General features: G+C 37.5%; 1 protein-coding gene across 2 annotated transcripts; it reads left to right on the top strand.

Moving 5' to 3' along the window:
* Nucleotides 1–30,209: 30,209 nt before the first annotated feature.
* On the top strand, nt 30,210–41,915 carry LOC141637322 (uncharacterized). 2 transcript variants are annotated; one of them, XM_074446879.1, is made up of 4 exons: nt 30,238–31,099; nt 32,116–32,307; nt 40,781–40,873; nt 41,018–41,915. In XM_074446879.1, the coding sequence occupies exons 1-4, from the start codon at nt 30,473–30,475 to the stop codon at nt 41,756–41,758; spliced, it is 1,653 nt and encodes a 550-aa protein (XP_074302980.1). In that variant the 5' UTR covers nt 30,238–30,472; the 3' UTR covers nt 41,759–41,915. The 2 variants fall into 2 exon arrangements, with proteins under 2 accessions (XP_074302981.1, XP_074302980.1); XM_074446880.1 differs by lacking the exon at nt 40,781–40,873 and having other exon boundaries at nt 30,210–31,099.
* The last annotated feature ends 30,174 nt before the right edge of the window (nt 41,916–72,089 follow it).

Raw genomic sequence — 72,089 nt, 5'->3', positions numbered from 1 at the left:
TTGAATCAATAAAATAAATCCAATGTCTGAAAACTACAAGATCGTAACTAAGACTCGAAACTGTGATGCTATGACTGGTGATGACAACTCCCCCATGACTGCCCAAGCTCACCAATAGCAATACCTGTCAAGCCTGCTCACCATCCTCGAATGGATCACAGCAGATTCCACAAACAAAAATGGGGTCAATACTACTCAATCAATATAAGACAACAAACAATACAACCAGCTGATCATCCTCCATCCCCGGTCTCCCGATCTCACACAGTAACCGACTACACACCAAAGTGTGTAGCCCTGCCAGATTACCCATCACAACAGGTAATCCTCGCCGCCAGTGGGTGACCGCAGCCCATCCCCACCTAGTTCAGCTCATTAATGAGCGACTAACAATCCTTGTCCCTTAATGTGCATATCCCCTCCCGTTACGGGTTCCACGGAGGGCGAACTAGGGTGTGAAGCCACTCCCGCAAGTGACTCCACTATAATCACACACACAACATCACAGTTGTCACAACACCACAACCGTCACAACACAACCACACCAACACCGTCACCACCACACCCAACCTCCGATGATCAGCAGATAACAACAATTATAAAACATATGCAATCTCAATCAATTAACAGTACTGAGTAGGAGAAACCCTACCTTAGCATTAAGAGCAATACGGAAACCGAACAATCAGAAAGGCTCCTCTACGAAGTCTTCTCCTATACAATAACCACATAGCACAATTACACAATGCACAATCCCCCTTTTCCCCAATTTCATATATATACAGTAAACCCTAAAAGAACATAAATGACATGGAGAACAAGGACTTACCAACAGTAGAATGAAGGATTGAATGCAAGAACTACGACGATTGCACACACACAATGGAGGATTAGGGAATGATTAGGGAGTGATTAGAGAGTAATTAGAGTAATCGTAAAATGATTAGGGTTGGAATGACGTTTAGAAACTGATTCTTAATATTAAATAACCCTAAACACTCCCGCATCAAACTGCTGAAATATTACTCGCCAGACCGGATACTCGGTCGAGTAAAGAGTATACTCGGCCGAGTATCCTCTACTCGGTCGAGTATTCATCATAGTCGGCCGAGTATTCCTCGCAGAACCAAAACAGAATACACAATTAGCACTACTCGGCCGAGTAGGCTCTACTCGGTCGAGTACTTAGCTTATAAAAATCCGTAGTATTACACTTCTGATCTAGGATTGAACTTAACCAAATTAACGGGTTTAGAAGCATGCATTCAACTAAACGATTATAATAAAAATTTTAATGAAGCAATTCTCGCATTAATTCTCCTAAACCAACTATCGCATCATTGTTATACTACCATGACTACCCTAATCCTAGCATAAAGAGATTAGCTATGCATAATAGTAATTAAAACCATAGAGAGAGATAAAGAAATGGTAAACATAATATAAAGATTAAAGGAAGAGAAATAATACTGAGAATAAACGGGAAGAGAGATTACAAGAGTTCAAATCTGGAAGAAAGAGCAAAATAACATTCAACAGTATCCGGTTGCAAAAAGGGAGAAAAAAGAGAGAAAAGAAAGATGTTTAGACCTAATGACGACTCCCTTATATAGGGAAGTGAAAATTAACAAAACTAAACCTATCACGGGATAAAAATCCCGAGTATAATGGCTAAATACTCGATCGAGGACTTTTATATCACTCAATCGAGCAAAACCAAGCTAAAACCAATCGATCGAGTACTTTAGGTACTCGATCGAACACTTATCAAAAAGGCCCTGATGAGTGCTCTTTACATACGATATTTCTCTTCATTTAGCACGCATTTTCATGGTTTATTACGACCATACACTATTATTTCCTCCCATTTCTCGCTACTGGGTGAGTTGTGTGATTTGTGCAGGTTTTAGGTCCGAATGTGCGACTGTGAGCCAAAACCCATTAATTAAGGAAGGAGATGAGTCCGTGTTCGACCTTGTGTTGGAAGCTGTAGACGGACGATCGGTGAAGAGTTGTTGTGTTGATCGATAGGACAGGTGTGTCGATCGACAGGACAGGTGTGTCGATCGACAGGACAAGTGTGTCGACCGACAGGGGTTGAGTGTCGATCGACAGAGGAAGATGGTCCATCGACATTCATGCCATCGTCACAGAAAGATTTATTTTTGGAGCTATTTATGGCTGTCGATCGACTTAGTGTTTGTGTCGATCGACAGGGTCCAAGTGTGTCAATCGACAGGGACTTAGTGTCGATCGGCAGATGCTTTGTTGGCCGAGATTTAGGTCGTATTTGGGCTTTAGTTACCAATTTGTTTTATCTCTTTGGACTTACTATAAAAACACTAGAAAAACAATTTATTAGGTTATATTTTATTTCTACCTTTGGCTGCTAGAAACATTACTACGTAATAATTCTCTACAACTTTTTAGATCTATAATTTCTTCCTTTTCCTCTATTGGTTATACTCGGATTCATATTGGTAATTTTAATTCCTCTTTCCCTTTGTTCTTCTTTATTAATTATTTCTACTTTTCTTACTAGTCTTTTTAGTTTAATTTATGCTTATTAGTCTTTCAATTAATTTCATCATGAATTCTTCCCTTTTATCGTCTTATTCAATTGTTATTGCAAATTCCATTATGAGTAGCTAAATTCCTTTTTCTAGGATTTAGGGGAGCCATGGATTGAGACGGTATTAATTAGGTAATTAGATTAGTGGATATAATTGGTCTATGTTGTTAATTGTGACATTTAATTGTGATTAATTGGTTAAGTCGACGTAATTGATTAATTAAGTTGGTAAACCCCAACCTAAGATCGAAAGCCTGATAAGGGTTAGACATGTCACATACATTAGAGTGCCCTAGTAAGTTGCGAGAGCCCGCTAGAAGCATTCTAGGGCGAATAGCGGACCGGGAGGACCTTTTCACTGCCCTATGGACCGGTAATTGAGACTGATCTTCGACCCTACCTATGACCCGTAATAATCCATGGTGAACCGATGTCCTAGCTCCTTTCTCTTATATTTTTCTCGACTTAATTTCTCTCTTTAAACCCTTTTATTTTATTGCTTTAGTTTAGAACACAAATCAAACAAACCCCTTTTGGTTACTTAGACAGACTTAATTTGACAAGTAGAACGCTAAAGGCCTCCCTGTGGATATGATCCCGACTTCCCTAGCTATATTAGTTAGAGACCAGTTGGTTTATTTTTGATAGGTTGCGATAGCCTCATCAGGCCCCATTCGATCGAGTAGAAAAAGGAGTCGATCGAACACAATTGTACTCGATCGAGTACTTTCCAGCGCACCATTCCGGCATCGCGCACTGAGCTTCAAACGGCTGCCATTTCTTCGTTACTTAGGAAAAGAGGGCGTTTCCAGTGGCGTTGGAAATATAAGAGGACAAGCTTTCATCTCCAATTGAAATCCCCTGAAAATAAGTTGTAGAACTCGAGATATGGCTCTTCAAAGTAGACACTAGTAATTTGAAGTTCTTCCTTTGCTCGCCTAGCTATCTTACTCCTTTGCGCATCTCAAAATAGTAGTTTGCAAGCTCCGACTCAACTCATTTCCTAAATGCATGCATAGGGACATGTTTTAGGCTTGATTATGCTCATTTCCGGTTCATACCTGTGTGGACAAGGCCCTCGGGAACTGCGTCCGCGGGATCCACACTAGGCATAATCGACTCGAGGTTCTTTCGAATCGAATTAAGACATATTAGAGTCGCCACCAAGTTTTTTGGGAACTTGGAACCGTTCAAGTCAACTTTACACCTTTCATCGAAAAGCATAAAGCCCATCGACTACGAGTGATTAAAGATAAAGACTTGTACCCTATATCACTCGATTTGAATGACTCTCGTAATCCAATGGTATTTAGACGGATCCACAAACCATAGATCTTGAGTAAGGGGTGAGGGTACGTGTTGGGAAGCCCATAAGGACACCCAACCCCGCCCGTCGATAACGGCCTCTACTAAGTCAAGTGTCGGAGTTCAAACAAGGTCATAGCTACTACAATGAATGATATGCAAACGTTGTTTTAACCCTATCATGTGACAACAATTTCTATGTCGTTTTAGATGCAACTAAACTAACTTTGTCAAAGTTGTAATTTAGCATGTGGGTTGATTGATCTAACAACATGTAAAGCAAACAAACAAGGCTTAGGGGGAATGGGGGAGCCGTTGGGATCTACCTATTACAAACCAGGCATTTCATGCCGACACAACAACAAATTAAAGATACAACTCGATCTAAATACAAATGCTACATACGACGCAATACATGACAACACACACGGCCGTTTGGCCTATAAAACCGTGCACATGAGGGGTGGCCCACGGCTCACATGACCCACGGCCTTGGGTCACTCCTCGTAATACGTGCTCGCGCTTAATCTCATCGAATTAGACATAGGGCTACGCACCAAAGCATGCATTAGCATAAACCGGGCCATGTTGCTTTAGACAACATGCGGTTTACTACGCTCCTACAAGCATTGGGGAACAACCGTCTAGCCAAACAAGATCAAGGTTTTTGAAGAGGTTTTGACTCAAAAGAAGTAAAACAAACTCGAAAATTACAACTCGATAAACCAACGATAAATTACAAACAATGAAACAACGAGAAGACAAACGGTATAAAACAAAACGAGAAAAGTAAAGAAAACGGCCACCTCACGGCCTAAAGCCACGGCCCAAACCAACGGCCAAGACCAGGTCAACCTAGTTCCTAAGTTAGGTTCATCGGTTAGATCGAATGATTGCGAAAAGGGATAGGAAACAAGTTAGAAAACGAGTAAAAAAACGATGTTGATTGATTGTCGCACGAGGGTGCATTCTACACGGCCTAAAGGGTCTAATTAGGTCAAATTCGCTAATTAATTTAACTCATCGAGTGTCAATAAGAAGGTGCTAATCACGCACTCTTATACTAGCGAGAAATTAGGTGAAAGAGAGGGATGCATTCAATTGTTTACAGAATCGTCGATTGATTTTATAACTTACGTCGAAGCCACCTATCGTGTCTAATTAGGTTATTAAATTAAATTAATGTTATCTAAATAAGTCATAGGTTAACAATCAGAGGTTAAACTAACATACAACGGGTCCTAGGGTATGTCGAATTGGCCGAAACAACAAGGGGGTCAAAAGCGAAGAACGAAATTAGACAATTGTTTTATTTATGCCCTACCTTGAACACGAGGATATGTAAATGAGACGGGGGTGTACGACCGACTGATGTAGCGGTTTCTTTTCCCATCTCAAGTCAACGCGGGTGTTCATGGTGGTACTTTAACTCATACTCGGACTAACTAGTTTCATAGTTAATTTAAAACAATCGATAAACAGAACGAAAACAAACAAAAAACAAACTATAAAAAAAACATAAGAAAACGAAATAAAAAAGAGGAAAGAGAAGGGGATTTGATGCACCCTCAACCTACATGTATCGTTGACACCGTCTTGGGTCGTAATCGATGGTAGATTTTATCTCGAGAGGCCGTCGTCGACGAAGAATAAAGCAAACACGCGTTTTGGAAACTTTCTGGACAGCGATTTTAAAACAGTGATATCTCCCTCGTTTCACGACGAAAATTCGATTTAAAAGATTTTTTGGAAACTAGAAAGAGAGTAGAACAAGGATCTTAAAGCAACCCCTGCTCGTTTTGGGTTATTGGGCACGAAAAACGAGCACAAACAGAACTGGACAGACAAGAAGAAACCGCAAAAAGCAGTGTTATTTCACTCTGTTTTTCGAGGATTTCGTGTACTCTCAAGGGCAATTTGGCTCGTAAATCTTTGTCTAATGTGTAGATGGATGTTATATGGTTAATTAGGAACAAGAAACTCGAATTTTTATGAAGGTTTGATGGAGGAACGAAAGGGTTTTCGAAGGAGACACACAAACAGTTCAGTTTGTGTGTCGGTTTTGTTTAGGTTTTTTGAAGGATGTTTAGGGTTTGTTTCTGAGGTTTAAAGCTTGTGGGTGATGGTAGGATGTATGTAGAACTTAGAGGAATGAATGTATGGTGAAGGGTGGGTATTTATAAGGAGTTAAAGTAGGTTAAAAGAGAGGGAGAGGCAATCGGGCTTGCTGAACATAGCTGCTGTCCAGCAGCTTTTGGGGGGGTTTCTAGGGTTCGTTTTGGGGGTTTTCTTGGTGATTAAGCTAGGATAATATGGGTAGGATACTAGGGTATAGGTTAGAGTTAATGGGTACGGGTCTTGGTAGTGTTTGGAGCGGGTTTTGGGCTCGAGATTGAGCTGCCAAAACAGGGGGGCTGCTCGTTTGTTGCGGGCTGTTTGGGGAGGTGTTTGGGATGGAATTTTGGGCCATGGATAGGGGGTTCGAACAAGGGTGGATGGGTAGAGGCTTAGGTTGGTTAATGTACTCGAGATTCGTGCCAATTCGTAAAGGAAACGGGCTCAAAAACCGAGCTAAAATCGAGCTCAAAAACATGTGTTCAAAACGAGTTCTTTTCAATTTTCAAATCGATTTTTCAAATCAATTAACACATTAAAATAAATGATTTTTCAAACCAAATATACTCACAAAATGATTTTTCAAATCAAATATTTATTTTATTTTCAATAAAATAAACTTGGGAAAATAAATTCAAAATAAAATAAAATAAATTGAATTTACCTTAAAAAAGCCTTAATTTAAATATCATTTAAATTAGTAAAATGAACTCACTTAAAAAAACATTAATTTAAATATCATTTAAATTAAGAAAATACTTCATCGACGACGCCCATTCTACATCGTAAAACGAGCTCCAAATAATGACAATGACAACTAAAGAATACATGTGTCCTATCATCATCGGGTGTTTGTCGGGTTCTCTATAAATTCCAATATCGACGGATACGGGTATCTACAGAGCCCCCACTTTGACTGAGGCTTGGACAAGGCAAAAGTCAAAGTATACCCCAGGTCCCTTTCGACCTGAGGATTCTTCGGGTCGTTTATAGTCCAATAGACTTGCGTATATAAGCTCGCCAGCCATAAGAAGAGATCATACCTGAAACTTCGTTGGGGATTGACTCTTGCTTCTGTTGTGTCAAATTATCGTCATTGGTCGTCGACCCATAAATTGCATATATGATGGATTGAGCCTTATCCTTAGGCGCCTACCTATCCGTTTATGACGGAATCAAACCCGCGTCGTAGTTCGGCCACTGCTGACACATGCCCAAAGTTTATCATCTGCTGGCATTTGTCCAAAATTCATCATCTGTTGACATTTGCCCAAAACTTATCATCTGCTGGCGCTTGTCCGAATGGGACGGGACTTTCCGAGGAGGTTGCCGCCGCTTTCATCATTTGCTTTTAGCTACGGCATTCTTCCATTTCATACTCTTGTATTGAATTGAATTCTTGGTGGATGTCATCCTTTTCATCTTGATAATGGTCTCTGAAGCCAACGGCTTCAGAGCCCCCAGTTTGCAATGGCTCTAAAGTCGAAGACTTTAGAGCCCCCAGTTGAAGCATATCCTGCTATATTTGAAACACAAAAACGTACTAGCAATAATCATCACATAAGTACATTTGGATCATCGATCTTAAAATTGGATCATTTGAAATACTGGGTCATCGACCCGAAAATTGAATTTGAAAATTTTGAATAATTGGGTCATCGACCCGAATTTTGAATTTGACATCACTTGGAATTTGGGCCATCGACCCGAGGTTTGAAGCTGAAGTATTGGAATGTTGGGTCGTCGACCTAAAATTAAATTTGAATGACTGGGTCATCGACCCGAAATTTGAACAAGTTGAAAATTTTGAATAATTGGGCCATCGACCCAAATTTTGAATTTGACATCACTTTGATATTGGGCCATCGACCCGAAATTTGAATTTGAAACGAATCATTTGGATGTTGGGTCGTCGACCCAAAATTTGATTTTGAACTCTGAGGTTTGAACCTTGACTTGGATCATCTATCCATAATGCGCAAAAAGTTTTTGAAATTTTGAAATATTTGGCATTTTGAAGTCGAACCTTGATGGGTGAGCATGAAATACGACTCAGACACTCTGTATGACCCGTAAACAACGTGGGCGTAGCCCGCTACCGTAAAACAAAAAAGGAAAATAAAACCCTAAGTGTGCACGGGTTTTAATTCAATTATGGACTTGTTGGGGGTAGAAATGTAAATAGGCCATTCCGGCGCCAAAAGATGGCAAATGGGAATCACAAGGTCGTCGAACTTGGGACGAAGATTTCGTATGGCATGGGCGTGCTCCCGAGGGCACATGGGAATCAAGATCACTTGGCATTGACAAGGTGGATTAAACTCACAGAGCAACAACGTTGGCTTCGCCCGACACTAAACACAGACTGATTTTATGAGAACAGTTGGACATCACACATCACTCTTGTTGGGAACATTCTGCCACTCTTCTCCTCGCCTCATTTCTTTTCAGCGAGTATTCATCATTTCTTGCCACCGCCTTCTTTCTTTTCAGCGGGCTTTTACTATTTTTCTTCCACGCCTTCTTTCTTTTCAGCGGGTTTTTCATATTTTCTGTTCCCAACAGAAACCTACATCTATATGACTCGGCATCTTTGCCTAAACCATTAGATAAAGCTCATTCCGAGACTTGACACTACTTATCTGAACCTATATCCTTATCCTAGCCTACATCAAGTACTAAGACCGACTCAAACAAAGGTGGCTTGGTTAAGACCCATAAGAAACCGACAAGATGACAACTTGGTTGATGAGTGGATTGAATCCCTTATTCTGAAGGACTGCCTACGTATTCGCGTGGAGCGAAATCAAATCCGACGTAGTTCGATCAAAGTGCATAAACATGGCATTTTGATTGTGTGTACACACTCAAAGGTTTCACCTAAGGTATCATGTCGTATCCCATTCTAGCCTGTAAGGTACCGTTAAATCCCGTGTTTGGGGTTAGGTGTAAAAGGCTTGGATCTTTTGGGATGTGGAGCTTGGTAATAACAAGTTGGAATGGTTAACCATCATTCTGAAGGCTTGTTTTGTGGTGCTAAGGCCAAGGGCTATGGCTGCTGATGTGGTTGGAATGGGTGTCTCGAGTTTGATGAACCACGAGTGCAAATGGGTTGGAAAACAAATGTGGGTTCAAATCTCCATATCTGGTCCCTAAAGGCTGGGTGTAACAGCACAAGCGGAATGATTCTCAAAATTCCTGACTACCCCTTGTAACCGTCTCAGGAAGGACTTAGAGGGTAAAGAGGTCACTACTTAAGCTTTTGGGTTTCGCCCATTGAACTTCAACTATGGTACTTGACTTGACTTTTGGCTTCCGTAACTTCGACATTCAACCAAAAGCGTTCTGCAATGACTTCAACATCTTTTTTTCTTTTTTCCTTTTTCTTTCATCACTTTTTTCATTTTTCTTTTTTCTTTTTTTTTTTTTTCATTTTTCCAATTTTTCTCTTTTTCTCATTTTTTCATCTTTTTTTCCTCTCTTTGAAAATGATCTTCTATTCATTCTCTTAGTCACAAATGGATACACCTTGAAAACTGGGCTTCGCCAACTAATTTGGGTAAGAACTAACAATTCCTTGTTAGAACGGGTTGGTTTCTTCTCTCTTTGAGCTAGAGGGGATGGTTTTATGGGGAAAAGGCTTGCCTTCCATCATCGATAGGGGAAACAAGGAGCTAGTCCGGGTTTGTCATAGAATCATCTAAAAGCTTGTCACAAACATTGGTTCAGATGGAGGTTTTCTACCACCAGACATGGAATAGGTAAAGGAATCAAACACGGGATCCTAGTGTACCTTACATTTTGAAACAGGACATATTTCTACCCCATGGATTCCTTTGAGTGTGTTGTGCGTTTTATCATGTTTCGGAATGATTGAGGATTGGAAACAAGACAAATTTGGAAACGAAACTGGAACTTTTTATTGAAATGAGAAATGCTTAACAGATTCGAAGAAACGATTCCTAGGACACATCCTAGGTCATCGCGGAAAAAACGACTCAAATTCAAGAAAAGAAAGTCCTAGACTCGACTCGACTAAGATAAGAAAACGGATCCGACTCATAATTTTCAAATCTGGTCTTGAGCTTTCCCTTGTTCAGCTGTCAGCTTAGATGCTCGGCTCTGGTCCTTGATCCCTTTGATGGTCTGCCTCCATCCCGAGGTAGTCCTCTGAGGATCTACGCCAGTGATAAAGGTTGGTGAACCGGATTGTCTTTTATTAACTTCGTTAACGAGAGGAGTACATTCTAGAGCAAGACTCCCGACTTGAATTTCATTCTTCGGGTTTGGCAAGAATTCACAACAATCCACAAATATTTTCCCGATAAACACCCCTTTCAAGTGACATGGGCGGATAAGATGGGAATAATCGACATTGTCTTCGACAGAAACAAAGTTGGCGTGATCGCCAAATGGATTGGTGATGTTATTGGGTTTAACGATTGGGATCGGAGTGTTCCATTCTCGATCATGTCTTGAATTTCGTCTTTGCATCGATAGCACCTTTCAAGATCATGGCCTTTCCCTTGGTGAAAGGCACGAGGGCATTTGGTTTATACCATTTACCTTGTTGGTCAGCGGGAGGGTCCGGAGTTGGACCAATAGGCTTCAGCTTTCCTTGGGCTATGAGCCTTTGGAGAGCGTATGTATAAGTGCATCCGATATCGGTGAATGCCCTAGGTGTTTGGCGCTGCGACTTCTTCGATTGCCCTTCTAAGAGATTGATGGCTTCATCAATATGGGTCGTTTCTGGGGCTTTGGTCCTAGACGATGAGGCCCCTTGGTATCCTTTTGGCTTCTCAACTTCTGCCATTCGGACGTCATCTTCTACCTTTATCCCAATTCTTATCAATTCTTTGAAAGAACCGAAATTCTGGTATTTCAGAGCATTGCGGTAAACAGGTCGTAGATTCTTTACGAACTTATCTACCATTTCGACTTCATCAGGCTTTTTGGCTAACTTCACGCTTTCAGCGCGCCATCTTGCAAGGAACTCAGTAAAGCCTTCCTTTTCTTTCTGCGTCATAACCTCTAGCGTTCTTATATTGGTCTGAATCTCGACATTATCAGCATAGTGCTTGCAGAACTCCACCGTAATATCTTCGAAAGTGGGGAAGTTCTTAAGGTCAAGATTATAGAACCACGCCTTCGGGTGTTCATCCAAAGATTGGGCAAAAATTTCAGAGAGCATGTCAGCAGGTACTCCCTTCAGTGCTAAGTACCCTTTATAGGCCTTAACATGGTGGACTAGATCTTCTGTGCCCCTAAACTTTGGGATGTCAGTGAGCACCATGTTCGTGGGCAACTTATCCTGCACCGGGGCATAGGCCCTAGCATTCTCATAGTGAATGTTCTTCCCCTGGGAGAGTTTCAAACGGTCTTCGATGAACTTGAACCGTTTCTCCAGATCGGTCAGAGGTGGAGGGGAATCTTCACCCAGCTTAGATTCGATTGCATCCATTCGGGTCATCATGAGGTTCACGGCCTCAGTGAGGTTGTTAACAGCATCTTCCATTGCTTGACGTCGGGTTTTTGGCGGCCTTTCTACAAGAAAACCCCGTACTGAGTCAATATTTAAAGTAAGAGCCCCTGCACACTTAAGGACACGACCCCAACTTGACTTAAACAAAGACTCGACTTGAGATTGACTAAACAAAGGTTTGACTCACGGTTGGATCTAGACCTTGGTTCATTTTAGACTCGGCAAAACGACATGACTCAAACTGTCATAACTCGATTCTAAACTGGACTTGGTGTGACTAAACCCGTGATTGGGCTAACATAGCCCATGGGTTTGAGTGAAACGTCCTAAAGGGCCTAGCTTGGACGTTTTTTGTGGATTATCCTAGACCAAAAGGTCGACCAACATGACTCAAAGCCCAAGAGGTGAGCTTGGGTGACCCAACAAGGTCGTGTTCTAGACTCTTAGAGCGAAACACACCCGGCCTAACACGGCCATGACCCGGACACAACTTGACGCATTTCATGCTTGGTTGAGGTTCGAGAGGCATTTTGGATTGGTTTTGAAAAAAACGAAAGATTGATTCGAAAATGAGATTTGAAATGGGCAGCATGCCGGCTATAAAAGCTCATTTTGGGCCGAAAATTCTAGTCCTATTTGGGCAGCATTCCGCGTTTTTAAAAACCATGCTATTTTGAAAGTAAGTTGTTCAAAAGTTCGGTTTTGAAAAGGACATGGGAATTTTCGAAAAAAAAAGACTTGGGAAACAAGTTGCACATTGTCATTCTCATGTTATAAGGATGTATGCTCCTAGACATCTCTAAGTCTCGGCAAGTCTTCTACAAGAAGGTCTATGCCCTCCATCATTTTGCGGTCTTATAGAGCAAGGTGTCTTAAGGTAAAGTACCTAGAAGATCGTCCCCACCATCAAGAACCACGCGAGGCGAAGTGGAAGCGAGCAATGTGCAGCTTCCTGGCATAGTGGGACGTCGCCCCCCACGCATCACGAAGAAACGCTGGGACGGCCCGGGCAAGTCCTTAAGGGTTTATGCATGAATCGTAGCACTATGAGTAATGTTTTACTTTCCAACACTTTCTTTTCAAGTTTCACCTCGGAGGAAAAGACCCTAGAAACACAAAGTGTAACTAGTCCTCTTTTCCCAAATGAGTCGCCAAATCAGGACAAGGCCCTCGGAATCGGCTGCGTCCGCGGGATCCACACTAGGCATAATCGACTCGAGGTTCTTTCGAATCGAATTAAGACATATTAGAGTCGCCACCAAGTTTTTTGGGAACTTGGAACCGTTCAAGTCAACTTTACACCTTTCATCGAAAAGCATAAAGCCCATCGACTACGAGTGATTAAAGATAAAGACTTGTACCCTATATCACTCGATTTGAATGACTCTCGTAATCCAATGGTATTTAGACGGATCCACAAACCATAGATCTTGAGTAAGGGGTGAGGGTACGTGTTGGGAAGCCCATAAGGACACCCAACCCCGCCCGTCGATAACGGCCTCTACTAAGTCAAGTGTCGGAGTTCAAACAAGGTCATAGCTACTACAATGAATGATATGCAAACGTTGTTTTAACCCTATCATGTGACAACAATTTCTATGTCGTTTTAGATGCAACTAAACTAACTTTGTCAAAGTTGTAATTTAGCATGTGGGTTGATTGATCTAACAACATGTAAAGCAAACAAACAAGGCTTAGGGGGAATGGGGGAGCCGTTGGGATCTACCTATTACAAACCAGGCATTTCATGCCGACACAACAACAAATTAAAGATACAACTCGATCTAAATACAAATGCTACATACGACGCAATACATGACAACACACACGGCCGTTTGGCCTAGAAAACCGTGCACATGAGGGGTGGCCCACGGCTCACATGACCCACGACCTTGGGTCACTCCTCGTAATGCGTGCTCGTGCTTAATCTCATCGAATTAGACATAGGGCTACGCACCAAAGCATGCATTAGCATAAACCGGGCCATGTTGCTTTAGACAACATGCGGTTTACTACGCTCCTACAAGCATTGGGGAACAACCGTCTAGCCAAACAAGATCAAGGTTTTTGAAGAGGTTTTGACTCAAAAGAAGTAAAACAAACTCGAAAATTATAACTCGATAAACCAACGATAAATTACAAACAATGAAACAACGAGAAGACAAACGGTATAAAACAAAACGAGAAAAGTAAAGAAAACGGCCACCTCACGGCCTAAAGCCACGGCCCAAACCAACGGCCAAGACCAGGTCAACCTAGTTCCTAAGTTAGGTTCATCGGTTAGATCGAATGATTGCGAAAAGGGATAGGAAACAAGTTAGAAAACGAGTAAAAAAACGATGTTGATTGATTGTCGCACGAGGGTGCATTCTACACGGCCTAAAGGGTCTAATTAGGTCAAATTCGCTAATTAATTTAACTCATCGAGTGTCAATAAGAAGGTGCTAATCACGCACTCTTATACTAGCGAGAAATTAGGTGAAAGAGAGGGATGCATTCAATTGTTTACAGAATCGTCGATTGATTTTATAACTTACGTCGAAGCCACCTATCGTGTCTAATTAGGTTATTAAATTAAATTAATGTTATCTAAATAAGTCATAGGTTAACAATCAGAGGTTAAACTAACATACAACGGGTCCTAGGGTATGTCGAATTGGCCGAAACAACAAGGGGGTCAAAAGCGAAGAACGAAATTAGACAATTGTTTTATTTATGCCCTACCTTGAACACGAGGATATGTAAATGAGACGGGGGTGTACGACCGACTGATGTAGCGGTTTCTTTTCCCATCTCAAGTCAACGCGGGTGTTCATGGTGGTACTTTAACTCATACTCGGACTAACTAGTTTCATAGTTAATTTAAAACAATCGATAAATGTATCGAAAACAAACAAAAAACAAACTATAAAAAAAACATAAGAAAACGAAATAAAAAAGAGGAAAGAGAAGGGGATTTGATGCACCCTCAACCTACATGTATCGTTGACACCGTCTTGGGTCGTAATCGATGGTAGATTTTATCTCGAGAGGCCGTCGTCGACGAAGAATAAAGCAAACACGCGTTTTGGAAAGTTTCCGGACAGCGATTTTAAAACAGTGATATCTCCCTCGTTTCACGACGAAAATTCGATTTAAAAGATTTTTTGGAAACTAGAAAGAGAGTAGAACAAGGATCTTAAAGCAACCCCTGTTCTTTTTGGGTTATTGGGCACGAAAAACGAGCACAAACAGAACTGGACAGACAAGAAGAAACCGCGAAAACAGAGTGTTATTTCACTCTGTTTTTCGAGGGATTTCGTGTACTCTCAAGGGCAATTTGGCTCGTAAATCTTTGTCTAATGTGTAGATGGATGTTATATGGTTAATTAGGAACAAGAAACTCGAATTTTTATGAAGGTTTGATGGAGGAACGAAAGGGTTTTCGAAGGAGACACACAAACAGTTCAGTTTGTGTGTCGGTTTTGTTTAGGTTTTTTGAAGGATGTTTAGGGTTTGTTTCTGAGGTTTAAAGCTTGTGGGTGATGGTAGGATGTATGTAGAACTTAGAGCAATGAATGTATGGTGAAGGGTGGGTATTTATAAGGAGTTAAAGTAGGTTAAAAGAGAGGGAGAGGCAATCGGGCTTGCTGAACATAGCTGCTGTCCAGCAGCTTTTGGGGGGGTTTCTAGGGTTCGTTTTGGGGGGTTTTCTTGGTGATTAAGCTAGGATAATATGGGTAGGATACTAGGGTATAGGTTAGAGTTAATGGGTACGGGTCTTGGTAGTGTTTGGAGCGGGTTTTGGGCTCGAGATTGAGCTGCCAAAACAGGGGGGCTGCTCGTTTGTTGCGGGCTGTTTGGGGAGGTGTTTGGGATGGAATTTTGGGCCATGGATAGGGGGTTCGAACAAGGGTGGATGGGTAGAGGCTTAGGTTGGTTAATGTACTCGAGATTCGTGCCAATTCGTAAAGGAAACGGGCTCAAAAACCGAGCTAAAATCGAGCTCAAAAACATGTGTTCAAAACGAGTTCTTTTCAATTTTCAAATCGATTTTTCAAATCAATTAACACATTAAAATAAATGATTTTTCAAACCAAATATACTCACAAAATGATTTTTCAAATCAAATATTTATTTTATTTTCAATAAAATAAACTTGGGAAAATAAATTCAAAATAAAATAAAATAAATTGAATTTACCTTAAAAAAGCTTTAATTTAAATATCATTTAAATTAGTAAAATGAACTCACTTAAAAAAACATTAATTTAAATATCATTTAAATTAAGAAAATACTTCATCGACGACGCCCATTCTACATCGTAAAACGAGCTCCAAATAATGACAATGACAACTAAAGAATACATGTGTCCTATCATCATCGGGTGTTTGTCGGGTTCTCTATAAATTCCAATATCGACGGATACGGGTATCTACAACCTGCAAATAATACAAGACAAACCAAAGTAGACAATTCGGGGGACATTTGTAACCAAACACTACACAAAATGCATTGAAATGCGTGCAAATAAAGTATAAAATACCTATATAAAATGCACGCATCAGAGCCTTAACAAGACCTTCCCTAGCAGATAAGGGAATTACCATATCGGTTGCCCGAGGTAAGTATATCAAATAGACCATAAAGAACAATTAATAAATTCTTTTACAACATATAGCGGCAACTGAAAAGGTAAAAAACTCAGCTATAAAACGTAAGATACAACTTGTGAAACTACTATCGTCTAACGACCAACTCGATGTCATACGACCTCTCCAAACCAGCAGCTACACCAAGACAGCATCCACTTATAACCTGGAAAGTCTCACTGCTCACTATTTGCCGGCAATATCAAATGGATCACCGTAGACACGGACAACAAGAAGAAACACAACAACCACACCACACAAGTCAGTAACAGTATAAGGTAATCAGAAAGCAGTAAGTATAACAAGCACCAAAATGAGCAAAGCAATACCAACTCCACTGTCTCCAAACTTCATTGTAACTAATGGCTCTCATCACACGAGTAGCCGTGTTCCCATCGCAACAGGTAACCCACACCATCAGTGGTAGACTGCAGCCTTGCCACCTAAAGCCCCGCTCATCGCAACGAGTGAACCCAGATAATTAATATGCATATCCCCCTTGTGACAGGAGCCACAAGAGGCGAATATAGGGCTGAAAATCATCTCCAAATAATGGCTTCACAATCGATACCAGTAATACCAATATCCCCCTTGTGACATTTAATTGTGATTAATTAGTTAATTTGACGTAATTGATTAATTAAGTTGGTAAACCCCGACCTAAGATCGAAAGCCTAGTAAGGGTTAGACCTGTCACACACATTAGAGTGCCCTAGTAAGTTGCGAGAGCCCGCTAGAAGCATGATACGTGCATTTTATATAGTCTTTTTAGCCTATTTTATGCACGTATTTCTATGCTTTTATCGTGGTTTTATGCTACGAAATGCCCCGAATATGCTACTTTGGGTTATTTTGTCTTATTTGCAGGAATGAACCCAAAAGTAGTGAAATCAAGCCTTTTACATTCCGTTTAGCATGCATTTGTAGGAAGAGTGAATTTGGAGCGGGAATGTAGCTATTTTGAGATGCGCAAAGAAGAAAGATAGCTAGGCGAGCAAAGGAAGAACTTCAAATTGCTAGTGCCTACTTTGGAGAGCCATATCTCGAGTTCTACAACTGATATTCAGGTGATTACAATTGAAGATGGAATTATGTCCTCTTAGCTTTCAAATGCCACCGGAATCACCCTGTTTGACCAAGTAACGAAGAAATGGCAGCCGTTTGAAGTTCAGTGCGCAAAGCAGGAAATGTGCGCTGGAATCTACTCGATCGAGTAGATTTATGCTCGATCGAGTACTAGCTACAGCGAGAAGGATATTGTCGAGTATAATTAGATTTATCTTATGCTTATCTTATATTTAGTTAATAAGAATGATACTACTTAGTATAAATAAGAGTAGTTTAGACCTAATAGCATATCATTCATTCCCTGGAGTCAGTAGAGGGGACAGACGACTGCTTTGTTCTTCATTTCTCTATTTTTTCGGATCAATTGTAATTTCTCTTCCCTTATTCTTATTCATAATTAGTTTGTTCCTAATCTCTATTACTCTCGTATTTAATTTATGCAATTCAATTCTTGTTACTCCTTCTCTATTATGCCTCTTTTAATCAATTGCTTGCTTATTCTTGTTATTTGTTTCATCAATATGCGTAGCTAATCCTTTTGCTAGGGTTAGGGGAGTCATGAAACGATGATTTAGATTAATTAGATCGCAGATCCGTCATATTATCATGTTTATGTTGCAATCACTACATATAACTTTAATTAGTTGATTGAGTCGACGCAATTTAACTAGTTAATCCGGTAAACCTTGACCTGGACCGAAAGGTTGGAAAGGGTGAGACCTGTAGTGAACAATAGGATACTTTAGTGAGGGCGAAAGTCAAGCTAATAGTGTTTTAGGGCGAATTGAGACCGAAAGGAGATTTTCGTAGCCCCTTAGACCGGTATTTTGACCTATTTGTGACCTTAGCTATCTTTATCTGGCTTACTTTGACGACCTGACACCCTAGTCTTCTCCTTTATTGTTTAGAACTTAATTTCCTTCTTATTTCCTCTCTTTTAATCTCCTAATAGATTTAGTAAAACAATTTAAACCCCATTTTGTGACATTCAGACAGACCGAGTTAAACAGATAAATAGCAACTTAGCCTCCCTGTGGAGATCGACCCTACTTACCACTGACTTCTGTTAGTAGTACATAGGTATTTTATTTTTGGTACATAACGACCGTATCAAAGCATTCTAGGGCGAATAGCGGACCGAGAGGACCTTTTCACTGCCCTATAGACCGGTAATTGAGACTGATCTTCGACCCTTCCTATGACCCGTAATAATCCATGGTGAACCGATGTCCTAGCTCATTTCTCTTATATTTTTCTCGACTTACTTTCTCTCTTTAAACCCTTTTATTTTATTGCTTTAGTTTAGAACACAAATCAAACAAACCCCTTTTGGTTACTTAGACAGACTTAATTTGACAAGTAAAACGCTAAAGGCCTCCCTGTGGATACGATCCCAACTTCCCTAGCTATATTAGTTAGAGACCAGTTGGTTTATTTTTGATAGGTTGCGACAGCCTCATCAAATTTTGGCGCCGTTGCCGGGGAGGCGACGCATTTCTCTATTTGTTTATTTTAGTTTGTCTCTTGTCTCAAGGAACCTGTGTTCCTTGAGACCGTTTCTCATCTTTCAGTGCTAGTTTTGTTTATGCCCAGGTCTTTAAGGTCTGAACTCATACCGTTTGACCCAGAACCAGAAAGGACTCTCCGTGCTAGACGAAACTTTTGGAAGGAGATATATCAAGCAGAAGACTTGAGTACGCTTGATTTAGCATACGCAACATTTCTTGCAGAAAATCAGTCTTTAGAGGAAGACACGTCTACTTCTGCCCCTACTACCATCATGCCGACTTTAGCAAGTCACTCTGAGCCTACCGTCGCCTCTCTTCCCAAGGGATTCAAGCTCCCCACCTCGGACACTGGTACTTTTGAAATTCGCCCATCTTATATTAATATGGTGGAGCGGAATTTATTTGGAGGGGGAGCTGGTGAGGACCCAGCTAAACATATGGAGAAGTTTGTTAATTACTGCTGCTCTGTTCCTTTGACTGCGGGGGTGACTCAGGAGCAAGTCAAACAAACACTTTTCCCTTTTTCCCTACGAGATGATGCAGCGGAGTGGCTTCGTGACTTGGATACGGAAGCTCATGGTGTCACAGACTGCAATTCGTTAGCTCTTACTTTCTACAAGAGGTACTTCCCACCCCAGAAGACTAATGCTCTCCAAAGCCAAATTACGAGTTTCAAACAAGGATCTGATGAGGACTTTAACGAGGCGTGGGTTCGTTTTAAACAACTATTTCGCTCTGTTCCACATCATGGCTTCCAGATCAGGTTCCTTTGCAATCAATTCTACAACGGGTTGTATGACGATCATAGAGCCCTAGTTGATTCAGCTGCCAACGGAAGATTCCAGGACAACACTAATGATACTAATGCCTGGAAAATAATTGATCAGATAGCTACTCACACAGCTGAGTACGGTAATCCAAGAGGTAGCAAAAGAGGAGGTGGTTCGTCTAGTGCAATTGCAACTCACTTAGAGGCTCTAACCGCCGAGATTGCCAAACTAAAGACAAATCGATCTTTGGGAATTCAAAGACATTAATGCTTTAGTTCAAATAGAGGTCCCTTGTGAGCGATGTGGTGCCCATGGTCATGTTGCAGCTGGATTTATGAGTACTTTGGAACAAGTTCATGCCTATCAATTATTCAAGCAAGGTACTCCGTATTCCAATTTATTTACTGAGAGAAATCAGATTGTGTTCCAACCTACTCCTCCGCCGGCCAATCCTTACATTATTCCTCAAAATCGTGGTAATCAACCACAAGGGAACTTTAATAGGCCACCTCAACAGCAGTTTCAACAGATGCAGCCTCCTCCTCAGGTTTCAAACAATGATCTATCAGATATTAAAGCCTTGTTACAACAGCAAATGGCTGCTTCACAAAAGCAGGAAGCTTTAATCGCTCAGTTGTTGGCTCACAATAAGGCCTTGGATAATCAAATTACCTAGTTATCGAGCCAAAATACAAGTAAGGTAGCCAGGTACGTTGCCGTCTAAGCCAGATAAACCTCATGAGACGGTTAATGCTATACATCTTCGAAGCGGTCTAACTTATGGTGGACCACTAATGCCTAAGTAAAGTGATAATTTCATTATTGAAGAAATATATGTCAATGCTAAAGCTGAGATAGACGACCAAGTGGCGGCTGATTCAAGCAAGGATGGTCGATCGACATACATACCATGTCGATCGACAGACATACCATGTCGATCGACAGACGTACCATGTCGATCGACGGGCATCTGTGATGAACCAACAGGATTTGTTCGTAAGTCAACCGACGTTGCTGATAAGTCGGTTTCTACTGCTGATAAGTTGACTGGCGAAGTTGTTAAGTCGACTAATACAAATAAAGGAAAGGAGAAAGTTGCTGAGACACAAATAGCTGTTAAGATTCCGTTTCCTAGCCGACAGTTGCATACCAAGATTGAGCAGCAGTTCAGCAAATTTTTAAAGGTTGTCAAGAATCTCCAGGTAACTGTTCCTTTCACTGAATTAATAACTCAGGTACCTGCTTATGCTAAGTTTATGAGGGAAATTTTGACTCGTAAACGTAGTTTTGATGAGGTGGAGACTATAGCTTTTACTGAGGAGTGTAGTGCACTCCTACAAAACAAGTCTCCACCCAAGTTAGCTGATCCAGGTAGTTTCTCCGTCCCCTGCTCCATAGGCACCCATACTATAGATAATGCTTTATGTGATTTGGGTGCTAGTGTTAGTGTCTTACCTTTGTCTTTAGCTAAAAAGATAGGTTTGACTGAGTTTAAATGCACCAATATGACTGTCCAAATGGCAGACCGTTCCTTGTCTCGACCTTTGGGTATCCTAGAAGATGTTCCTGTGCGGGTTGGGAAGTTCTTTATACCCGTTGATTTTATTGTGTTTGACATTCCCGAGGATACCCATACCTCTATTATCTTAGGGAGACCATTTTTGCACACTGCTGGTGCAATTATTGACGTCGGAGCGAGGACATTGACATTTAAAGTGGGGGCTGAGAAATTGACATACACCCAGACTAGTGTTCGTAGGGCACCTATGCAAATTGTACCTTGCCATGTTATTTCCCCTGTAGAATCAGATGAGATAGTCGATATGACCCAAGTTGAGTCATGTTTTGTTGTTACTACTGCCGTGATATCTCCGCCCTATATTGGGAGCAAGATGGAGGGCCATTCTGTTGATTCTCTTTCTCCAGGACATGACAGGCTTAGCTACCACAAGGATTTGGGAGATGGAATTGGTGCTTTGGGTCCAAAGTTTATAGCTGTAGATGTTGGTTATGGCGGAATGCCGAGAGATTCGGTGCCGCGTGCAAAGAAGGAACACCTAAGGGCTAAGTGTAGTGAGTTAGCCTGTGGAACGGTATGCCCTTCTATTTCTGAAGAAGAGATAAAGTGGTGGCCTATGGCCAAGATAAAGAATGCTGAGAGTATCTCATTCAGTCAACAACCATGTTGTGGGCTGTTCAATTGTTTTGGTAAATGAGGTGACAGAGGTCGAGCGGGACCATAAAAACCAGCGCTAACCGGGAGGCAACCCGGATTGTAAAAGTTTTTGTATAAGTGTGCTTTTATTTTAGTTTTTAATTAGCATGTTAGTGTGGTTTTAATGAATATAATTATGGGAAGAGACTTAATTTTTATTTGAGTTTCACGCAGGTCCTTATATGCGTGATGTTGTTGATGCTGATGACCCGGATCTTACGGGTGTTAATTAGTGGCAGCTGGCCACGACCTCCCTATGTTTGATGCTCGTTTGGGGAGGTCCGTCTCGCGCTTATTGTGAGTCTCTTTTCCTAATTTATATTCATTTGCATTCGTCTTGATTCGTATGTCTCATCCCCTATATTTTGATGTTGTTGATTGTTTGCTGAACACAATGAGGGCATTGTGTGATTTGGTTTGGGGAGGGTATACATATGTCTGTGTTGCATCCATATGCATATTTCTTGCATTTCTGCATGCATTTGTTTAAAAAAAAAACCAAAAAAAATTGAAAAATTTCAAAGAATACAAAAATATGTTTGTTTTTAGGTTGTGTTTTAGTCGAGTCAAGAGTGGCTATGTAAAAATGATGACAATGCATTTATACTTTTGTTATCTCGCCTAAGCCTTGCACTTGTGACACCTTTAGTTTGGGAAAATTTTTTGCATAATTTACGAGTTTTTGATAGATTCTACCGAACGAATAGACTTGACCTACTTGTTGGCAAACTACATATACATTCTAAGGTTAGAGCTTATAAACCGGTGACATTCATGACCGGTTTCATTTAGGATGTGAGTAGTACTCCTTACAAAGCATGTAACATTAATTTGGACAAGCATGAAATTTGTCTCTTTTTGCCTACATACACTCGGGTTTGTGGTGGTGACACATGTGGAGAGGCGACCCTTCCTTTATGTTTAACCTATTAGCCTCACATTAGCCAAATTTGCCCTTTTGACTCATTTATTCAACTACATTCCTATATGGCCTACCCATGTCAAGCTAGTCTTGTTGGTAAGTTTGGAAGTCCCGTTGTGGTCAGTCTATGAAGAATGCTTTTGTGTTGGAAGGAAGGTGATAAAAAAATTGATGAAGAAAAAAAAAATGAAAAAAGTATGAAAACAGTGGAAAAGAAGTGAAAGAAAAAATTGAGAATGAAAAAGAAAAGAAAAGAAAGATAGAAAATTTATTTTACTCCTATGTTCATCCTATTCATAATTTGAGGAGTATTGTTGTGGTTGTGAGCGAGTTTATGCCGCACTTGGCATTATGCTTAATTTTTGATGTTGGAATAGAAGTGGAATGTGTTTATTTTTGGTTGTGTTCGGTGCTAGCTTGACTTTTACCTCCACATATCCAAATCTTTTTGCCCTTCTTACCCATTTACCTCTCCTCACTTTCATATGTAAGTCCTCAGCATGTGTTATGGACCTTGTTTGGTTGGAGTGTATGTGTACGGTTGCTAGAGATACTTATCATGTTATACTGCATGCATGTTTTTGTAGGTCGTACTTAGGTGAATATCTATATTTCTTTCTATCTTACAAAAAATTTATACTCACCATGTGCCTTGAATGAGTGATGAGTGATCCATGAGAGTCCGACATTGATGGGTCTTGCAAGGTCGACGGTTCGGTTGTTTTGGGTCATTAATTTAACTCGTTTGCATTTTGATTTTTTGTGCTCTCTCGCTTTGGAATTAATTCCTCAGCTTTGGTGTCCATTGTTGCATTAAATTGGTTTGGTCGGGTCAATTGTGTAGCTAGCTCTGAGAATCATGCCACTCCGTTTGTCCTCCTTCCTGTATTGCTAATTGCTTGCTTGGGGACAAGCAAGGGTTTGGTTTAGGGAGGTTTGATGCGTGCTCATTACATACGATATTTCCCTTCATTTAGCACGCATTTTCATGGTTTATTATGACCATACACTATTATTTCCTCCCATTTCTCGCTACTGGGTGAGTTGTGTGATTTGTGCAGGTTTTAGGTCCGAATGTGCGATTGTGAGCCAAAACCCATTAATTAAGGAAGGAGATGAGTCCGTGTTCGACCTTGTGTTGGAAGCTGTAGACGGACGATCGGTGAAGAGTTGTTGTGTTGATCGACAGGACAGGTGTGTCGATCGACAGGACAGGTGTGTCGATCGACAGGACAAGTGTGTCGACCGACAGGGGTTGAGTGTCGATCGACAGAGGAAGATGGTCCATCGACATTCATGCCATCGTCACAGAAAGATTTATTTTTGGAGCTATTTATGGCTGTCGATCGACTTAGTGTTTGTGTCGATCGACAGGGTCCAAGTGTGTCAATCGACAGGGACTTAGTGTCGATCGGCAGATGCTTCGTTGGCCGAGATTTAGGTCGTATTTGGGCTTTAGTTACCAATTTGTTTTATCTCTTTGGACTTACTATAAAAACACTAGAAAAACAATTTATTAGGTTATATTTTATTTCTACCTTTGGCTGCTAGAAACATTACTACGTAATAATTCTCTACAACTTTTTAGATCTATAATTTCTTCCTTTTCCTCTATTGGTTATACTCGGATTCATATTGGTAATTTTAATTCCTCTTTCCCTTTGTTCTTATTTATTAATTATTTCTACTTTTCTTACTAGTCTTTTTAGTTTAATTTATGCTTATTAGTCTTTCAATTAATTTCATCATGAATTCTTCCCTTTTATCGTCTTATTCAATTGTTATTGCAAATTCCATTATGAGTAGCTAAATTCCTTTTTCTAGGATTTAGGGGAGCCCTGGATTGAGACGGTATTAATTAGGTAATTAGATTAGTGGATATAATTGGTCTATGTTGTTAATTGTGACATTTAATTGTGATTAATTGGTTAAGTCGACGTAATTGATTAATTAAGTTGGTAAACCCCAACCTAAGATCGAAAGCCTGATAAGGGTTAGACATGTCACATACATTAGAGTGCCCTAGTAAGTTGCGAGAGCCCGCTAGAAGCATTCTAGGGCGAATAGCGGACCGAGAGGACCTTTTCACTGCCCTATAGACCGGTAATTGAGACTGATCTTCGACCCTACCTATGACCCGTAATAATCCATGGTGAACCGATGTCCTAGCTCCTTTCTCTTATATTTTTCTCGACTTAATTTCTCTCTTTAAACCCTTTTATTTTATTGCTTTAGTTTAGAACACAAATCAAACAAACCCCTTTTGGTTACTTAGACAGACTTAATTTGACAAGTAGAACGCTAAAGGCCTCCCTGTGGATATGATCCCGACTTCCCTAGCTATATTAGTTAGAGACCAGTTGGTTTATTTTTGATAGGTTGCGACAACCTCATCAGGCCCCATTCGATCGAGTAGAAAAAGGAGTCGATCGAACACAATTGTACTCGATCGAGTACTTTCCAGCGCACCATTCCTGCTTCGCGCACTGAGCTTCAAACGGCTGCCATTTCTTCGTTACTTGGGAAAAGAGGGCGTTTCCAGTGGCGTTGGAAATATAAGAGGACAAGCTTTCATCTCCAATTGAAATCCCCTGAAAATAAGTTGTAGAACTCGAGATATGGCTCTTCAAAGTAGACACTAGTAATTTGAAGTTCTTCCTTTGCTCGCCTAGCTATCTTACTCCTTTGCGCATCTCAAAATAGTAGTTTGCAAGCTCCGACTCAACTCATTTCCTAAATGCATGCATAGGGACATGTTTTAGGCTTGATTATACTCATTTCCGGTTCATACCTGCAAATAATACAAGACAAACCAAAGTAGACAATTCGGGGGACATTTGTAACCAAACACTACACAAAATGCATTGAAATGCGTGCAAATAAAGTATAAAATACCTATATAAAATGCACGCATCAGAGCCTTAACAAGACCTTCCCTAGCAGATAAGGGCATTACCATATCGGTTGCCCGAGGTAAGTATATCAAATAGACCATAAAGAACAATTAATAAATTCTTTTACAACATATAGCGGCAACCGAAAAGGTAAAAAACTCAGCTATAAAACGTAAGATACAACTTGTGAAACTACTATCGTCTAACGACCAACTCGATGTCATACGACCTCTCTAAACCAGCAGCTACACCAAGACAGCATCCACTTATAACCTGGAAAGTCTCACTGCTCACTATTTGCCGGCAATATCAAATGGATCACCGCAGACACGGACAACAAGAAGAAACACAACAACCACACCACACAAGTCAGTAACAGTATAAGGTAATCAGAAAGCAGTAAGTATAACAAGCACCAAAATGAGCAAAGCAATACCAACTCCACTGTCTCCAAACTTCATTGTAACTAATGGCTCTCATCACACGAGTAGCCGGGTTCCCATCGCAACAGGTAACCCACACCATCAGTGGTAGACTGCAGCCTTGCCACCTAAAGCCCCGCTCATCGCAACGAGCGAACCCAGATAATTAATATGCATATCCCCCTTGTGACAGGAGCCACAAGAGGCGAATATAGGGCTGAAAATCATCTCCAAATAATGGCTTCACAATCGATGCCAGTAATACCAATAACGCAACCATACCACCACACGATACTGTAACTGAACCATTACAATAGAACAACCACAGCAATAGTAATCACATTAACACAATCAATCAATCAATCAATCACAAACTGAGACTAAGTAAGGAAACCCTACCTTTTCGCCACTCCATAGCAATCGCATTAATCACATCAAGCCTAACAAGAATCCACATTATTTCCTACAATCAACAGTTATGCCCTATTAAGATTGACTAAACGATTAACGAATATTCACAAACTTACCTTGAAGACTACTAAATGTCGACTGCGGCAACGACCCAACTCAAATACTTCGCGCATAAGCTACGTTCCTCCCCGAATTATGGTTCATAGTAAGGTCATGATTTGGTAGTGAGAGATGGGAGGATTGGGAGAGTTAGGTTTAAAAATGATAAAACGCAAGGCGAAAATGATTTAAGTCGTAACCCCCGCGTGATATTATAACACGCTGTCATATGCGTATTTGGTCGAGTATGGAGCATACTCGTGCGAGTACACCACACTCGGTGGAGTACCGAAGCACTCGGCCGAGTTACCCTTACTAGGTCGAGTATCGAGTCACGAATTCATCTAATTCCTCCCCCATGCCTCTCTCACTAGGGATCCCATAAGTTCAAGGGTCAGTCAATGGGTCCCTAATAGGGCGGGTATTACATACTTACTGCGGTGTGTAGTCGTGTCCGGGCTGCGGTTCGGACACTAGTACTTGGAGTTGGAGGTTGTAATTGTTACATGATTTATTAGATTGGATTTATTTGTTGTTGGCTTACTATTAATTGCATAGTTTACTGACCTTGTAATGTTTTCAAAACTGTGGTGAACCATTTGATGTTTCCGGCAAATGGGGATCAGCGGATTGAACAAGTGTGATATGTTGAGTTTCGTTGCAGGTTTATACGGGCATTGATGATTCATTATCTAGCTTCCGCTATCATGTTAAACATTAGATAATCACTTTACTTTGGAGTTGTTTTTTAGTTTTGGATTTTGGTATTTTGGTTTTGTAATCGACTAAACTCTATTTATATTAAATGTTCTTTTATGGTCTATTTGATATGCTTGCCTTGGGAAACCGAGATGGTAATGCTTCCATGTGCTAAGGTAGGCCTTGGTAAGGTACTTTGGTAGATGGGGGTGTTACAGTAAGGACTAGGGTGAGCTTGCTGAGCCACAACTCCACGAGTTAGTCAACTCTCGACTCGAGCGAGTTGACAAACAGGGTTGGCCTCCTTTGGCTCAATCCTAATGAGCTAGATGGAGACTAGTGTTGCGATGGATTCTTTTAATGAGTCAACACTTCATTTCAGCCCTTAGTTGACCATACTCTTGTGACTACTATATATACCACCCTTTTAATAAATTAGGGTTTTATGCTTCATTAGCCGTAGGAAGCTCCCTTAGAGTAGAATACTCTCTTAAACTAGGAGTAGATTAGTCTATAATCTTTCTATAAAGCACAATAATCTTTCAATAATTTTCCTTTCATTTACATCTTCAACAGTTTATATCCTTGGATCTCTTGGGTTGTATTTGAAGACTAAGTGACAAGTTTTCATTTTTATGCAAGGATCCTCCTTAATTTATTTTCATCTTTACTTTCCAAGTTGGTACATTTCTTATCTCTCCTTAATCCTTTGTTCTTACTTACTCTATATCATCATGCTTAATTTAGTGTCTTTGTTTGTTGTTGCTATTAGTATAGTTCTCGTGATAATTTGTGAGTAGTAACCTTTTGTGTGTGTGTGTGTGTGTGTGGGGTGGGGGGGAGAGGGGGGGGGGATGATTAAAGGGTAGAATTTATTCTGGTTAAGTCTTTTAAAATGGATAATTGTTCTGGTTTCAACTAATGCATATTAAGTCTTTGACGAAATGCTTGTTTGACAAACTTGTATGAATCTCCATCTATTCTACACTCCTATAAGATCGAGAGCCTTAGGAGCTGTTAGACAATGCACTATGGTGGTGGGTGGAACGGGTGTACGCGAGAGCTAAACCGACTCGACTTGGTAGGAAAGTAAGATCGAAAGCCTCGGTCCATAGTCCGACCATAACATTGACCCAATTTAGATTCACATATGTAGAGATCTTTGATTCCTCCTATGAACCAATGACACCCTAGTGCTTTCATTTAATTGTATACACCTTGTTATTATTGTTTAAATTCATTAGTTAGTTAAAAACACAATCTATTAATCGTGAAACTTGCATAAATTGAAATAGATAGACTTAGAACCCAAAGCACGCCGTCCCGTGGATCGACCTCGACTTAACCACTTGGTAGTTGTTTGTTGAGATTATAAATGTGTTTGATGGAGTGAACAACGACTCGCTCTGATCACTTCTCCTTTATTTCATTATACAAATCAGGTTTCAAAGTCAAGTCTCCAATGACATCACCTTTCCTAATCACGTGGACTCTCATCTTGTTTATTTCCTTCCTCAACCTCATCATAGACAATGCCATACATAAAGAGTGCACTGACTTCGTACTCAAAGCATCCGCCACCACATTGGCTTTGCCGTCATGATACACTATTTCCATGTCATAATCTCCAATCAACTCAATCCATTTTCTTTGTCTCATGTTCAACTCTTGTGGTGTTTAATGTAATTCAAAATTTTTGGTCGGAAAAGACTTTGAAAGTTTCTCCATAAAGATAATGTCTACATAGTTTCAAAGGAAACACCACTGCACCTAACTCCAAATCCTGTGTAGGGCCGTTCACCTCATATGTCTTCAATAGTCACGCAGCATAAGCAATTACTCTTCCTCTTTGCATCAATACACATCCAAGCCCACTCTTTGATGCATCGGTATAAACTCAAAATTATCATTCCCTTCCTGTAAAGCAAGTACGGGAGCCGTGGTCAAACGCTCATTCATGTTAGGAATGCCTTCTCACAACTCTCGTCCCATCTAAATCTATTCTCCATTCTCATCAATGCGGTCATAGGCTGAGCTATTTTGGAAAAGTCTTTTACGAACCTCTGGTAATAACCGGCCAACCCAAGGAAACTTCTTATCTCCGCAACATTCGTTGGTGATTCCCACTTTGACACGGCCTTAATTTTGTTATGGTCAACTGACACACCCTCTTTAGATATCACATGACCCAAGAATGCAACCTTGTCCAACCAAAACTCACATTTACTCAATTTAGCATACAAATTGTTTTCTCTCAAAGTTTGCAACACGATCCTTAGATGCCTCTCATGAGCCTCCTTTGTCTCAAAATATACCAAAATGCAATCAACGAAAGCAAACATAAATTTATCCAAGTAAGTGCTAAACACTCGGTTCATAAGATCCATGGAAACCGTCGGGGCATTAATCAACCCAAAAGGCATAACTACAAACTCATAATGACCATATCTCATCCTAATCGCCGTCTTGGGTATGTCTTCATTTTTAATCCTCAATTGGTGATACCCAGCCTAAGGTAGATTATTTAAAAAAACACCCACTCTACTTAGTTGGTCAAACAAATCATCAATGCGGGGTAAAGGATATTTATTCTTAATTGTTAGATTATTCAACTGCGTATACTCTATTCAACTCACGAGTATTACAAAGCTACCTCTCGTGGGCAGGCAGTTCATCTCCATCCCTAACAAGTGCTTAATAAGCTGTCTTGACCGAGTAACTACCATCCTTCGTCAAATCCGAGCACCAGTAATCCGTAGGATTGTTGTTACAAGTCTAATACTCATAACTCGATCGACCTTAAAGGATAGAAATAGCTTGCTTATGTCCTCACGGTTCCATCTTACGCTACCCGGCATCATTAAATCAGCAACCCGTGGATCACGCTCCACGTCCCCTCTCGGAGACAAAACACACCTTGAATTCGTAACTGAAATCCACGGATCGAGCCATTTGGAGTGGTGTTTTGGTATTTAACATTACAACCATAGTTTTTCTTCAATTATAAGCCCAAGGCAAAGCCTGATTACACAAGTCAACCATCCATACAGCTCCTCATACCGACTAAATCAAAGATCTTAATGAACAAGTAAATACAAAGCGAGTAACCTATCATTTAACGCTTGAAAGTTGAATCTCATCAGATACACAGCTTTCCTTCCTACCCTACTCGTTTCCTCGACTTTTCCCCTACCAATTTCAACACCCTCCTACATACCCATATAAATTGTCCCCTCGTTTCCAAATAAAATAATCATCCGGACTTGTAAACTACTACTATTTCTTTAAAATTAAACTCGCTAAATTGTCTTCTCTGATTACTCTACCATTTACGAGTGGCCAAATTAATCACAAAGAAAATGGAGTTCTTCGCGAAAGCAAAGGCAGTCCGTCTAAGGAGCCAACACAACAAGTATTTGGTGGCAGCGGAAGATGAAGAATCTGTCAAGCAAAGTCGCAGCGGTTCCTCAAAAACCGCACGTTGGTCTGTGGAACAAGTAGACAACAAACCAAATGTGATACGTTTAAAGAATTGTCAAAGCTGGAAATACCTAAGTGCAACAGACGACCCGTTCCTCCTAGGGATGACTGGGAGACGGGTCGGCCAGTCTTCTCCTAGGCTCCAAAACGACCCAACGGTCGAGTGGGAGCCTATCAGGGAAGGATCGCAAGTAAAATTAAGGACACGTAAGGGTAATTTTTTAAGAGCAAACGGTGGTATTCCACCTTGGAATAACTCGGTTACACATGACGTGCCGTCTAGGACTTCAACACAAGATTGGATATTATGGGATGTTGATGTGCTTGAGGTGGATTACGAATCAACGGTGGAGATGAAGGAGAGTAATGTTGTTGATGATCTGGGTAGTTTGTCGAGGAACTCTTCAAGTGGGTCCACCATTTCTAAAGCCGACTACTTTAAAGATTGTTATGAGGTTGGATCTCCTACTGCTACTGCATCTCACAGACATTCATCTCCTCATCAGGTCTGTTTCTCTTTTCTTCTTTTTTATTTCATTATACTTTTTTCAAGGCGTTACCTTTGATACGTACTGGGTAAACTCGAGCATACATATGCTCGCCTACAAATTATCTATACTAGGTTAACCACCCAAGAGGGTGATTAGTTCGAAGTCTAGAAGGTATGGCATCAGGCCATTTTACCCCACACGATTGAGAGTTTCACTCATGTTTTAATCACTAGACTCTATCCTTAACTGGCACGTTTTTGGCATTATTATAATCCTTCCCATTGTATAATACAATAATATCTCTTTTATTGGTAAAATTGATAAAGTAAGTATCGTATGAAAAAAATTACTGTCTAGATAATAGCTAATTTCATCTTGTCTAATTTCATCAAGTGTTGGTATATAGATCCGTTTTAGGATTGCGGTCTTATGAATAAGAAAGACTTTCCTTTTGCTTGTATTATTATTATTATGCTTTTGAAGTTTATACGCACCATATCACCCTTAATTAATGATAAATCATGGTGGTCCATGATGTTGAAATTGGACACGTATTGTTCACTTGACTACCTCTAGTAACGATAATGACAAAATTCTTGTTTCAGACTATCAATTTTCGTTTTAAAGTTTTAGACGGACATATGTGTTAATTTTATGGTTAAATATAATTAGTATAGTTAGTGTTACTATTTAGACCGTCAATTTTCGTTTAAATTTTTAGACGGGCATATGTGTTAATTTTATTGTTAAATATAATTACAATGGTATAGGTAGTGTTACCATTTATAATAACTTGTTTTCCATGATGTTATCTTTGACTATAAAATGACTATAAAATCCCGTTTTATTATTGTCTTATTATTGCAGACCAAAATAGCTTATCTGAAACATGATCAACTGAATCAACTATATTTACATCTTCTCTTGCAAGTTGCAACGTGATCTATTACAATTTGTCAAACCATATTTTGGTTGAAATATTTTTAACGGTTTAATTGAAGTAAGTATTACTGAAGTATGAGTAATCTCAGGGTAAGGAGAGTAATCAAAGTTATTCAGGGGATGAGTTTTCAAGGTCTTCGTTGTCTAGGAATTCATCTTCTGGCTCCACGGTTTCAAAACCTGATGATTACAAGGAATGTAGTGAGAAAGAGACCGTGTCACCCTCACCCGCGGTTGCTCCTAAGTCTGTTCGATCCGTAAGGCATTCCTCCACTGCTCAGGTGTGTTCATTTTCATGCGCATTGTGACTATATATATCAGTAATGTTATTTGTATTATTATTGTTAGCTTAATATAGCATTTGTCAAAGTATATAAAAGGAAAATCTCCAATATAGACACCCAAGGTTTCATCTAATTCTATTATGGGCGCCCAAAGTTTGCATAATTTCAATCTAGCTACCTCAGGACTCGGGTTTTACCATAATCTCATTTTTGGGTACCAAGGTTTGGGTAGTTTCTCTAGCTCTTTGTTTCTTCCCATTTCAATAAAACATTAAGGGGGTGTTTGGTTGGGTATATTGGAATGGAATGGAATGGATTAGATCCATTCCATTGTTTGGTTGGGGTGATTTGGAATGGAGTTAGATACCCAATGGATTCTAACTCCACCACAACCCCTTGGAATCCCATACTCACCCTTCCCCCTTGGATTCAAACTTCATTCCTCCTCTTTATAATTTGTGGTGAACCAAACAACATTAGACAAGTATGGATTTAGAACCTCATACCACCCTACTATCAAACTCCATTCCATTCCATTCCGACTTGTTGAACCAAACGACTCCTAAGAGTTTAAATATGTACTTTCTCTAGCTCTTTGTTTCTTCCCATTTCAATAAAACACTACTCACATATATTAGATACATGAAAGGAAAATCTATTTCCGGAGGAAGTAATAAGTTTGCATACGTTTAACTTTATTGTGTTTTACTACACACAAGCCACAAGCCACAAGCCACAACCCACACCACATAATAAACTTAAAGTTTAGCTAATGAGAGTAACATTAAGAGTATTAATATATAATTAAGTAAATAAATATCATTGGCTAAAATTCCAACTCAAATTAATTAATCAATACTATATATTAAATCCATAAACCAAGGTAATTAAATGTAATTAAAAAAAGTACAAATTAATTATACTATAAAAATCACTAGCACCGTGTGATGGACCCGATTAAGGGATCTCTATGCAAATATTATATAGTTTGGGTTAAAATTAAATTATATAGAAGTTTGGTAATTTCCTAAAAATTTGTAAGAGACTAAAACATGGTCAATTTCCTTAAAATAAAATAATTAATTAAGATGGTCAATTTCAAGGAGACTAAAAGAAAGAAGATCTTCGTAATTTTCCTAAATATTTATAGAAGACTAGGAGATGGTCAATTTCCTTAAAATAAAATTATTAATTAGTATAAACATGCACACTTATGGTATTAATTATTATCATCATAAAATTATATATTAAATTTAAAATCTATGCAATTTTATTAAACTTTATAGTTTATTAGATGTATAGAGATGTTATTTATTTAACATACAAAAATAAAATAAGTATGTTATAAATAATTCAAGTTAGATTCCATAATATATAATATTGCATAATTCTTTCGATTTGATTTAATGCATATATGTAATATATTTATATAAATATATAATACTCATTACGTACTAATTAAATCATTAAAAATTTGATTTAATTGCATGTCTAAATAGTAAAAGTAATTTCGTCAGTAAAGAAAAGAATTGTAGTAACTTTGGATATAGTTATATGATAGTAATCACTCATTTGAATAGTAAAAGTAACAATATTATCAGCGATATTAGTGAAAGTGGTAGAAACAACATCGGGAGTAGTGAAATAATCAATATTAATGCGGCAATAGTGAAAGTAACAATAATTACGGCGGGAGTAGTGAAATTATCAATATTAATGCGGCAGTAGTGACAGTAACATTAATTACGGCGGGAGTAGTGAGAGTAACAATGACTACAGGCAAGTAATGAAATGTTATTACTATTGTTTCATTAATAAGAGTAAAATATTAATAGCGGGAGTAGTGAATTTGTCTCAAAATTTATTTCATCGTAATTTTAGGATGGGTCATAGAAAAATATATTAATGATAAATTTATGGGTTATGCAACTTTAAGTAATTTTATTTAATGAAAAAAAAAATAATGATAAGTAGAGGTAGCTCGGGAGAAGCCGGGCACCAATACTAGTATTAGTAACAAAAGAAACCATAGATGTTTTAAAGTAATTTAAATATTATACATTACGTACTAATTAAATCATTAAAAATTGGTAATCTAACTAGAAAAGTAGAAATATTTAAACTAAAATTAGTTCAACCTTTAGGTAATTAAATTGGAATCAGATTAAACCTTAGATAGCTAAAGTAAAACTAATCAAATCTTAGTACCCAAAGACCAAAGTGAAACTATAATCAAACCTTCTCAAATACCCAAACCGGAATAAGACAACTCTCACTTACTCATATTGAAATTAACCCAAATGTCAGACACTCAGTGGCGGATCTTAGTGTACGTGCATCTAGGTCTGGCCCACCCAGAATCTATAATATGTACTCCCTCCTATTCACAATAAACTTCTCTATTTCCTTTTTCGTCTATTCACAATAACTTCCTTATTTCCTTTTTTGGTAAGTATTTGTGTGGTCCAAATTTAATTGTATGGTGGGGTAGTGTATTTGTGTGGTCCAAATTTAATTATATGGTGGGATAGTGTGTTCCTTAATATTTGTGCCAAAATTAAATGGGAGGTTTATTGTAAATAGGAGGGAGTATAATTCAGCGACTCTCATATGCATGATTGCTAGGCTCCTAATCGAAGAAGAAACCATAATTCGATCCCACTACTACCATCTACCCTATTTTTATTCAGTGAGGATCCTCTATTCTATTTGGTGTCCCATTTTGTGTGCCACACCACTTAGCTTCTAACACATCAACAAATTAATATATTTATTACAATATTTTATTTTGGCACAAGTGATGTGTCGACATGTAAGTGGTGTGCCACATAATGGAACAAAAAGATGGGACAGAGGATCCTCATTGATTTTTATTTTAGTATTACAATTTCTATATAGAAGGTTTTAATTTCGATTCTCAACCCCGTTAGACATTTTACTCAAGATTCGCTACTACAGTATGTAGACATCTATACTGAAAATTTTCTTATATAAAAGTGAATTTTTTATATAACCCCCTTTTATGTACCATCTTTTACAAATAACCCCCTTTTAAGTCCATTTTTACAAATAACCCCCTTAAAAATCATTTAATCCTAAAAATTACCCCTTAATGTTGATTACTCTAATGATTTTTATAAAACCCGATCTATATATGATATTACGACTTAAACTTATACTCCCTCATATTCTACATAACCGTCCCATTGTGAAAATGGCACAAAAATTAAGAAAGTGAGTTTAGACCACACAAAACGGACAATGAGACAGTTATGTGAATAGACGGAAATGGAATTGAATTTGGACCACACAACACTTACCAAAAATAGACAATAGGACATTTATCCGACTAAACGGAAATGGACAATGGGACGATTATCTGGAATAAGAGGGAGTATAATATACCTAAACTACCCTTGCCTTACTCATAACTATACCCAGTCTCCCCCATTCATTCACTCATCTGATGTGTCAGGTGCTCCAAACATTGCAATGGTAAAGTCAAAAGAATTCGAAGTGGATAGGATAAGTGTACTCTCAAATAAACTTGTAGCACTCATTCTGTCTTTCCAGCAAATGAAAGATTGATGAAAACATGCATATTGTGTAGGAGATGAAAATATATTTGGACTAAACTCCCCATACTTGATTTATCAGGCTTTAATGTTTCACATTCATTACTACCCGCTTTCAAAGCATTTGTGTATATTGTTGCTCAATGATGCACCGTTCCTCTGTCGCTTTTCCATGGATCACTTGAATGAATTTGAGGATTTTCATGTTAATTCTCAAATCAATCAATTAAACCCAAATTTCACCACTCAATACCAAAGAGATTCTTCCAAAGCCCAAAATCTTTGACCTCAATTCAGCATCATCAGGCTCGGAAGTTTAAAGGGTCAGTCATAACTCATACGCCTTATTGGATTGGCATTTAGAGCTCGATGATGATCGTGTGGAGGCAGTACCAAATTCAGATGAAGCGGGTGTTGATGATGGAAACTTAGGTCTTTTTTTCAATCCCAAATCCGAGAGATCAAAGTCCGCCTTTCGCATCCCTTGATCCTTGCTATAACAGCCCCGAGAACCCTTAACTGGTAGTTGTTGTACTTCCCACACCAAGAAGCGGCAACAATTCGCAGTGGGAAAGGAGTGGCGGAATTTGGGTTTAATTGATTGATTTGGGAATTGATTTCGGGGTTTATGTTTTGATTTGGGATTTGTCAATTAAGTGATAAGTGAATGAATGAGTGTGGTTGTTGGGTGGGTAGTGTTATGACTTACTCCCTCCATTCAACTCCACACTACCACTATTCTATTTTGGTCCATTCAATTCCACACTACCACTTTCTATAATTGGCAAAATAATACCCTATTTTGTCCTAATTAAAACACCATATTTAAACTAAATGCCACTCATGACCCACAATAATTCCCATCAAGACTCATATTCACCATTAATAAAGAACTTTTTGTATAAAACATTTGTCCTTTTAATACTATTTTAATTTCTTCTTAAAACTTGTGCATAAAGGATAATGGTAGTGTGAAGTTGAATGGAGGGAGTATGACTTATGAGTAAGATGAAGGTAGTTTAGGTATATTACATAAGTTTTAGTCTTAGGCTCTGTTTGGCACGACACTTCAGACAACTTATTTGATCAAAGTAGCTTATTTGACCAAAATTTCAGCTACCTGATTTGTTTGCAAGTGTTTGGCAAGTAGCTTATTTGGGCAAATAAGGTATCTGAAATGAAATGCTACATCAGGTACCTGAAATGACTTATTTTCCATTTTGTACCCCTTTGTTCTATAATATTAAATAATTTTCATATCCTTTTACGTCATTTTATCAAAACCAGCTACCTTTTCAGCTAGTTTGCCAAACACATTTTTATATAATCAGTTACCTTATCAGCTCCTAATTTTCAGCTACCTTATCAGTTACCTTTTCAGGTTTCAATTAGTTTTTCAGTTTTCAGCTACCTTTTCAGGTTTCATCTACCTTTTCAGGTAGTTTTGCCAAACAGAGCCTTAATATCGTATATAGATCGGGTTTTATAAAAATCGTTAGCGTAATCAATATTAGGGGGTAATTTTTAGGATTAAGTGATATTTAAGGAGGTTATTTGTAAAAATAGACTTAAAAGGGGGCTATTTGTAAAAAAAAGGTACATAAAAGGAGGTTATATACAAAATTCACTATATAAAATGATACTCCCTCTTATTCACCATTTTCTTCCCTATTTCCTTTTACGGATTATTCACGTTTTCTTCCCTATTTCCTTTTTTGGGTTGAATTGTGTGGTCCAAATTCAATAGCATATGGGGTAGTGTATTTTATGTGGTCCAAATTCAATTCTTATTTCTTGTGCACAAAGAAAAGGAGAAGAAAATAGTGAATAGGCTATTATGATAATAAGGTACTTGGCTGTTTCAGTGAGTTGCCACTCAATAATTATGTCTGATTCAAGTACCTCCAATTGGTTAATGTCAATTGACGACTTTTGATGGGTGATGCTTGCAACTTGCCAGGCCATGAATTGGTCAAACAAATCAGATATGACCTTCCACAAACAACTACCGTTTATACATCTGAGGTAGTACCTCTTATTGTTTATTTTCTAAGTTTTATTGTAAAGTTTTTGAGTTCTACTTTAGTATAAAGTTTTTGAGCACATTTACTAAAACATTATACTAAAAAAATATAATATTGCTCAAAAACTATATTTATAAATGGTAATATGCTCAGAAAAAATGTGTATATGCTCAAAAACTACAAGGTTTGAGGTACTACCTCAGATGCGTAATCCTTTTTCTCCAAACAACTACTCCGTCCATTCAACTCAACACTACCATTATCTATTTTGTACACTATTCATAGTTAAGTATTCAATTTCAATTTTCTCTCAATACATAAGTGAAAATATATTCATGTGTGATCTTATTTTATTCGTCGTTATGACTTACGAGTATATTAAAAATATCTAACTTTTATATTTTTTGCAAATACGTAGCTAATGATATTTAGCGCGTAAAAGACGCGTTGCCAAGCGTGAAAAAAGAAAGTGGTAGCGTGGAGTTGAATGGAGGGAGTATTATATTGGGTGATCGAGTCGTTAGTAAATACTCCCTCCTATTCACTATGATATTCCACATTATTTTTGGCTAGTTTTAAAAAAAATGAAATTTGTGGTGAAAAATGGAGGAATTGGAAAGTAAGAAGGAAAATGTGGGGTCACAAATTCTAAGAACCACAAATTATAAACTAATAAGAAAAGTAGTGAATTTGTCATTTTAAGAAATGTGGAAGATATTAGAGAATAAGAGGTAGTACTAAATACTCCCAAGTCCCAGTTATTTGTTGTCCTTTTTATATTAGGGTGTCTCAGTGAGTTGTTGTCCTTTCTATTTCAAGAATGAACTTCATGAACAATTTGATCATTCACACTCAATTTGTTCCACATATTATTTAGTAATTGACCATTTAATCTTTGTGTCAAAACCAAAAGACAATGATCAACTGAGAGTCTGAGACGGAGAGAGTCGTAATTACGAGTAATAAAAAATAAACACATAATTGGTGTACTGAAATTTCTCCAACACTATTCTTTATATAAGACAAGTATGGAGTATATGCTATGAAGTACTTCCTTTGTTCCATATGATTATTTACGTTTGCTTTATATATGTATGTCAATGCTTGTTTTATTTTGTTCATATTTTTATTTACATATTATTAAAAATTATAAAAATTTGATATTCATAATACACTCGGTAAGACGATTTAAACAATATCTCATATGACTATCTTTTATGTTATACATTCGAAGTTGTATTGAGATTCTTCTCACTTATTTTAATGCCCAAAAAGCAAACGTAAACAATTCAATGGAATGGAGGAAGTATTTCTTAAAGTATTGGTATAATGGTATTAGTATTTCAGATGTTTCTATTTTAAATATCTTACTGAAGGCTCTGTTTGGTAAACTAACTGAAAAAGTAGCTGAAATCTGAAAAGGTAGCTAAAAACTGAAAAGCTAACTGAAACTTGAAAAAATAACTGATAAGGTAGCTGAAAATTAGGAACTGATAAGGTAGCTGATTATATAAAAAAAAAATGTTTGACAAACTAACTGAAAAGGTAAGTGGTTTTAATGAAATGACGTAAAAGGATATGATAATTATTTACACAAATTCTTGTTTGTGACGGCACATATCCGTCACTCTTGAGTGACGGATACCATTTTACCTCACAAAGTACCCACTTTTTCTCTCTCTGCAACACTATTTATGTGGTCCGCTTTCTCCACTAACCCATTTTGTTACCATTTTAACTCACAAAATATCCACCACAAATGGTAACCCGTCACAAGGGAGACCAATTGAATTATTTAATAATATAGATTTAAAGGGTAAAAACGGAAAATCAAACCGAATCAGGTACCTGAAATCTCAAATGCTACTCTAGATAGTATTTCATTTTAGGTAACTTAATTAGTTAAATAAGCTACTTGTCAAACGCTTACAAAAAAATAAGGTACCTGAAATTTTAGTCAAATAAGCTACTTTGACCGGATCGGGTACCTAAAATACCTTACCGAACCTAAGTAATTAATACTCCGTATACTGTATATTAAATTGTCTCCCCATATAATAATGTAATACTGTTATGGCTTGTTTGTAAATGAAAAATAAAGATATGTATGTAAAGAAGTTAGGGAGTATAAAACAGTTTCACATTTTTAAGACTAAACGAAAATTATTAACAAAAAGGACAAATCGGTGAAACTATCTACCCAAAATATATTTTCTTTAACCATGATTTTCCTATTGCGTTCACAGTAAACTTTTTAACATTGTATCCACACATGCAAACGTATGATATAGCTCATTTGTTACATCTTTCCTTATTTATGTTAGTCGGATTTTCTTCTCTCTTTCATTTTTTGGAATGTTTTATGTCCTATAAAATTTAATTGTATGTGGGGTAGAGTGTTTGTGTGGTCCGAAATTAATTCCTTATTTCTTGTGCAAATTGAAAAAGGGAAGAAATAAACAACTAGGAAGGAGTACATAGTTTCAAATAATGAACATAAGCTGAATGAACGTCCCTTTTACATTTCCACTGCATAAGTTTATGAACATTCTTTTACGTTTTTTTTAACTGCTATAAATAGAGTAGAGCCTCATGTATGTGATTCAATAAACATCACTATGCCAACCTATATCCATCTCTTTTACTCTCATTATCTCAATGAGTTGTTCTTTATTTCAATTTTGAAGTGTATCATTAAATCATTCATCTGTTAATATATTTCAATTTTGGTCAAGTATTGGACAAATGTGTAAGTGAACATATATAGCTTCTTTATTTTATTGTTATATTCCCATACCTTGTATTTTTTTCAATGTATAAGTAAATTTGATTTAAATTGGTTTATTGTCATTTGTCAACATATGATAACAGCGTCGGACTCAATGTCCAAAGGAAATCCAACAAGTGTCTGAAAAACAAACGCGAGTCTCGGCTTTTGCCAACCATGTTCGAGACAAATCCAGGGTACTCGTTTATTATGTAAAAATTTGTACATTTCATATCTGACCCGTTTGTTTATGCGTTCGCTTTGCATTCAACCATCAAAAATTAGTCCAAGATACTTGTACAAATTTTGATATGCTCTCTGTGTTTTTGTGTTGGATACAGCATTCTGATTCTTTCAATAAGCTCAGATCAGTGTTAAATGGCCTAGATGACCTACTTGACGATGATAATGACGGCCATGAAGCACAATCCGAGGCAGAGTCTGAGCCTATAGTAGAATCACCATTACATAAACCTCATTTACTAGAAGTCAAGATGGCAAAGCACACCCTTAAAGAACTAAACAGCTTCGACTATGAGACCTTCTTATCTTCCGGCAAAGAAAAGAAGTTAGAGGAGGCTTTAAAGATTCTCATTGCCGATTTCAAAATGTCAGGCCGGGGCCAAGTGCCCGAGGAGCTACAAAGTTTACTTGGTCAACTCAAGACGATGAGACAGGACCATGACTCGGCTTCTCGAGATATGGAGGAGTACACAACATTTTCAATAAGGAGATTAGAGGTGAAGGGAGAGCTAAAGAAAGACGCTTCAAAGGCTCATGAATTGGAGACCTTGGAAGAAGAATTGAGCAACATGCTAACGAGTTCAAGAGCAAAGAGGGAGGAGTTGTTAAAACAACTCGAGGAAGTGGAGAATAGTATCAAGGTCACAGAGAAGGCCCTGTCGGATAATGGTTTGGAGATTGACGAGCTTGTGCTGAGAATCGGAGAGAAGAGTGAGAGTCTTAGGGAGATGGAGAGGAATGACAAGTCGTGGCAAGCAAGGAAGGTTGATGCTGAGAATACATTGGAAAAGGTGGAGGACGATTGGGTCAATATGAAAGGTTTGTTTGAAGATGTTTGATTGAGGCCTCTGTTTGTAAACTAAATACGAGTGGTACGGTATAGACTTTGTGCAATGTGAGAGATTAAATTTTGTATAACCTCAGTTTGTATTTTTGCTGATTACTAAAATCAATCACCTTACCGATGTGAGATTATATTTATTATGTACTTTATATGACTATAATATTCCGTATCTTATTATTTCCGAATAAAGATTTATCAGGCTGAGTTTAAATTAAATATAAGGGTTTTTTTGTCAGGGAGTACTTAACATTTAGCCTCATTAGCACCAAGGGTATCTAACTTTTTTTTTTTTTTCCCAAATGTACCTAAAATTTATATTTTGTTTGTTAACAAATACTTCTTCCAATTTCCTTTTATCTTCCCCTTTCTTTTGGACACAAAAATTAAGAAAGGGGAAGAAAGAAGGAATAAAGTATTGTAAGTTGTGAAATTTATAGGTGAGAGAAAATAATAAATAATGAATAATGAATAAAGAATAGATAAAGTAATGAGAGTTGTTGATTTTTTAGGAGAGAGAAATTAATAAAAAATGAATAAAACATACCAAAAAAGGAAAGAGGGAAGATAATCAAACTTGTGTGAAAAAGGAAAGAGGGAAGATAATAGAAAATTGGAGGGAGTACTAATTGAAGAATTCTGTTAAATATAGTCAAGATTCCGCTAAAATTAAAAACATAAATAAAAATTGTTTAAAACTTATAAATACCATTGTTAATTCACTAACTCACTCCTCAACCTTTCTTCCTCCTTCAAATCTCCCTCCCATTACCCAACCCCATAACCACCCTCCTTACTCACCTATTTTTCCCCAACACCATCTATCTCTCAATTATCACCACAAAACTCGTAATCCTAATCTACTTCTTCCTCTTCAAGAACTATAGCACGATTTGCAACTCATACATATAACTATTATCAATCTCCATTGTTGTTCTTCATCATCTTCTTTGTTACTCATCTTCACCTTTCTACTTTCAACTCTAATCATCTTCTCTATATCATTTATCTTTATCTTGCATCCTTTTGACACTCCCTTACTTCTCTCTTCTTAAACCCCTAGATATTATGGGTATTGTACTTGTTAGTTACAAGGTATTTTTTTAATTTTCTTGTTGAATTATTCTATGGTGGAGGAAAATTGAATTAGATGGGGAAATGAAGAGGGTGGTTAATTAGGATAGGTTGGAGGAAATGAAGAAAGGGTTAATTTAATAAAAAATTATTTTTAGGTAAAGGATTAAAGAGAAAAATTAAGGTCTTCATTACGTTTTCCGGTAGTTTTGACGAAAATCTGACTTTTTTTAACGGCAATTAGCAATTGGTACTTCTCACAAGTTAACATAAAATTTTAGGTACCTTTGAGCAAAAAATAAAAAAAAAAGTTAGGTACCTTGATGTCAATGAGCTTAAATGTTAGGTACTCCCTCACTAAAAACCCTAAATATATCAAACATATGTATCCTTAATCAATTTAGACTACTTTTGTGTTAATTCAATCGTCTTTAGGCCATGTTGGACCAATATTGCAAACTGTAGATACCCATATCTGTCGATATTGGAATTTATAGAAAACCCGACAAACACCCGATGATGATAGGACGCATGTATTTATTAGTTGTCATTGTCTTTATTTGGGCTCGCTTTACGATGTGGAATGAGCGTTGTCGACGGAGTATTTTATTAATTTAAATGATATTTAAATTAAAGCTTTTTTAAGTGAATTCATTTTATTGTTTTAATTTGAATTTATTTCCTTGAATTTATTTTATTGAAAATAAAATATATTTTTTTTGATTTGAAAAATCATTCATTTTAAATGTGCTATTTGATTTGAAAAATCGAATTTGAAAATTTAAAACTCGTTTCAACCACGCGTTTTGGAGCTCGATTTTAGCTCGGTTTTTAAGCCCGTTTTCTTTACGAGTTGGCACGAATCTCGAGTACACTAACCAACCTAGGCCTCTACCCATTCAACCCCAGTTCGAACCCCCATATCCACACCCAAATCTCGTCCTAAACACTCCCCAACACAGCCCAATTCCTTCCTTTACCCGTGTTTGTATAGCCCATCGAAAGCCCTTCTAAACCGACTCAAACTTGGTCCAAACCCGCAACCCATCACCATCAACCCGCGCTCCACATTACCCACAACAACCCAGCACCTAGAACACCACAAAACCCATCCAATTCCCGTCCCAAATACTCCACAAACAGCCCGCAACACAAGCAGCCCCCCCTGTTTTGCGTGCTCAATCCCGAGCCCAAAACCCGCTCCAAACAGCTACCAAACCCGTGCCCATTAACCCTACACCATACCCTAGTATCCTACCCATATTACCTTAGCTTAACCACCAAGAAAACCCCCATACAAACCCTAAAAACCCCACGAATTAGCTGATGGACAGCAGCTATGCGAAACAGGCCCGACTGCTTGTTGCCCTACTTCTACCCTTCGAAACTCCTTATAAATACTCCCCCTTCACCATACATTCATTCCTCTAAGTTCTCCACACAACATACTACAAATAACAACCATCAATCGTCCAAAACAACCCTAAACTAAAGCCGTGACAGCCGCTCGAAAACAGGGACACAAATCTTGTTTTCGAGTTTCTGTCTTGGTCTTTGGCCTTGAGTCTCGTGCACAAATCCCATTAAAACTTCTAGTTTGTTTCCATATTCACAAAATTCAGTCTTTCTAGTTTCCAAAACATCTTTCGGTTTGAAAAATCGTTGAGAAACGAAGTCGTGGTGAGCGATTGAAATTCGCTGCTCAAGTCTGCCTTTTGAACGTGTTTGTTTCGTGATTTCAAAATTCAATTTCAATTGTCTTCGTCGACGACGGCCCCTCGAGATAAAATCTACGATCGATTACGACCCAAGACGGTGTCAACGATACATGTAGGTTGAGGGTGCATTAAAACTCCCTTCTCTCCTTTTTATTTCGTTTTTTTATTGTTTATTTACTAACCATTGTCTAACATCGTCTAACTAATATCGAAACTAGAATAGTTTGAGTATGAGTTAAAGTACCATTCCGGCACCCGCGTTGACTTGAGATGGGAAAGAAATCCGCCATATCGGTCGGTCGTACACCCCGTCTCATTTACATATCCTCGTGTTGGAATAGGGCAATTTAATAAATCGAGTTTATTTAATTTACGTGTATTTATTTTTAACCATATAAAAATTGATTTTTTATGATTTTCCAGACCTATAATTTGTAATTTTAATTTAGGTAGATTTTCGTAATTTATTGCATTGATTTAGTATTTATTTTGTAATTAGCAATGTTTTAATTCAAAACCCGCGCAGTGCACGGGTCAATTCTGACATATTTCGAAAATTTAAGATCCGTGCAGTGCACGGGTTATTCCAGGTTTTGTGTTTTAATTTGCTCCTTTGTTTGACTTTGTTTGATTAATCCTTAGTTTAATTAGTTTATGATTTAGATTTTAATTTACTTTATTTATAATTTATATTGTATGTATGAGCTAACCACTAATGTTTGTTAATACATCTTATGCTAAGCGTAAGCCTTCCTATCCCCTTCTTTGGATGTGTTTTCTAGTTTAATCAATGAACCTCACATGCTAAACCACTTCGACGAAGTTAAATGCATTTTAAACGACTTAGAATGAAATTCGCATGATAGGATTTAAATTCAATGGTTGCATACGCATGTGATATCTTTCCGAAATAGTCATCTTTCACCTAGTAGAGACCGTTATTGCAACGGGCGGGGCTGGGTGTTGTTTTAATGAAATTAAATTAACTTCCTAACACGTAAAGTCACACGAATTCAAATCTCTAAAATTGGTTTCTAAATTCCATTTAAAAATTTAGTGGCGACTCTTTTAAAATTAAAAATGTTTTGAAAAAGCATTTGAGTGGAGCGTTTTTCCATGGTCCAGACAAACGTCATGTGTTTATGCATACGATAAATATAACTCATTATTTTTTGGTGTAAACTGGGGTGTCCACCGTCGACAACAGTGTATCTCACGAAGACCCCTGACCTCATGGTTAAGGGATGAGGTGAGCAACCACCACACCAAACACATTTGGTTATAAATATAAGTCATTATGAATCCTGAATTTTCGATGTATCGAATTTAAGTAACCTAAAGTCTAAACCGAATCCGATCTCTAAATGGATCACATTATTAAAATAAAAGGAAAGACTAACTTGTACTCCCCGAGTTTTTCGGTTTTATGTTGTACCTTTACATTTTCAAATTCTATGGTGTGTCGAATTGTCCATAAACTCGGTACATTATTCTATATCATGACCTTATTGATTGTCTTTGCTAAATTAGTTTGTTAGTTTATCCATTAGGCCACCTCTTTACCAATTCAATTACTCGTTAACCTACTCATTCACCTATTAGTTTGCCCAATTACCCGTTCTATCGATAGTATATGAATCTAATAACAATTCTTTAAACCTCAATTAACATTTAAAGTTACTCCCTATGTCCCTTTCATTTGTTTATTTTTACTTTTTGCACAAAACCAAGAAGGAAGGATAAGTGGAAATAGTACCATTGGATGATCAAGTTATCCATTAAAAACATTCCTTACTCCCTCCGATCCACACCAAAGGCAACATGGGGAAAAATGAAGTATTTAAGAAAATGTGGAAAAAGTAAAGGTAAAGAGGGAAAAAATAGGTCGGCTATGTAATTGTGGCTTTAACTGTGGGATGGTATGTGAGGTATGTAATGACAGTTTTGTGTAAATATGAAATGGGTACAAGAACAATTTGGTAATGTTGTGGGCCAAATAAGGTATGTTACCTTTGGTGTGGATCGTCCGGTTTAGGTAAGTGTTACCTTTGGTGTGGATCGGAGGGAGTATTTAGTAAGATAAACAAATGACTGAGACATCATAAAATAGAATACGTAAACAGATGATGGGACCAAAGGAGTATTTGTGATGTTTCTCATAAAGGATTACGACACAAATGACTATAATGAAGGTCAAAGTACGATTGTTTAAAGAATAAAGTTATAAGTCGAAGGAGGTTATAACTCATGATAGAAAATAAGTAAGAAGTTCACGGTTAGAATAGAAAATTAAAAAAAATGAAAGGCAGAAACCCAAAAACTCAAAGATACAACTAGCCCTAAAATCAAAATTAGACAGCACAAAATTGGGCCACGCCATTTACGTTTCACAAACACATAATCCACCTTTTCCCGATCCAAACCTTCATATCATTATTTTTCTTTGAAAATCTCTTTTATCGTTTAACAAAAAAAATGTGAGTTTAGGAAATTTACATAAATTTCAATTCTAGAGGTTCCATTGCGACATGTAAAATATTATCAGAATTATATCGGTTTTAGGTAGATCGGTCAAATTTTGACCCGGTCCGAACACCAAACGCGTCAAATTTTGACCCGGTCAAATTTTAAATTATTTTTTTAAACATTTCATTTGCGTTGTGTTTAAAGGTATTAACATTAACGAAAAACATGCGTCTACAATCTGGAAGTTCCAATTGTAATATTGATGAAATTAGAGAATTTTCAAATTGGATTTTAAAGATCGGAGACGGTATAGCAGGATGTGAAAATGATGGGGAAATTGATTTAAAACTCCCAGATGACATTCTTATTAAAAATGCAACTGATCCAATGGTTGTTATTGTTCATAGCACATACCCATCTTTTGACCAAAATTTTCGGGATTTAGGTTACCTCCAAGAGAGAGCAGTTGTTGCCCCTACTCATGACATCGTACATATGGTCAATGATTATGTGATGTCATGCTTATTCCTGCTATAGAACAAGTGTACTTAAGTTTAGATGAAATAAGAAAAGATGAAGACAATACTGAGATACATGAGGTATATTCTACTGAATTATTGAACTCAATTAAATGTTCGGGTCTCCCGAACCATGAGTTAAAGCTAAGGTATGGGCCACATTGATGATTTTGAGAAATATTGATCAACTCCGAGGATTGTGTAATGGTACAAAATTAGTTGTCACTGATCTTGGGTCTCGAGTTATTAGTGCAACTGTCTTAACCGACAGTCATATGGGAGATATAGTACATATAGCTCGGATCACATTAACCCCTTCAGATACGACAAAATTTGTAACACCCGCGAATTTCCCATTTTTAGCATTTATAATTTAATTAACCATTTCATTGTTTTATTTATATTTTTAAATTATTTAATTTTATTAATTTTATTTTTAAACATGATTTTTATAAAAAACTATATTTTTAAAGCTTGGTTTATATAAAACTATATATATATATATATATATATATATATATATATATATATATATATATATATATATATATATATATATATATATATTTAGTCGGATAGTAATAATAGCGGTAATAATAATAATAATAATAATAATAATAATAATAATAATAATAATAATAATAATAATAATAATAATAATAATAATAACTTCCCGTCTTAAATTATAATAGATTTGAGACGTATTCCCGTCTAACAAAAGACCGTCACATTTCTCATGTGAGACTAGTTTAATCTCGACCTATCACATATCGACAACACACCTACCTACTTTTACACCTCACTAAAATAATCATTTAATCCCTCACTCTCACACTCCAATCGGTCATTTCCCTCATTCCCTCATTCCTTCTTCTCTTTTTTTTTTTTTTTTTCGAACCAACTCACAGTAACAACAACAATATACAAATTCCATTAACACCTAACTTTCAACCTTAGATTTCTCCTCCAATTCTCAACTGTTTCCTTTTATTTTTTGCGCCATTCTCTTCCCCTTTCCGTCCTTCAACTTTCTAGGTAAGAAAGTCCCGCTCTTGTGGAAGTTTGTTTTCGACCATCTTGCAAAAAGTTTCGATTTTTAGCTTCTATGTTTCGTTTCCTTGCACATGGGTGAAGGATTTGAAGACCCAGAGGAAGGCTTGAAGATTAGTGAGCTTTCGAGGTAACGGTGATAGGTTACTCGACAAAATGTCGAATTACTTGTTATTATGTCGTTTTGTGTGCTAAATTTGTGTGTTGGATGTTTAGTTGCGATAAAGTTTCATTCTTTATGAGATTTCCGCATTATTTTCGTATGAAAATGGTAATTTAGTTGTGTAAATTTCAGCTTGTTCTTGTCTTAAATGTCATCTTAAAACGACTCGTTTTTGGGCTGCTTTAGGCGTGAAAACAGAGTGCTATTGTGCTGTTTTTGGGACGGAATTTGGGGTGATGTGAATGGTGGTTGTGGGCAGTCAAATGGTAGTCGTGTGGGGGCTGGTCATGGCCTACATTGGGGCTGTTACGGCCTGCTTTACCAGCCTTCTTTTGGTGGTGGTTGCAGCCCGTGTTAGTGGTGTTTGCAGCCTGTTTTGGTGACCTGATTCGGCCTGCACTTTGGTCTGTTTTTGGCGCGACTTTTGAGGCCGTTTGGCCGTGTAAGGGTGGTTGGGTGGACTGTTTATGGGCTGTTGTGGGTGGTTGTTGGGGCGTGAAAGGGCTGCCCAAGTGGCCCCTTTGAGTCGCGGTCATAGCTTGTTTTGGCGCAACTTTGGGTATTTGAAATATTTAAATTTTCGATTCATGCTTTATATAACGTAATCCATTAAATATCATTCGTCTATATATTTCTCTCACATGAATTATAATTGTGGAATTCATTATTTAATTATTTCATTTATATACGAAATGACGTGTTTTCATTATAATACGCGTCCAATTCAATTATTTATGCTTTGTAAGTAATAAATGGTATATCTTACATTTGAGTCATTTATAATTCAATTCTTGTTTTGCTCTTTATAAATGGCTTATGTCCATTTATTTATATTTTCATTCAAGTGACAAGTATTTAAGAAATGAGTTACTAATTTATGTTTACGGGTATAAATGGGTTTAGAATGTCTTGCTTCGATTGTTACTTGTCCATTACATTTATTCTTCCCATGTATGTTTGTTTTGTTGGGGTCATTAAGTTTAGCTTGTTGCGCTTTACATGATTAATTTGTTGGGTTTTACATGATTAGTTTGTTGGGCTTTACATGATTAATTTGTTGGGCTTTACATGATTTTAGTGTTGGGCTTTACATGATTAATTTGTTGGGCTTGACATGTTTCAAGTGTTGGACTCGTCATGTTTTAATTGTCGGGCCAACCTTATATTTTGAAGTGGGCTCATGAATGAGTCACATGTGCTTGTTTCCATTTTATCTCGTAATTCTTGACGCAAATTATTCATTACCGCTTGTTATATTTTATTTAACCGGCATGTTTATTTATGAAAAGAAATGCTTATCGACCTAATACAAGTATGAAAAATTTATTATAAATAATTACTTGTAGTGAGTCGTATTCTTATGATAATGCCTTTATGCTATACCTTACTGCTTGACTTATCCTTACGCCCTACTTGTGCCGATCTGCCATGTCTAGGTTTAGCTCATATCTTCCGCCTCCTTCGGATTGTCTTGCTGATTGTGGTTTCTCGACTTCCGGTCTGTCGTTGAGTCTTGGATGCGGACTGTCCTGCCGCATGTCAAATCGAAAACGGTACTGTCCCGATAGTCTGGCCAGATTTAGACTAGGACTGACTCTTTATGATTATCATTGTCGTCCTACCAAGGAAAATATATTGAATGAGTAGTAAAGGTCTTGCTTGGTTATAGATATTGTCATTGTTTGAATGTGAGAGTCTTGGTCCTATCGAATATTAGAGGTAAAATGCAAGCCTTTTAGTTGCGATATAATCACCGGGATTGATGTTCCTATCCGTTCTTATGGTGAGATGCAAGTCATAAGTATGAATGTGACATTAGTAGCCACGTCCCGTACAATGTTTGCTAAAAATATTCTCAAAGTAATGGCTATGGTTTCCATTCACGTAATTTGTATTGATTGATCCCTTATTTATATACTTCACATGATTCGATTTCTAATCTCATATCTAGGTTATTTTTCCTTGAAATGCATGCTTTTGCCTAAACGACCGTATTCTTGTCTTTCATATTATTAGTTATTTCACATGAATAGTTGAGCCTTTATTATGCTAATGTTGATCTATCTTGTTCCATCTCATTTAATTGCCATGGTTAAATATAAATTTGATGTTCATGTCATTCTTAAGTATCTTGTAGGATTCATATATCTCTTATTAGACTCTTCTAATAACTAAGTGTTTATTAGTTTAGTCATAAACTCAAAGGAACTTATGCATGCATAACAATTTAAATAAAAGAGAAGAAATTTAGACATTCTTACAAGGAGGGCCGAAATTGGTTTATACTAAATTGGTCTCCTACCAAGTTAGTCTTCTTAAGAATAATCCAAATGCCCCAAAAACTTAGATCTAGTAGCAAGATCTACACCTTAAGGATTTGTACCAAGGAAATCCTTCTTAATACAAATATTAATTTAGTTACTAGAAATTAATATTTGTGTCCTTAAAATAAGACTTAATATTATTTTAGTTACTACAACTAGTAATAATAATATTATGATTTTGTGAGTTTTCTTCTTAAGAAATTTTTACAACAAAATAGAGAGAAAAATCTTGTTCTCTAGATAATGAATTGATAAGAATGAATTAGAGAGAGGTAGGAAATACACTACTTGAGTGTATAAGGGGGGAGTGCACCGGTTTTGGCATGGGTAGAGTGCCCAATACCTTTGCATTTTTCTCTTCTCAAGAGTGTAGGTATGCATACCTATGATTAGTAGGTAATCATCATGTTACCTAGAGCTAGCAAATAATGACACGACACGAAAACAAGACACGAACCCGACACGAAATTAACAAGTTTGAGTTGAGGCTCAATGACCTATTTATGTAAGTGGGTCGACACGAACACGACACGATATTTAATTGGGTCGGGTTTGGGTTGAGCTCTCTAAACACGAACCCGACACGAATGACCTGTTTAATAAATTAATCCTTATTTTTTTTATCTTTCATCACATAAATATACTTAAAACTTTCCAAATATTGACTTGACACGAAAACACGACCCGAACTCGACACGATATTAGCGGGTTAGGGTTGAGGCTTGATGACCCATTTATGTAAGTGGGTCGACACGAACACGACACGAGATTTAAACGGGTCAGGTTTGGGTTGAAGGGTTTGTGACCCGTTTACATGTGACACGAACACGAACCCGACATGACCCGATCTGTTTGCCAGGTCTAATGTTACCCACTAATTTATATTAATTAAGGCCCAAATCCTCCTACCTCTTCCATTTACACGGCACATACATGCCTAATATTGACCCATTTTAACTTTGTCAATATGTTAATTTGTATTATGTGACAAATTGGACATGTTACTAGACATGTCATTTAAATAATGCATTTTTAACAAATTAAAAATCATCATATAAATGAAATAAATCACATATAAAAATTAACTAGTAATTCACAATTACAATTTCTTAAAATGGGTTATAGAATTATAAATCACAACTATTTGTATTTATAATAAACAATTAATTCTTTATTATAATTGTTTCATAAACAATAAATAAATCTTAAGTAATAAAACAATTTAATTACGTAGTACGAATCTTATTTAATCGAATTACAATAAGATACTTATTATTACTCACAAAATCATTTGTTCAAATTTAAGGAATTAATTAACTTGTATCGTCATACAATTAATTAATTATCTATTAAGAACGTTTCCCTAGAGGTATGACCTTAAGGGATCAACCGATCACCACCGTCATACGACAGTAATGTCAAACTCTAGTCAGCCAATCATTACCGATTAATGTGGATCAGTTGACAATAAAATGTTACAATCCCTTATGTATTCTTAATATGAAATTTAAACATGTGATCGCATTATTGTCGAGGACACATACTCCAACAATCTCCCACTTGTCTGCGACAAGTGTGCGTCACCAATTCTCTTGTCCTATTACTATCTCTCACTCAATGCAAGGTGTCTTGCTGGCCGTACTTGCATTTGATCATATCATGAGTGGTTTCCTCGATCTGGAGAATAACTGTCTGACCGGAATTATCTACCATAGATATCTTCCGAGCGTGGCCACGCATTTTCAGTTCATTACTCCTCGAGTGTCCTTGAGATATAAGATAACCCTGACTGGGATGGACAATTCCTATTGCACTCTTCCTTTCGAATAGCCACATCTCATCATGACCCAAAACATGCCCATTAGACCCCAATTACGAAGGTCGCAGAACATAAATCAAAGTCACTCTGAAACTGTGCCATCTTAGGCGAACATTCTTTAGTCAAAGAATCGACTCATAAGAATACCATAGTAGCTCTCGCCACGACCAAGCTATAAAAATTTCCAGAACTCTATAAGCGGTCATAAGCCCGACAAAGTGTCCCTTACAGTCTGCCTATGTGATCGACTAGTCATCCCTTATGACTCTATGGCATTTGAACTTGCCATCAATCGCATCACACTCTAGTTTCTTCGAGATGTCACCTCATATAAGTAACTAGGGGCGAATACTACGTTAATCCAGTTCACTTTAATGGGGTTCAATATTGTCTCAACAATCCCATTTGGATATAACAAAGTACAAAATGAGTTAACGTTAACTCGAACAATAAATGTGATTATCACACATGAGTAGTCAATACCATATTACGACTCTATGTCTTATAATCATAGGTGTATTTATACACTCGTCTAATGCAATAAAAGTTTAACTTGTGAACATACCATGCGTCCAAGTGTTCAAACTTTATGAATTGCGATTTCCTTCAATTTCATGTTATCCCTTATAGCATGAATTTTACTAAGTACATGTCTAGATTTCATACTAGACTTAGGTTCTTTAGCTTGAAAGAAGCTCTTTACTGTTATCATATAACTTGTGATGTAGGTTTTGGTGGACAACACTACTTGTAGTTTTAAAGTACACCACCTAATCACAACGTACTTATGTTCACTTCGTAGAAACTTGCAATGGATGACAATAAAACACTCTTTTCAGTCATTTACTTCTTAGGTCAATAAAATCAGCCTAGGATTTTCATAAATCCTAATGAGTTCGGAAACTTGAGTTTGTGTAACCTCTTAACGCACAACTAAGTATCCTTCCAAACTCCAGAACAGACCATTAGTTCTCCTTGAGAATTCATGACGGTTCCTTGAGGCATACCAATGACTCTCATATGGGTTAACTTGTTATCGACTTATCATGATCCAAGCATTTAATTCATCTAGGACATGTGTATTATGGCATTACATGATTATACCAATGGCGGAAACATTGATTATCGAATTCATGTAGACAACAGTTCTTAGGTTTAGTAAATAACCATGACTCTATCATGGTAATTCTATATTTATCAACATGAATAACCACTTAACTGATTGATTTCTATAAGATGAAGGATCATTATCAACATACGATACTTATCTAAGTGCCAATCTAACATCCCATGTTTTAATAGATTCACATAATGTCCAATATCATCCAAAATTGAAAACCTAAATACTTCTTTATAAAAGACAATATATGCTCGTCATTCCCAATGAGTAATATGTTATGCAATTCATGATTGCTCCCACTAAACTTCATGTCTAAGCATGACCGTCACAGACTCCAACATAATTCCACATGTTTCGTTTTTGACATCTCATTCGAAACATTACATGAATTGGAATGATCATTGCTCTTCTAAGTTTTAGTTAAAACCATATATGTCATTCACATATCTCTTTCAAAATGCCCATTTGGAAAGTGGTTTTAATAACTTACTTATTTCCATAATGAAGTATAGCAATGATTTTAAATCTTTAGCATAGTTAACAATTAACTTAGCTTTCGTAGACATCGACATGCCACTCTATGCAACCTTCAATCATAAATATCTATTTACCTTGGATTGGTCTCAACAATCCCAAATAAATCCATTTACTTGCCTAGATATCATTTTAGTTTCATAAGGCTCTTAAGTAAAATGTCGAATTTTCAAATCTCTAGTTATATCCCTTCTTAGATCAAAATCTTACATTCCAAGAACATCTTCTTTTGGTCTCCTCACATGGTTCCCTTAAGAACGTCTTCTTTTGGTCTCCTCACGTGGTTCCCTTAAGAACGTCTTCTTTTGGTCTCCTCACGTAGTTCCCTCAAGAACGTCTTCTTTTGGTCTCCTCACATAGTTCCCTCAAGAACATCTTCTTTTTGGTCTCCTCACGTAGATCCCATCTAGTTAAGGTTTGTGGCTAAATTCACTCACACTCTATCTTTAGGAAAAATTGCCCTTTTTCTCCAAAGATAGCTTTGAGCCACAAATAATGATGGTGAAGGAGGAAAACTTATCACATATCAACTTAATAGTGATTTAATCAAGACATATTGAAAGGATAATATGGACTAGGTGATTTAAATTTTGATAGGGTATCAAATAAGGTTGGCAACGTTCCCTTGTGTGAGTTCAACAACTCAATCATAACTTCATAATTGATCTTACATAAGTAAGTTGTGACTTTAATCACAATGGCATGAGGAGAATTGAATTCATAACTCATGGACATATAATGACTCAATCATTATAATTGTCTATTAGATCAATTTAAGTTGATAAAATCTTAATGGATCTCGAAGCAAGTAGTGAATGATGACAAATTTTAGAACAAACGATACGATAAAATAAGTGACTTGGGTTGCAAACCAAGTCACCAATATCCAAAATACAACCATTGTTTAAGGAAAAAACCAAATTTCCAAGTCGAACGAGGAAATCAAAATAGTTCTAAAAATTCAACATGAAATTAAAGACAAAACAAAATAAAGCCAAGCATCCACCGATCTAGCACCATGGGCGGCTACATCTAGCTTCCCTCAAGATTTTCTAGGCTTGCTTTTCTTTGCCCTTGTCCTTGATAGGATGCCCTAATTACAATAAAAAGGGTAAATATCACAACTTGTATCAAAATACCAAAGTTGAGATTTGAAACATAAAAGATAGGGATAGTAATTTACCTACTGAAATAACTTTTCCAGCTTTGATATCGCCAAGGTACTTAGGACAATTTTGTTGGAGCCTGTGTCCTCCAGTTAGTGCGGATAACGTTATTGCACGTACACTGTTGGGGCTGGTGTCCTCCACAGTTAGTGCAATGACATATAAATCTCTAAAAGGATCAAAAGGGTATACTTTTGTATTATTATCAGTTGGTCCACGTTTATCAATAACGGTTGGCTTGCTAGATAAGTTTGACGTTATTGTCATACAGATGGCGGTGATCAACTGGTCCCTAAAAGTCACACCTATAGGATACGTTTGAGAGATGTGACGGTATGAAAATACAGTCATGTTGATGCCTAATATGACTAAGCAGTTAGTCGGAGTTATTGACTAAAAATTAGTCAAACGCGATGTTGAGATACTTATTTAATACGGATTAAATAATAATGGCTAAGGTGAATTAAGCGGTTAATTCATAAATTGAATATAAACGATTATATTTAATTAATGTATATTGAATTAATTAATTATACAATATTGTCATTGTCGGACATGTATTAATATGTCGACTAATTCATGTTACTAGTAGATATTTTATTATCCAATAACGAGTGACGATTTATAATTAAAACCCGTCATATACATTTAGCAAAAACGAGTCGGACCTCGAGTTAAATAAGGAGAAAGTGGAAAGCCCACTCCCTCCCCTTGCACACAGTTTGGCCGAGAGGAACAAAAGGAGAGTCCCTAATCATTGTCATTTGCACAAAAATTAGGGTTTTGGAGGCATTCTCTCTGAAATTCTAGATCTCACATCAAAACTCACAAAAAGGCTCTCTCAATATTGCAAGGCAATTAGAGAGTAATTTCTAGCACAAGGGGCATAGTCTCAGACGATCTTGGGTGCAACGATTAGGAGGAAATCTACTTTGATTTCTGTTCTTAGGCCGCGTTTTACATAGGACCCGAGGTTGATTCTTGTTGCTTTATCGTTTCTCTTGTTTTTCGTTTATGACAATTAATCACATGGTAATTTACGTTATAGTCCTTAATTTTAAGGGGTTTTATACGGATATTTCCCTACAAGTGGTATCAGAGCGAGGCCACGTAAATTTTTCATCGTGATTTTCATAAAACGATTTGAATCGATAATTTTTGCCTTTAAAAACCGCACGGCCGAACTGTTTTTTTTACTGTTCACGTCTGTTTTTTCGTGCCTTGAAAACCGTGTCATACGGGTCATGTCTGATCAGTCGATCGAGGACTGTTAGGGCCTCGATCGATTGGTTTTGTTTGCGATTTTTTTGCATATTGTTATTATAATCGGTCTTTATAGCAATATGTTATAGTTTTATCAAGTGTAGATTTAATTTTATACGAATTAAGTCTAAATTGAAATTGGTTTTATTTTGTCAAATCGATTTCACGAAGGTTTTGGCCGCGCTGAAATTTTGAGCCGCAAAATTTTTTTTTGTGTTTTATTTTTTTTGCTGCTCTCGGTCCAGCCGTGAAAGAAAAAAAAAAAAAAATTTGTGTTTTATTTTTCCCGGCCATATAATGTACATTATACGGATGTTGTACACTCGCATGATTGTGAAACGGTTCACTCACGTACCATTTAGTTATTTTAAAGCAATTTAAAGTAACGGATTGTAATGAATTAAAATTAAGTTGATAGAAGCGGTTTTGTCACATAATTTTAATCGTTAAAAGGTGGTTTGGATAAATTTAACATAATTACGGAATTATGTCACGAATAAATTTTGTTTTAGTTGATGCATTATTTTTTATCGTTACTTTTGAATGCCATGAATGTTTTTATTACGTATTTAATTTTACAAACGGTTGTAACTTAGTATGGCCTTAGTAGAACGTGTTACCGTAATGATGGAACACGGTCTTGGTTGTATTTTGAGATCTCGCATCTCCGTTTTGGTTTTTTCCTTGTAATTACAGTTTTAATTTAGAATGTAGATAGGTTTATATTTTGTAAATTTTAAATTGTAATTTTGAGAAGACCAAAGATGGAGATCGGATGCTCACTCCCGCTGCATGGATCAAGATGGAACATCAAGACAAGCTTCTCGGGTCCAACGGTGGATTCCAAAGTTGTATTATGTTTATCTTGCTAGGATAGGCCACACTAGGACTTTTATTTACGTTTTACATTTGTTTTATGTTTTTCATCGTAACGATAGTTTGCATCATATTCCGCCTAAAACCAAACCACCTAATATTTGCATGAAAATTGACTCATATAGAGGTTACACGTTAGTTTTCTATGACATACAGATGTCACACGATCATTAATAAGCCATCACCTAAGTTAATTCATACACGTAATGCTAGTTTTTCGTTCACTTAAAATGAATTAAAACTAAGTTGATGGGATCTTCCTCGTATAACCAAAAATTGAGAATAGTCTTTATAGGTCAAACTCCAATGAATCCCTTCTTCGTCGGTAGGCATAATATGACCCCTTCTACGTCGGGTAAGTTGGAACTGATTGACCTATTTTATCTCAACACTATGGTCACTCGTACGATCCTGTGATTATGGTGGACTAAAGATAGGATTTACGGAAATCTATCGACCAAGAGTTCTAACGGTAGAACTAGCCAAACAGTTGGCTTATCAATTTACGGAAATTGAGTCTTGGGATCACTTGTACAATTCTTAAGGTAGATCGATTATACAAATGCAATGAGTCTACGCGTTAAAATGTATTTTTTTAAATAGACTTAAATCACCTCGATGAGTTGCTTATTTCGTTTTGTTTTCTTTCTTTTTCAGTGTAGAACACGATCATTTAAACTGCTAATAACAAAATGGCTGGCCGTAGGGACGACCCAATGCCAAGTGCCACATTGGACCGTGAGTCCTGGCTTCGGATCTTCATGAATCAGATGAATCAGTCTACTCGACTGAAGAATGATGGATCAAACTTCGCGGACTGGGAGGCGGCATTACGGAATGCAGCCATTGCTGACGGGAAGCTCAAATATCTGACAGAGCCCATCCCGTCAAACCCAGGCCCCACGGCTGGAGCTAACGAGATCGCCACGTATAGCGATTTCGTCATGGAAGCGGGTGCGATAAAGAACGTACTCATTTTTGCAATGGAATCCAATTTGCAGAAACGCTTCATAGCCCAAGGTGCAAACAAGATTTTCACCACGCTCACTAAGGAATTCTCGAAAGCACCGAGAATCGTGACCTATGAGCATACCTGTTGCTTCTTTGAGGCGAAACTCTAGAAGGGCCAACCGGTTAGCCCACACATTCTCAGCATGATTGAGAATGTTGAGAAACTGGAGGCACTTGATTGTAAGATCAGTGAGAACATCGTGATTGACCGCATGCTTCATTCACTCCACGATGGTTTTGCGCTCTTTAGAGCCAATTACTATATGAATGATTTGAAGAAAAGTCCTCATGCACTACACTCCCTTCTCGTACAGACCGAGAAGGACATGAAGTTTAGTGGGAGCATGAAACAGGATGTTCTCGTTGTGTCAAACAAGGGCAAGGGTAAGGGCAAAGCTCAGGCAGACCTAGCAGTAGGCAAGCCGAAGTTTAAGAAGTCGGGATCAGGTAAGAGTGGGCCTGGTGAGTCGAGCACCTCACCAGCACCTCACCAGGCGTGACAAAGAGCAAGACTGGTAACATGGAATGCCACCATTGCCACAAGACTGGGCATTGGAGGCGTACATGTCCTGTATACCATGAGGACATAAAATCAGGTCGCGTTACTCTTGTTGGTATGTCTTCTTATTTTTCTTCTTTTATTCATATGATTGAGATTAACCATGCAAGTTACGGAACTTGGGTACTAGATACTGGTTGTGGTTCTCATCTGTGCAATCATGTGCAGGGGCTCCGAAACATCGAACCCCTCGTAAAGGGTGAGGTGGACCTGCGTGTCGGGAATGGAGCACGAGTGGCTGCCGTCTCGAGGGGAACATATGTGATCCAGCTCCCTAGCGGATTTGAGTTATTTTTATATAACTGCTATTATGTACCCAGTCTATCTAAAAACATTATTTCAGTTTCTGCACTTGACAAACTTGGTTTTTCATTTGTAATAGAGAATAATAGCTGCATTTTCTCATTACACGATATGATTTATGGCAAGGCAGTCTCCATGAATGGAATTTATGTTTTAGATCAGACCACTGAAATATTGCACGTAATGAATAAAAAGTTAAAGATTGGTGACAAAGATCAAACTTATCTATGGCACTGCCGTATGGGACACATTAATGAGAAACGCGTTAAATAGCTTATACAGAATGGAGCTATCTCGGCCTTTGATTTTCAATCATTTGGCACGTGTGAATCATGTCTCATTGGTAAGATGACTCGAATTTCCTTCAAAGGTGTTGGAATGCGCGCTGCTGACCTATTAGGACTCATACATACGGATGTGTGTTGACCTATGTCAATCACCGCACGAGAAAGCTATAGGTATTTCATCACTTTCACGGACGATTTGAGTAGATATGGCTATGTCTACTTGATGAAGCATAAAAGTGAGTCCTTTGAGAAATTCAAAGAATACCAGAATCGGGTACAGAACCAACTGGGTAGAAAGATTAAAACACTACGATCAGACCGTGGTGGCGAGTATCTTTCACACGAGTTTGATCAACACCTTAAGGACGTGGGATTGCCTTACGCTTAACTCCACCTGAACACCTCGGTTGAATGGTGTGTTCGAACGGAGAAATCGAACACTACTTGATATGGTTCGATCCATGATGAGTCACACCGTATTGCCGATTCATTATGGGGTTATGCTCTTCTCGTCACCGCTCTAATACTTAACCGAAGTCCGTCTAAAGCTGTTGACAAGACTCCATATGAACTATGGAAGGGAACGGTCCCTAACTTGTCCTTTATCCGGGGTTGGGGCTGCGAGGCTTATGTCAAGTGGAGACACGAGGATAAGCTCGGCCCGCGATCGGTCAAGACATACTTTATAGGTTATCCTAAAGGAACATTTGGTCATTACTTCTATTCGCCAACCGAACAACGTGTGTTTGTTGCGGCCAGTGCGACATTCTTAGAGAAGGAGTTTCTCGAGAACGCGAAGAGTAATAGAACCTTCGAACTGTCGGAGATTTCAGAACCAAATGCCGAGCAACCATTGGAGGAACCAGTTCCTTCAATCCCGGCTGCGGTTAATATTCCTGAGGAACCTAGGAGGTCGGGTAGAGTCTCTATTCCTCCGGACAGATACATTGGTATGGTCGAGGAACATGACATAGATGACATTCTACTCTTAACGAGTAGTGAACCCGCAACCTATAAAGGTGCCATGACTAGTTCCGACTCAATGCTATGGCTTGAGGCCATGCAATCCGAGATGGACTCCATGTATGAGAACAACGTATGGGATCTTGTTGACTTGCCTGCTAAGGTTCGTCCCCTTCAATGCAAATGGCTTTACAAGATAAAGCATTCTGTGGAAGGTCAACAAGATATCTATAAAGCACGACTAGTTGCTAAAGGTTTCACCCAAGTGCCAGGTTTGCACTACGATGAAATTTTTGCACCCGTAGTCATGCTGCGTTCCATTCGGATTATCTTAGCGATTGCCGCTTTTCATGACTATGAAATTTGGCAGATGGATGTGAAAACCGCCTTCTTAAACGGTTATTTGGAGGAAGAGTTGTACATGGTACAACCCGAAGGTTTCATCGATCCTGAACATCCTAAGAAAGTGTGCAAGCTTAAGCGTTCCATCTATGGACTTAAGCAAGCTTCTCGGAGTTGGAATCATCGTTTCGACCAAGTGATAAAAGAAAATGGATTTACTCGATCGGTCGAGGAACCATGTCTATATATTAAGTCGAGTGGGAGTAAGATTGTCTTCCTAATATTGTATGTTGATGACATACTCCTGATTGGGAATGACATACCTCTCTTAACTTCGGTAAAAGTATGGTTGAAGAACCATTTCCAGATGAAAGATCTGGGTGAGGCACAAAGAATTTTGGGCATCCGTATCTATCGAGATAGATCACGTCGGATGTTATCTCTCGGTCGAGTCTTATATAGACAAGATTCTAGAGAGATTCAAAGACGACTAACTCCAAAAGGGGTTTCTTCCTATGGCTCCGGGGGTGCATTTGAGCAAGTCTCGTGGCACCGAGACACCGGAAGAGAAAGAGAGCATGACCCGGATTCCTTATGCTTCGGCTATAGGATCAATCATGTATGCCATGATATGCACACGTCCGGACGTGGCATATGCATTGAGTATGACAAGTCGATTCCAACAAAGATCCAGGTGAATCACATTGGATGGCTATCAAGAACATTCTTAAGTACCTACGGAGGACTAAAGATTGGGCATTGACTTATGGAGGCGATCAAAAGCTATGCGCAACCGGTTCTGTGCAGATGCTAGCTTCCAAACGGGTCGAGATGACTCGAAATCTCGATCTGATTCGTTTTACTCTTAATGGCGCTGATCACTGGAAGAGTTCCAAACAAAGTGTTACAAAGAGATTCTACGATCGAGTCCGAGTACTATGCCGCGTCTGGAAGCAAAGGAAGCGATATGGATTAGTCAATTCTTACAAGGACTATCTGTAGTGCCTAGTTCGAATGACCCGATCACCATCTATTGCGACAATAGAGGTGCCATCTTCCAGGCTAAGGAGCCTAAGTCTAGCAAAAAGTCTAGACATGTACAACGGAAAGCTCATCTAATCCGAGATTACGTGGAGCAAAAGGAGTTAGTGATAGAAAAGATTGCTACAGATGATAATATAGCAGATCCTCTCACTAAACCATTACAACAAGATAAGCATGAAGGGCATGTTATTTCCATGGGAATTAAATGTGTTCCTGAGTTGTAGTACTCTTTTATGGATTAGATTCTTTTTCTCGTGTACTCTATACGACATCATCGTTTTGATATTTATATATCTTGTTTTTCATGTGGAATTGTACGACAATCTTGAACACCACAAAGTGAACTGAACAAACATTATATTTTTGGTCCTTAATTGCCCAAGTGAGCTGATAACTCTGGCAATTATTTTGTGACGCTGGTTGATGGTGGGTTCAACGAGCCATAAGTCAAACGATTGACTGACCAATCACAGAAGCGAGTTATACGGATATCTCGTAGGACACAATTGTGACAATGACGTGGAGTCCTAAATGTTTTATAACATTCGGTGCCGGGTCGTGGATAGGACCTCCATGGTGATCCTAAGAGTCGATTCTTTTGACTATCGACTGTCTCTTGAGATCAAGGCAGATTTTGGGTGACTTTGGTTTCTTTCTCACGGTCATCCGTAACTGGGGGCCAAGTAGATTTTTTCTGGGTCATTTCATGCTGTGCTTAGATCGGCAGAGTCGAGTTGAAGGAAATATTCAGCCTTTATCGGTACTCGATATTTCTCGGGGCCACTCGAGGAGTCAGAATCGAAATGCATGGCCATGCTCGAATACGAATTCGTTTTATCAGTTAAGTTACTCTCTAGTCGGGGAAACCACTCTTGATACAGATCGATTGTAAAATACGACCTTTGTGGATACGGATCTGCAAATTGTTTTACATTGAGTGGGAGAAATTTTAAATGGATATGAGAATCGGTTATCGCACATACACTTGTACGGACAAGTGGGAGTTTGTTGGAGCCGGTGTCCTCCAGTTAGTGCGGATAACGTTATTGCACGTACACTGTTGGGGCTGGTGTCCTCCACAGTTAGTGCAATGACATATAAATCTCTAAAAGGATCAAAAGGGTATACTTTTGTATTATTATCAGTTGGTCCACGTTTATCAATAGCGGTTGGCTTGCTAGATAAGTTTGACGTTATTGTCATACAGATGGCGGTGATCAACTGGTCCCTAAAAGTCACACCTATAAGATACGTTTGAGAGATGTGACGGTATGAAAATACAGTCATGTTGATGCCTAATATGACTAAGTAGTTAGTCGGAGTTATTGACTAAAAATTAGTCAAACGCGATGTTGAGATACTTATTTAATACGGATTAAATAATAATGGCTAAGGTGAATTAAGCGGTTAATTCATAAATTGAATATAAACGATTATATTTAATTAATGTATATTGAATTAATTAATTATACAATATTGTCATTGTCGGACATGTATTAATATGTCGACTAATTCATGTTACTAGTCGATATTTTATTATCCAATAACGAGTGACAATTTATAATTAAAACCCGTCATATACATTTAGCAAAAACGAGTCGGACCTCGAGTTAAATAAGGAGAAAGTGGAAAGCCCACTCCCTCCCCTTGCACACGGTTTGGCCGAGAGGAACAAAAGGAGAGTCCTTCTCTCCTTTTGACCTAATCATTGTCATTTGCACAAAAATTAGGGTTTTGGAGGCATTCTCTCTGAAATTCTAGATCTCACATCAAAACTCACAAAAAGGCTCTCTCAATATTGCAAGGCAATTAGAGAGTAATTTCTAGCACAAGGGGCATAGTCTCAAACGATCTTGGGTGCTCCACGATTAGGAGGAAATCTACTTTTATTTCTGTTCTTAGGCCGCGTTTTACATAGGACCCGAGGTTGATTCTTGTTGCTTTATCGTTTCTCTTGTTTTTCGTTTATGACAATTAATCACATGGTAATTTACGTTATAGTCCTTAATTTTAAGGGGTTTTATACGGATATTTCCCTACAAATTTCTCTTCCAATGCCCAACACCATTACAATAGTGGCATTTGCCCCCGGATGGGGCACCCTTCTTGGGCTTAGAGGAGCTAGCTTCACAAGCTTTTCCTTTGTTCTTGTAGGGAGTTTGATTCTTTCCCTTGTGACCACCTTTCTTGAAATTCCCTTTGCTCTTTTGATTAATGTTGAGCATATCCTTGGTGGTGCCAACACTTAGCCCCATGTCCCTCTCGGCTTGCACAAGCATTTTGTGCAATTTATCGAGGGATACTTTCAAGTTTTGCATATTAAAATTCACCCTGAATTGAACATATGCCTTAACCTTGTTTAAGGAATGAAGAATTCGATCAATGATGAGTTCCTCGGGAATCTCTACCTTTTGCAATTTTAAGGTCTCAACATGCTCCATCAACTTGAGCACATGAGGGCTAACTTTTTGGCACTCCTTAATGTTGAGATCAAGGAATGCGGATGACGCTTCATATTGAATGATCCTCGGAGCTTGTGAAAACATGGTCACAAGCTTCGTATAAATCTCATAGGTGGTGCTAATCTTTATAGCACTCCTTTGGAGTTCGGCCTCCATTGAGAAGATCAACACATTTTTTATCGCGGTCGACTCCTTTTGGTAAGTCTCATAGGCTTGCCTAGCGGCGGGAGTAGATCTAGCGGTAGGCGCGGCGGGAGAGGCCTCGGTAAGGTAACGAAGCTTGTCGTCACCCTCCGCGGCCAAGCGAAGTTGTGCGTCCCAATCGGCGAAATTGGACCCATTCTTTTCTAATTTACAACGATCCATGAAGGATCGGAGCCATGAAACATTGGTGAGAGTGTTTGAGCTAGTGGTCGCGGATGAAATTGGAGTTGCCATTGCAATTGAGAAAACAATTTCGACTACAAAATAAGAAGTGAAGGAATTAATAAACATCTGTTGTTTTAATAATACTTATAAACATTTTAAACAAGTTTTTAAGCATTTATATAGTGACCTCTACCCAACTATTATAAATGATCCCGAGATCCAAATTCATATTAACTCGGGCACGGTGAGCCGATTCATCCCTTATCAATATAACTCGGTGGATTAACTCTTTAATCGATTCTACTTATAGAACTCTCGGTCGATAAAAATTACTTTAATATTTATCTTTAGCCCGGAACACATGCGACTACGGTCACGAATACTTCCGTTGAGCTCAATCCAAATTTCGATGTAATAACATTTTACTACCCACTTACCCAACGTAACAAGTTTAGCACCCCGGTGAGCCGAGCCTACTTCCTTAGGAAATTAGGACTCATGGTTCTACTATTTGGTAAGGCTAATTCTCAATTATTTATAAGTGAGAGGTCTTGTCAATTTATTATCTATCTCGTTTTAAGTGAACTAAAGCGGTTAACTACGATAATTATAATTGACACGGTCGATGACTCGATAAAGTAAAATACATGTGTAGTTATGGCGATTTGGCTATGCATGCAAACATATAAAACAAATGCAAAGCAAAAACAATAAAATCCTAGTATGGCCTTCCTAAAATAGTAAATAAAAAAAAAATTATTTACAAATTCGGAAACCAACTCTTTTGGTCCCTTGAACTTCAATTGACATGCACTTCAAGGTAACACCGTCTTTGTCGGACCACTCTCGGATTGCACCGTCTTCAAGGAACTCCGAAATAAATAAATTACATAGCTTTTCTACTTTATACATTATAAAAAGAAAAACAAAACTAAATAAAATAAAAGTGATACGAGATCACAATAATTACAACCAAATCGATATCCCCATTCATTTCGGGAAATATCAATTAAAAATTAAGGCCATACTAAGTACAAATTACATAATTCAAAATTATATAAAATGAAATATGACAATCATACTAAAAATGCAGCATTAATATATGTATAAAACATGCCATGTTATGTGCCAAATCGCCCTATTTAAGCTAATATCGTATATATGGTCCGATTTTATGGATTATTGTGACAATTAACCTATTAAAATCACAAAATATTACATAAATCACATATATGTCCAAGTTAATTACCCCAACCATCTTAGGACTCAAAAATTTAGTCTTCACTAAATATTTGACAATAATTCAACTTGATATTTTATTATTGCTCTTTAAACATCTATTATTCATAATAATAAAGAATTAATTCCCAACTAAGTCATAAAATTTCGAAAAATTTCAAAATCATAATTTTGTATATTCTGGAAAATTCCCAACATTCCAAAACTTTAATAAAATTTGCCCTTAGATTATCTTAATTTATTTCACAAATAAATCGTATAAAACATAATTTTGACCCTTTAATTCAAAATTAAACATAAAATTATGCAATAAATCAAAACTAAAATTTTGAATATTCTTAACAAGTTTCTAGAACCTGGAAATGACAAATTTTAAGCCAAAATCGAATTTTTATATTCTTGACTATTAAAGTTGTTATTTATCAATTTATATACCATAAAAAATAATAACCATTAAAATCATACGAAAATTAACATACAACTTTAGATCTGATGTTCATATCATATATACAACATTGGAAAAAAATTTCATGCCATAAAATTAATTTTAGCTATTTTTGCTAAAATTAGTCACTATTTATTCGATTTTTACATCTAAAAATCATAAATCATGCAAAATTAAACCATTTGATCTAAAAATTTACATACAGTGTGTAAATATTGCATGTGATAACATACTAAATTTTTATGGGGAAGAACAAAGTCTAGCCATTTTTAACATAAATACCTCTATTTAATCGACTTTTAACATGTAAAAGTCATAAATCATGCAATATAAAACCATTTTATATGAAATTTTACATACAATTTGTAAAATATGCATGTGAGGTCGTGTAAAAAGTTCAAGGTCAAAATCATAGTCTAACTATTTTTAGCATTTTAATTGTCATTTTACTCATTAAAATGTAATAAAAATACAAATAATCATTTTAAAGAGCAATAAATTACCATAAATCATCAAAATGACCTAAAATAAATTTAGGACCAGAATTTTTAACATGCAAAATTTTCGTGGCATTTATCTTCATAAATCAAAAATTTTAAGTTTTATATGTTAACATATTAACTCGGAAAAACAAAACCGGTTATGCATGCAACAACTCTTGCTCTGATACCAATTGTAGGATTCATATATCTCTTATTAGACTCTTATAATAACTAAGTGTTTATTAGTTTAGTCATAAACTAAAAGGAACTTATGCATGCATAACAATTTAAATAAAAGAGAAGAAATTTAGACATTCTTACAAGGTGGGCCGAAATTGGTTTATACTAAATTGGTCTCCTACCAAGTTAGTCTTCTTAAGAATAATCCAAATGCCCCAAAAACTTAGATCTAGTAGCAAGATCTACACCTTAAGGATTTGTACCAAGGAAATCCTTCTTAATACAAATATTAATTTAGTTACTATAAATTAATATTTGTGTCCTTAAAATAAGACTTAATATTATTTTAGTAACTACAACTAGTAATAATAATATTATGATTTTGTGAGTTTTCTTCTTAAGAAATTTTTACAACAAAATAGAGAGAAAAATCTTGTTCTCTAGATAATGAATTGATAAGAATGAATTAGAGAGAGGTAGGAAATACACTACTTGAGTGTATAAGGGGGGAGTGCACCGGTTTTGGCATGGGTAGAGTGCCCAATACCTTTGCATTTTTCTTTTCTCAAGAGTGTAGGTATGCATACCTATGATTAGTAGATAATCATCATGTTACCCACTAATTTATATTAATTAAGGCACAAATCCTCCTACCTCTTCCATTTACACGGCACATACATGCCTAATATTGATCCATTTTAACTTTGTCAATATGTTCATTTGTATTATATGACAAATTGGACATGTTACTAGACATGTCATTTAAATAATGCATTTTTAACAAATGAAAAATCATCATATAAATGAAATAAATCACATACAAAAATTAACTAGTAATTCACAATTACAATTTCTTTAAAATGGGTTATAGAATTATAAATCACAACTATTTGTATTTATAATAAACAATGCATTCTTTATTATAATTGTTTCATAAACAATAAATAAATCTTAAGTAATAAAACAATTTAATTACTTAGTACGAATCTTATTTAATCGAATTACAATAAGATACGTATTATTACTCACAAAATCATTTGTTCAAATTTAAGGAATTAATTAACTAGTATCGTCATACAATTAATTAATTATCTATTAAGAACGTTTCCCTAGAGGTATGACCTTAAGGGATCAACCGATCACCACCGTCATACGACAGTAATGTCAAACTCTAGTCAGCCAATCATTACCGATTAATGTGGATCAGTTGACAATAAAATGTTACAATCCCTTATATATTCTTAATATGAGATTTAAACATGTGATCGCATTATTGTCGAGGACACATAATCCAACATATCTTACATGATTTACTTAATTGAGTTCTTTGTTATGTTCATTTTGACAATTTGTGTCTGGGAGAACCTTGAGTTACTCCCCACTGATTGTGACTTTGATGTTTACATGAATGACAGGTTTGTGAAGGTGCATTTGTGGGGTTAGACGTGTAAGCTAGCGAGCACCTTGGACTAGTAATCGGTTTATTAGGATTGCTTGGACTCACCTTTTATCATATTGTCATTCGAGGGATATATTTTCCCTCATCTTTGACTATCACGTTTGTATAAACTTAATTTTATTTCCGCATATTATCTTGTTGTAAATTTTATTGAAACCGCGCTTTAATCTTTTAAAGTTTCAAAAATTTCCTAAAATTCCGCATTTTCTTATCGTATTTTCTTAGCTTTATTGCGGGGGTTCACAAAATTTCCTGTTAGGTTTGAGAGGAGGCAGTTCCCAGTGGTAGTATGTTTCGCGATGATAATAAACAAAAGTCAGGGCCAATCCTTTTCACGCATTGGTTTATATCTTCCGAGACCTGTCTTCAGCCATGATCAACTTTATGTGACTATTTCAAGGGTAACCGGTAAAAAGGGACTGAAAATTCTAATTTGGAATAACGAAACTGGTTGCATGTAATACCACTACCTATATAGTATACCATGAAGTATTTCAATATTTGTAATGTTATTATGTAGGGTAAATTGATAACTTATACCTACAATAACACGAGTTTTCAAAACTTATACCTAGAATAAATTTTTTTCCAAACATATACCTAAAATCTCATTTTCTCCCTAACTTAATACCATATCTCAAAAAAAGACATAAATAGACCGTTTTGCCCTTCCTAATTAACCCATATTCCTTTCTTCCAGCAAATTAACCCTATTAACCCCGCATCCACCGTATACATACCACCACCATCCCGTGAATCACCTCCACCCCCACCAACACCATCACCGATGTCGCCGCTCCACATGATATTCTATCGCCCTCCTTATGCCACTTCAAATCTGGTCAATAATAGTAGGTGCTAAACATAATTGCTAAATCTCATCTTCATAGGTAAATCCGGTGCAATTTTTGCTGAACTCTCTATTCTTTGCCCTTGATACAATACACATCATAGCTTCCTGTCGAACCACTTTGCTTTCTTAATCAGATTGATGATTTTTTTTATATTTGAGAGTTGTAGTTTAGAAGAACCCAACTATGAAGACGAGGTTTAGCAATTAAGTTTACCTCATGCTATTATTGACCAGATTTGGAGTGGCATAAGGAGGGCTTGTTAATAGGATGTCATGTGGAGCGGCGGCATCCGTGATGGTGTTGATAGGGTAGAGGTGGTTCATGGGGGGGTGGTGGTATGTATATTGTGGATGCGGGGTTAATAGGCTAGGGTAATTTGCTGGAAAAAAAGATGGGTTAATTAGGAAGAGCAATGCTGTCTATTCATGTCTTTTTTTGAGATATGGTATTAAGTTCTGGAGAAAATTAGATTTTAGGTATACAACAACAACAACAACAACAACAACAACAACAACATCAGAGCCTTAATCCCAAAATGATTTGGGGTCGGCTGACATGAATCATCCTTTCGAACCGTCCATGGGTGAACGCACGCCTCAAAATGCGAATAAAAAGGGGAAGATAAAAAACAAAAGGGAGAACGAAAATGTAATGGAAAGTCAAGGTGAACTTAGGGGTTTTAAAATCGAATTCTGTCTTTCTTTTATAAAAACTTAAAATTTAAATCGAGAGAAAAGATTAAAACGATTTTTAAAAACCGAAATAGAGTTAAGGATCCGGAATGAACCAGGTAAAATCTATAAGAAAGTGGTTGTTGAAAAAGTGTGTAATAAAGGAGAGAAAAATAAATAAATTAATTTCTTTATATTAAATAAATAAATAAAAACACTAAATCTGACAAAAAACATCAAATACTAAAAATCCACATGTATCCTTTCCCTCCATTGTGCCCTCTCCGTCACCATACTCTCCTCAAGCCCCAGAACTCTCATATCGTGCTCTATCACTCTCAACCATGTCTGTCTCGGTCTTCCTCTGCCTCTAGGGACCTTTTCTGTTCTCCAAGTCTCCAGCCTTCTAATTGGTGCGTCCATAGGTCTCCTTCGCACATGGCCAAACCATCTTAGTCGGTTTTCCATCATCTTGTCCTCTATTGGCGCCACTTTAACCTTTTCCCTAATCACCTCATTCCTTAACCGATCTTTCCTTGTATGTCCGCACATCCACCTCAACATTCGCATCTCCGCCACACTCATCTTTTGAATGTGACAATGTTTCACGGCCCAACACTCGGAGCCGTAAAGTAGGGCAGACCTAATTGCCGTGCGATAAAATTTTCTCCTTAATCTTTGGGGCATATCTTTATCGCATAGAAACCCTGAATCACTCTTCCATTTCAACCATCCCGCTTTAATTCTGTGAGCCACATCTCCGTCTAACTCCCCATCTTTTTGAATAATAGATCCTAGATATCTGAAGAAATCCGAACCCTCAACAACATTCCCATCGAAAATAATACTCCCCGCCTCTGTCGATCTCAACCCCGCCACCTTAGTGAACTGACACCTCAAATACTCGTCTTACTCCCCTCACCAACCCACGAGTCTCTAAAGTCTGCCTCCACAATTCCAACTTTCTCTCCACCCCCTCTTTTGTCTCATCAATCAACACAATATCATCAGCAAACATCATACACCAAGGGATGTCGTCCTGAATATCCCTTGTCAACTCATCCATAACTATAGCAAAGAGAAAAGGACTAAGTGCGGAACCTTGATGCACCCCGATGGTAATAGGAAATTCTTCCGTTCTCCCAACATTAGTGCGAACACTTGCACTAGCCCCCTCATACATGTCCTTTATGAGGTCAATATATTTTCACGACACACCCTTTCTCGCCAAAGCCCACCAAAGTACTTCTCTTGGTACCCTATCATATGCCTTTTCCAAGTCAATAAAAACCATATGCAAATCCTTCTTCTTGTCCCGATGGTATTCCATCAAGCTCGCTCTCATGATAAAAATCGCATCCATAGTCGATCTCCCGGGCATAAATCCAAATTGGTTTTCCGAGATGTCTACATATCTCCTAAACCTTTGCTCGATTACCCGCTCCCATAACTTCATTGTATGACTCATAAGTTTAATTCCCCGATAATTGGAACACTCTTGGACATCACCTTTGTTCTTGTACAAAGGGACAAGAGTGCTTTTCCTCCAAGCCGATGGCATCTTGTTG

Source organism: Silene latifolia, unplaced genomic scaffold (assembly GCF_048544455.1).
Source record: "Silene latifolia isolate original U9 population unplaced genomic scaffold, ASM4854445v1 chrun_scaffold_16, whole genome shotgun sequence".
Classification (NCBI taxonomy): Eukaryota; Viridiplantae; Streptophyta; class Magnoliopsida; order Caryophyllales; family Caryophyllaceae; genus Silene; species Silene latifolia.
The sequence above is the reverse complement of the archived record's forward strand: the minus strand, read 5'-3'. Positions and strand labels throughout refer to the sequence as shown.

Bases quoted from the DNA above. Each gene is read 5' to 3' on its own strand.
- LOC141637322 (XM_074446879.1), top strand. From the start codon at position 30,473: ATGGAGTTCTTCGCGAAAGCAAAGGCAGTCCGTCTAAGGAGCCAACAC. The intron at 31,100-32,115 runs GTCTGTTTCTCT...GAGTAATCTCAG, and splicing joins GACATTCATCTCCTCATCAG to GGTAAGGAGAGTAATCAAAG. The intron at 32,308-40,780 runs GTGTGTTCATTT...ATATGATAACAG, and splicing joins GGCATTCCTCCACTGCTCAG to CGTCGGACTCAATGTCCAAA.